The sequence below is a fragment of the Macaca mulatta genome, chromosome 3 (genome assembly GCF_049350105.2).
Source record: "Macaca mulatta isolate MMU2019108-1 chromosome 3, T2T-MMU8v2.0, whole genome shotgun sequence".
In the NCBI taxonomy this organism is placed as follows: domain Eukaryota; kingdom Metazoa; phylum Chordata; class Mammalia; order Primates; family Cercopithecidae; genus Macaca; species Macaca mulatta.
In genome coordinates, this window is record NC_133408.1 from 190,157,996 (window position 1) to 190,230,084 (window position 72,089).

Consider the following 72,089-nt stretch of genomic DNA (forward strand, 5'->3'; position numbering starts at 1 on the left):
ACAATCCTTACAATATTTGTACCTAAAAACAAAGCTTCAAAATACATGAAGCAAAACTAAAGAAACCAAAAAGATACATAGACAAATCCAAAATTATACTTGGATACTTTAAACCTTATTTCTCAGTAATCAATAAAACATGCAGACAGAAAATCCATAAGAATACGGAAGGTGCAAGACTGGATACATTCCCTTAAGTTCAGGAAAAGGCCAGAATGTCCCTCATTGCCACTCCAATTTAATGTTTTGATAGAGATCCTGCCAGTGAAAGGAGGCAAAGAAAAGAAATTAAAAGCACACTGATTGGAAAGAACATAATAAAAACTGTTTTAATTGCAGATGACATAATTTTCTATGAAGGAAATCTCAAAGAATCAAAAAAAATTCTAGAACTAATAAATTAACAAGGTCAGAAAATACAAGGTCAACATACAAAAATCAATTATATTCTTGCATACTTGTAATGAATGACAGGAAACTGAAATTAAATCATCAATGCCATTTATAATACCACTAAAATTATAAAATATTGGGATTAATCTAAGCTTTTTACAAAAACTGCAAAACATTGATGAGAAAAATCAAACAAGACCTAAATAACTGGAACAATATTATACCATGTCCATGAATCAGAAGATTCAATATTATTCAGATATCATTACTTCCAAATGAATCTGTACAGTCATGCAATCACAATCAAAATCTGGAAGGATTTTCTTATATATTTTTCAAGCTGATTCTAGAATTTATATTTAAAAACCAAAACCATTTTGAAAAAGAAAAAAGAGAATTTCCACTTCCTGATCACAAGATTTATATATAGCTGCCATCATCATAACAGTGAGGTATTGGTGAAGATCAGACATAAAGATCAATGTAACAGAATACAGTTCAGAAATAGAGTTATATGTATATGATCAATTAATTTTTGAAAGAGCACCAAAGTAATTTAATAAAAAAGGATACTCCCTGCAAGATAAGTTGATGGAATCAAAAATTGGGCATACATTTGCAAAAAAAAAACTTGATTTACATCTCACACTATATACTAAAATTAACTAATATGGTCTTCTGAAAACCATTTCTCTGGACTGCAGTCTCCTTATCTGTAATAAGGGGGAGAAAAGGACTAGTTTAGATGATCCCCAAGATTCTTCTAGCTCTCACCTTCTGTGGCTATGCCTTTTTCCTTTCCTTTCCACACAACTCAGGTATTCACTGGGTTAAACTCAAGTGGCAAATGTGTGCATGCAGGTCTCCAAGAAGCTTATGGCAGCACAGGATATAGTTTTCATAGAAAAGCCATAGGAGGTATGACTTCTTATGTTGTCACTGAACTGATTCTAACACTTCTTGTGCAAATCAACTCCCTTCACATGTTCAGCAGAGGAATTAGCTTTGCCTCCACTTTTTATCATTGCTCTTGCTGTGATTTTCCTTCTCTGAAAAAGCAAATATGCAGTCACTGTGGTCCTTGCTCAGGTTCCCAGGACACAGAAGCATCCCCAGGCCACGAACCTCATGTCCTGGGTCTAGGAGAACCTGGCCTTGATAGAGACCATGGAGCAGCTTGAGAATACTGCCTGGGGCAGAATCTGACAGAATCTCCTGACTGTGTGTAAGGTCTGATAGCTTCAGGAGGGGAGGAACCAGATATCTTGGGGTGGGATATGTTAAAAGACAATGTGCACCCCAAGAAGCCTGAGTCAGTCCTACAGATGTGCCTGTTGGTAACTCTGATACCTCATGATGTCAAATGTCAATAGTAATTTCAGACAGAAGGAAAACAAGACCCAGACAGCACAACTTGGTATATTATACTTTTTTCATCAAAAGTAGAGCTTCCCAACTTTTTCATGTTGATGTCCACGTGGTAACATTTGTTACAGCATAGTGTGTAAACAGAAGAGGCTGCCCTCAACCTCAGAGGCAACTGATCTCAGACCTTGAGCCACCTTGGGGTTTTGAGGGGCTCTTTGTCTCCCCTCTGAGGGGTGAGGGGGAAAATATCTCAACAAACCTATAATTGATTAACAGCTCAAGGGCCAAGAATTTCCGATGTAATGACTCAAAAGGAAATCAGCCTGGTGAGGGTATACCTCAGCAAGCTCAGAAACATTCGTGATAGGAAGGTATCAGCTTGTGGATCCCAAGACGCTCACCGGAGACATTCAGTTGCAGGTGATAATGTCAGGGTAGGGGAGGGTCTCATTAGGCTTTCAGGAAAGTCCACCCCACTCCAGATGCAACAGGAGCAGTCCTCCAAGGTGCCAGCCAGGAAATCTCCAGGGACCTTGTCATCCCATCTGGACCTCATCTAACCCATCCAATAAACAACTAGAGGAGAGCATCAGGGCATGCACTCAGTCCCTGCTGTTCCCTCTTGGCCTTTTGGGCTAACTAAATGGGTGAAGAGTCTACTCTAAATGCAATGCTACAGAATTAGACAACCAGACATCAGCTACCCAGACAACTCCAGAGGTCATGATAAAAAGCTCTTACACCTGCTCTAGGTGCTGTCCTGCCCTGACACCTACATACTCTCTGCTTCCTTTAAAATAACCACTTCAAAGGGCCCCTTCCTCACCTCCTGTCAACCTTGATCACATGTCCAAGTTCTACTCCACACTTCAGGGCTTTCTCCTTCGAGTTGGTCCGTTTTGACCTCCTTTCTTCCCCAAATCCTGCTTAATACATTGTCTAAAACTGTGCTTTCATGTATTTTTTACCATGACCCTCAATTTTTTACTGCTTCCCAGAACTTACATACACTTACATTTTGTGTGATTAATTTTGATAGTTTCTCTTCTGCTCTATTTCATTTTTTAATGCTCTATAATGGGGTGTATGAAATACACTTGTCCAAAACATTCATTTAGGACCCTTACTCATTGTCTTTCATTCGCGTAAGTCTTGTCTCTGTAATAAGATTTCAGATTCCTTAAGAGGGTAGCTTTTTGTCTGCTTCCCATGGGTGCTGTCTGGACTTACCACCCATTGGGTCTAGTGTGCAAAGGCTCAGGAGAATAGGGTAAATTTGCTTTAAATATGCAATATTTAGATACTTAGAGTGTACTTCATGGCAACATTAATCCTTCCTCCATGTTGTGTGTCAACTGTGGGCTCAAATAGCTGCCCCTTTTATTGACCTGGATGTTTCTGAATCCTCAACTCTACCTCCTGGACTCACCCCTAGATGATTTCTGCCCCCCGCCCCCCACCCGCATGAAGCCTCTTCAGCAGGTGTGGTCTCTGTAGAACACCCTGATCCAGGAGGCTCCTTTTCTCACCTCCAATTAGGTGCCCCTGACCTGGCCCCTCTCAGTTCTGAAAAGAGTAGCTATGACCTTGTCCAGAAACAAAGGAAATGATAATGTTGATAATACAGAAATGCCTGCATTTTAATACTTTTTTTCAGCAACTTTTACCTGCTCTTTGATTTTCATAAGAACACAATGTTCTAAAAAAGTTCCAAGAAAGAACTTTTTTTAGAGTGACTACAGACAAGGAAGAGAAATCACACTTCAGCATTTGGCTTCAGCCCCTCCCAACTCTGGCTTGGGGTTTCATTTCCACATTTCCTACTAGTCATGTTCATGGGAGACCTTCGTGGAATAGGGTGAGATGATGGATGAAGAGACAGAGGCAAGACGGTGAAAGAGAGCAAGCATGACTAAGTGTTAGGAGACCATGTGGTGACCAACAGGCTCAATTTGACTGGGACTAAGGGGTTTCCCAGGATGTGGGCCTTGTAGTACTAAATCCAGTCAAATTCAGGGCCAGTTGGCCGGTTGGTCACCTAGGACCTCAGCCCAGAGAAAGTGGTAAATGTCGCACCACCTCTTTCCCTTATTCTTCCTTCCTTCTTCATCAGAAGGCAATAATTGTCTATCTTCCATTTGAAACAGAAGGTCCAAGGCGTGAACCCTGAGGTCCTTGAATCACTCCAAGTTGATAGGGAAGGTGGCTGCCCAAAATGTCTCTGAGATGGAGCTTTGGCATCTCCTTAGCTTAATAAAGCTGATTCTCAGGGCAGCCTACAGGTATCTACCCTGAGATGGCTACTGCGCTCAGAACTCCAGAAACTTCATCACATAACTAGAGCGCATGAGTTGCAACTCAGCGTGCCCAGTTCTGTGCACCAGGGAGCATCGCAGAGCGAGAACAGGGATAGCAGAGGTGGCTGGGGATGGATAGAGACCTGCTTTCAGCAATGATTCATCACGTTTTGTACTATGTCAGGTTTGGTAGATAACTGTCTCTGTCCAGGCTGAAAAGGCATTGAATTTGGTGTTGAACAGAAGGATAAGGAAAATGGACACTTCCTAGGTGTCCCAGGTTTCCTGGGGGTTTGTTTGTTTGTTTGTTTGTTTGTTTGTTTTGCAAATCTGAACAGAGGAATAGAGAGGGTGTGGGAAAAGGCACAAAGAGTCTAGTTTTGGAAATACTTTCATATCTGGATATATATGAATTTCTACAGTCCTGCTTTCTAAAAGTAGCTACCTAAGATTATTCTGCTAGCACTAAATGTAACTACAAAGGGGGACATGAGGGAAGAGTTAGAGCATTTAAGTCATATGTTTTACTCATTTATTCGGTAAGTATTTTTGAGCACTTTTTAGGGCTAAGTTCTAGCAAGATCCTGACCTGAAGACAGTCCCTGGCCTCTATAAAGCCCACGATCTCATCCAGAAAACTGATAGAGACCAGTTAACACATTTCATCACTGACTCTCTGAGGTCTCTTTGAGCCATAAGAGGAGCCTGGGAACTACTAGAGAAAAAAAAGATAAGACTTAGAGACCAGAACTCAAAGCAGAAAATCAGTCCTTAGCCGGGGTGCCAGAGCACCCAGTTAAGTGGATAAATATAATGTTTGCGAATAGTCCAAACCACAAGGAAAGAAGAGAGGGAGTTTGAAGATGTCACTAGAATGAAGTGAATTTGCTACATTGATAAGAATGGTTAGCATCCGTGCCCCTCAGTGTCTATAAGATTTTGATGTGAACTCTGTCCATCAAATTTTTTAGGGATTCCAGGCAGTTGCTGGGGGAGTACCTGGTCCCTATCTAATAAGGGTGAAATCCTGGTCAGATTACAGCCCACTTCCTGCCCTGCTCTGCTCAATTCACACAAATTATGAGTGCTGACTAGCTTGAAAGTCCTTGAAGAATTTAAAAGTGTAAGGACCAATAAAAGTCAAATATAAGGAAAAAATGTTAATTCTCTTTTCTGGGGAAAAAAACAAAGTGGAAAAGAATTACCCCTCCCTTCTTAGAGTATTTTATTTAGAAAGCTTGTAAGTGTGAATTCTTTCTCCACCCTTTGTAATGCAATCTTTTTAAAAGCTGTTTGACAGCCCAGGACTGTCTTTAGAGCACCTGGAAGCCATCCCTTTGAAACGCAAACATCAGGGAAGGTAGCGTCCCCACCTCCCAGTCTCCGTGGGAAAGCAGGGGCCTAATTTAGGAGCCTAACTTAACTTCGGTAGGAGCCTGACATCTGCCAGCACCTTCCTGAGTTGCAAATCTTCCTCTTGCCATAGAGGATGTGAGAAGTTTCCTTTTCCTCTGGAAAAAGACAATTAGCTAACACAGATGATTACTGAGTGAGTTTAGGATGAACTATGTATGACAAAGGGTACTGTCAAGTCCTCTTACTTGAGTACTAGCTACGGTTTAGCTTGAGAACACGTGTGTAATGGGTGGCACCTGCCTGGCTATATGACCAGGTGACATCCCTCTCCGTCTTTGCAATCTCTTCCTGGATTGTCTGGGATCCAGATCACATTCTGGTTCAATGCACGTTCAATAAAATTGTTTTCTTTCTCTTCTGCCTCTGTGGAGAGGTTTTCTAGGCTGGCAGGGGATTGTTTAAAATTGTTTTACCCATCAAGTCTTAGACAATTGTTATGATATGACTGTAAGCTCCACTTCAAATGTCAACAACGAGGGATGTGGGGATTCTCTTGGCCCTGATGGCCCTCTGCCTACGTCCCATTGTGTTCTCCATCTCATAATTGCTTTATGTCCACTGCTCTAATCTTAAATGGCAATCAGCTTTATGTCCACTGCTTTCCCAATCAGTTAAAAAATAGAGGTTCTATCACCCTGCTTTCAACCCTTACCAGATAAACTGACACGTGGACTCCACAATGTCCCCACAGGGAGGGCTCCATCACGTGGAAGACAGCTTGCCAGGGTAACTCACAAGCCAAGAGTCAAACCCTGTGAGGGCTTGTTCTGGTCCTCTGTGGACCAGAGTGCCTTTCTGATCCTGGTTAGCAGAAGCTTTCCAGAAGCAGAGCCTGTGAGAAGGGGCCCAAGAGTGCTGGGAGGAGCAGGTGCCCCAGTGATGGGTGCTGAGGGCAGCAGCTGCTGCCCAGGACTTTCCAGTCACCAGGGGCCTTTTCTGAACTTGGAAGTGGGAGAGTCTATAATTCCCTTCATATCTCCTTCTTCCAAACACTGCTTGCTTGAAACAGTCAAAAATAAAAAGGAAATAGCACGGGGCACACTGTCCCAGGGCAGGCTCATGACAGGAAGTGGCCCATTAAGGAGGCAGCACATTCGGCTGGTTTTCAGGGGCTTGTTCCCAATCAGTTTCCAGCCAATACCAGGGTGTCCTAGTCCACATGGGTGTGGGGGGCACACTCCATAATCTCTACTCTTCTTTTTTTGCAGCTGAGTCATGGAGCTTTCAGCCCCTGCACGTGGCTCCTCCTTAACTGCATCTGCTCAGCCTCCCTCAGCCCTGCGAATAGCCTCCCCACACACAGACCACAGAGCAGGGCTCTCTCTGCTGTCACTTCACCTTCCTGAGAGAGGACCAGCCGGCCAGAGCCTACATGACCGCCACCCTGGAGGACAGGGCACAACAGCCGTTTCTGGTAAGGAGAACTGGGTTTATGCTCACAGAGACTTGGGGAATCAGAAGGATCACAGTTTGGTCACAGCTGTTCATTTCTGACGTGACCTTGCACAGATCCCCTCACTTCTGGGTTCCCTGGTCAGTAAAACGGGGCAATGGTGGTGAGTGTTGTGGGCATCAGCAGGTGCGCAGCTGGTGGAGCACAGCCTAAAGAATCTGCGCCTCCACTCACAGCCCAGTCCCAGGCAGCGGGCTTTGCTGCCCCATTGCCCATTACTTAGCCAAGTCGATCTCCATGAAACTCTCAGGGAGTAAGGCTGAACTGATCCTCTCCCAGTGGGACAGATGGGGAAACTGAAGCTCCCAGAGGGTAACAGGCTTTCCCCATCTCCCCTAGCATGCTGGGGCATTCTTCTCAAATTTACCCTCCTAATTTCTCCTGTCCCAGACCAGCCAGACACGCACTATGTCTCAGACAAGCCTGGGAGCTGAGGATGGATTCTTAGGGCTCCCCAGGGCAAGTGTAGGATATTTTCCCACCCCAGGAACCTCATGTTCCAAACAAGACCCCTGAGTGGACCTTTTCTTGTGACTTTCAACTTCGGAAAACTACCCCATGCTCCCCTAGATTTCCCACATTTCTCCTGTGACACCCTGCAGGATGCACTGTAGGGAAACAGGCTCATGTTTGGGGCACCTGTGAACAATCCCTTTGTCAGCCAAACTTTATGTGAGAGACGTGCCGTGGAACCACAGTGACCAAACCGCAAAACACATCATTCCAATACCTGGAAATATATGGGCTGGGGCAGACGGGTGAAGGAAATACTTATGAACAAAGAAGACAAGAAGTGGTTTGATCTTTTCTAAAATAGTATGGACGAGGCTGCTTTCTTGTGATTTGCTAAAATAAGCTCTTCTCTTAGTAAAATCAGGTTCATGCAATTTTCAAATCAGAACATGCATTTTGTTCATTTGCTTCACCCTTTTCCCTGAGCCGGACCCTCCTACCGGCTTGCCAGAGGCTGCTACTTTCTTGCTTGCACACTGCCTTCCAATCTCTCGTGACCTTTGGTCTCATTTGTGGGACTATTGGTAAAATTTTTCCTTTGGAGAAGACATCTGCCTTCATTCTCAATTCCCCCACTTTTGTCTGCCCTGTAGACCAACACGTATCACTTTCCTTCAAGCCTACGATGTGTCCACCATGCTTTATTCAGTTATTTTATAATCTTCTCCATGACTCATTTTAGCATTGCCATCAGTATCCTTTCTGACTCACCTGTGAACACTTTGTTATTTGTTAATATCTGACAAAAATATATATTCCTCAATGCAGGCTGGTCCACTCAGAGAGAGTGGATTGGGAGAGCTATTGTTGCTGCTCATTGCCTGACATAACAGAGTTTGACTGGCTTTTGTGACAGGCAATTGGCTGTTTTAAAAGGAAAGACCCCGATTCAGAGAAATTCCTGCCACCAACAATTTTATTTTTGAATAACCTTTTATAAGAAATACACTCAAGATTTTGCAATAAAATTCTGTGTGTTGGTTTTAGGGTAGGCTTCTAGCTGTCCAATTAGTTTGTCTCCTGACCAGTGAGTGGCAGCATTGTACACATGTTCCAAGAGGTTTGTTGACTTTTTTGGAATAGTCTCTTTTTCCGCCTATGGAATCAAGGACAATACACAGGCAAAAGGAGCCATTTCCTGATGCTAGCTCCATTGTAAATATGTGACCTTTGGCAGGTCATTTAATGCTCAGTTTCCTTGCATTTTAATAGAAATTTTAAGACCAGTCTTGATCACATCACAGGGAATTTGAGAGAGCAATTAAAATAAGAAGGATGAAATAAATTTGAAAATTATAAACGTCTGCATAGAGGTTTATTACAATTACGATGTTCATAATCAACATCATTACCACTGTCCTCTTGACCCTTACCACATCATTTTGTTGATTCCAAACCTCAGGAAACGTCATTTAAAGTAGAGAGGATGTCAGGGAACTGGTGCTGCTTTAGCAAAAGCCAGAAGCATAATTTACCAGAGACAAGAAAGGGTGTAGGAGAGAGAATACTCTTCTCTGGGCTTAAGAAAAAGAAAGAAAGGAGGGAGGGGAGGGGGAAGAGAAAAGGAGGAAGAAGAGAAAGAAGGGAAAGGGAGGGAGGCAGGAAACTGTCTTAATACATTCTGATAATACAAAAATTGATTGATTGACCTAAAGGCCAAGAAGATCCACTGAATGAATAGAAAAATGTGGAAAAGATAGAAATCACAGAAGTTATTAAAAATGGAAGTTTATAAATAACCAAAATAGCAAACCATGAAAACTGTTTTTAATTTAATGATAATCAGTAAAATATAAGTTTAAGTCAATTAAGACATCCTTATTTATGCCCATAAGGATGACAGGAAATTAAAAGTGTAATATTACCAAGTGCCTGTCAAGATCTGGGGACTTCTTATAAATGGGTGGTGCAAATAGGAGTTAGCACGACTCCCTGGGAGTCATATTTGGCAATATCCAGTCAGGTGGAAGATATACATCCCCAATGCTGTTACGCAGTGCTGGAAACCCAGAGCAGGAATGAGTTGTTCTTGAATTTGGCCTGAAGTTGATTATTTCTCTTCAATCACCTCACTACCTCCTCTCCACCAACTGTCAGGATGGGAAGGCGGTCATACCAGTCCCCCTGCACCATTTCCTCTCACGTCAGTTCTTTGTGTCCCTGATCCCCACTTCCACCCTCCCATTGGAAAGTACCTTGTAATTTCCTCTCCGCCACTGGAATACCCATTTGACACAAAGACTTTCTAGGACTGGAAGTTTCCACTACTTCAAATAAATCAATCTTATTTATAGCAAGGCAATTTTTTTCTCTATTCTGGTAAGTTTGCCTAGTGTAATTTCAATTTTTTTTAACACTCACTCTTTGTTCCATAGAAGAATGCTTTCTTCATTTCATGCCTTTCTGGTTGGGGGAGATAATCAACTGATTTGCTTCCAAATATTTCCTGATTTTCTGTTAAGTTGAGGGGAGGGAAGCAATAGTGCACTATTTTAGCATAACCTAACATTACCTGGTTTGCTTAAAGTTATTTACAGATGTTTCAAAGCAAAATATGAGTTAGAAAATTAGTGATGGAAATGGCTCATCTGAGGATAATTATTCTTAGATGTCTGAATTGAGGTGCTTTCAGACTCTACCAGCTCGCATATGGACATTTGCTTTTTATCCTTTTCCTGTTTTTATTCCAGGAGAGAATGGAAGGATTCCAGAAGGGCAAATATGGAGCTATGGCTGAAGGTAAGAAAGTCTTGAAGTTCTCAAGAGCCCCAGATGCTTGGGAGAATCACAATTCTCTCCCCACTTACCCCCACCTAAAACACAGTGGCAGAAACCCATTCATTTTAAATGAAGAAGATAAAGGCAACCATCATTTTTTACCTCGCCATACCTCTTGTGCCTAATCGAACAACCACACACACACACACACACACACACACACACACACACCCCATAGTGTGATGCTCTCCCTGCACCAGGTGTGTGGGAAATGTGGAAAGGAAACCAAGTCATAAGTTGAAGGGTCTGGAAGCAAATGGTGAATATGTTTTCTCTTTCTTTGTCTGCTGACGGCTCAAAACAAAACAACAAAAAAGGTCCCCATAGGGATTTAGTCATTGTGCTTGCTACAGAACACCACAGAATAACTTAAGAAAAGGAAGAACCAACCCAGAGTGGGAGGAATAAAATAATAGATTTTTAAGAGCCTAAAGTGCACTTTGAATTCATTTGGGCTCCAGAAATCCGCAGGTTCTCCCCTCTTTGTGCCTTGAAGATTTTAGCTCCTGCCACAGTGTCACCCTCTCCAACACCATTTCTGCTATAATTTCATGTGCTTCCATCAGCCACATAGATTAGCTTTTCAACACACATGCTTCTATTGAGCTTATGTTCTACCTTTTTGAGCCATCCACCTTAGGGTCATCTCCCAGACGTTGCCCTAACATTAACTACAACCTACGTCATCTCAATTTCAAACATTTCACTCCCTATCCAGAGAGCACAGACCCAGGGACGGGCAGCTGACTCCCGGCAGGGGTCACTATAGATCTGCCAGTGGAGACCTGCTTGACCCTCAAGGCTTGGATGAATGTGTGGAGTCTGTCTATACAAGTGTGGCTGGAAATATGTGGGTGAAAGAGAAGTAATTGTATTTTCTCACTTGTAACTACTCATCCCTCCCTCCTTCTAATAATTCTCCATGGATCTGGCCTAAACACCATGCAGGGGAAAACACAAGGACCATTTTCTTTCAGGAAAGCTCTATTTGCCACAATCCAGATGAAGTGCTTAATGCATCCCCTTAATGCAACAGTTCTGACTCCTGGCTGTGGATCCAAGCATGGGCTTCCAGTGAGGCTTTTTACATGCAAGATTCACCTACAGTTGTATGCACACTTTTATACGCACATCAACATTTCTGTCATTCTGGGGAGGAGGTTCATAGCTTTTATGAGATATCCATGAACAATGACCTAACATTCTTAAGGATCATTAACTTGGTAAGACACAAAACTTCTTTTTCTACAGGTAGATCAGAAGATAACTTGTTTGTAACACCACCGGCATTGAGGATTATCCTACTGGGCAAAACAGGCTGCGGGAAAAGTGCCACAGGGAACAGCATCCTTGGCCAGCGCATGTTTGAGTCCAAGCTGGGGGCCCAGTCAGTGACCAGGACGTGCCAGGCAAAAACAGGAACATGGAATGGGAGGAAAGTCTTAGTGGTTGACACGCCCTCCATTTTTGAGTCAAAGGCTGATACCCAAGAGTTGTACAAGAACATTGGGGACTGCTACCTGCTCTCTGCCCCCGGGCCCCACGTGCTGCTTCTGGTGATCCAGCTGGGGCGTTTCACTGCTCAGGACACAATGGCCATCAGGAAGGTGAAGGAGGTCTTTGGGGCAGGGGCCATGAGACATGTGGTCATCCTCTTCACCCACAAAGAGGACTTAGGGGGCCAGGCCCTGGATGACTATGTAGCAAACACAGACAACTGCAGCCTGAAGGACCTGGTGCAGGAGTGCGAGAGGAGGTACTGTGCCTTCAACAACCGAGGCTCTGGGGAAGAGCAGAGGCAGCAGCAGGCAGAGCTCCTGGCTGTGATTGAGAGGCTGGGAAGGGAGCGAGAGGGCTCTTTCCACAGCAACAACCTCTTCCTGGATGCCCAGCTGCTCCAAAGAGCTGGAGCTGGGACCTGCCAGGAAGACTACAGGCAGTACCTGGCCAAGGTGAAATGGCATGTGGAGAAGCAGAGGCAAGAGCTGAGGGAGAATGAGAGTAACTGGGCATACAAGGCGCTCCTCAGAGTCAAACACTTGATGCTTTTGCATTATGAGATTTTTGTTTTTCTTTTTTGGTGCAGCATACTTTTTTTAATTATTTTTCTGTTCATCTTTCATTATATTTAAATCTCTGGACCCTGGAGCACTTCTAACATATCACCCCATGGAGTCATTGTTCTAATAATCACCAATTCAGACTCGGATCCTCATGGTCTGTGGAGCAGCTGCGTGCTGTCTGTGCAGCTCCCATTTCCCCTTCTACCTTATAGACTTGGAGCTGTGTGCCTCCACTCCAAGGCTGCCTGGCTGCTGTAAACATTATCCCACTCTCTCTGCCAATGACTGCTTCAGGAACGGGCCTGAGATCCCATGCAGGTCCATGATAAGTGAGTAAAAGTCTGCAGAGGTGGGGATGGAAGATCTCTCCTTAGATAGAACCTATCTTTGTCCCTGGCATTGTGGGGTCTGGGTGTGACGCTGGGACTGTCAGCAGCTTTGTGCTGCCAACCTGAGGTTGAAGGCAGTACCTCAGAGCAGCACAGAGAGTGGGGCCACCTGAGCCCTGAGCCACCAGCCCTGCAGCCTGCCCCATCTCTGCATTTCCAGTTGTGTTAGCCAATAAATTTCCTACTTATTTAAACTATTTGAGCTCCGGGTCTCTTTTACCTGCATTTTAAAACATTCAAAGTAATGAAAATTTCTCCACATTCCTTTTTATCCTTTCAATCTGTTGGAACTTCCCAGTCTACATGCTTCCTTTGAGCATCCAGAATAAAGGAACATCCAGAATAAAGGAACAGGGTCGGCTTTTCTTGTTCCTAAAATTAGGAAGAACCTCCTGCTCCTACTGAAGTGCTTGCCACAGAGTGGACATTCCCTGAACTCTGAGTAAAGCAAAACACCTTCAGTTGGATTGCATTGACAAATGGGAGTGGGAAAGGGTCAAGGAAATGGGGTGCCCTCTATGCAGGGCTTTCTCTGTGCTTTCTTCTCAGTTTGGCCAGGGGCCCAAGAGAAACATAGCTCACATTTCAGTGCTCTGCAAGGAATCACTTTGGCAAACGTTCACACATGAGAAAGGTTAACCAAACCCTTTCTCCTTCTCCACTGTAAAATGTCCTTGGATCAGCTCTCCAGCTCTATTTCTTTGGAAGTCGATGTCCACAGGGTTGGGGTGGGGGGCAGGCTGTTGGCTGGGTACCAGGCAATCCTGCTCACCATGAAAGTGATTCCTTGTTAGTAGAGGGAGTGTGGACCAGGTGACCCGGGAATGGGCCATCCCCCCACTGGAAGGAGGCTACTCTGGCAGCGCCGCTCTGTAATGCTTTCTTAAGATCATGGCTATGTCCATCAAGAGTGCCTCCCTGGAGGGAGGGAGAGCCCAGACAACATCTACTGGACCAGTTTCCGGAGGCTTCAAGGTCACCACACTTATGTGCAGTCTTTGCCTCCCTCAGCTCAGCCCACTCCTCCTCTGCGGGGCTGCTGCAGTGAAGGGAGCCACATTTCAAAGTCACCCAGGACAGAGGTGAGTTCCCTCCCGATGTTGTCATCAGTGACCACACCGCGGGGCACCTCCTTAGCTCTCCCGAATCTGTCCTGTCCATCACCACTGCTACTACTGGAGTGCAGGTGCTGATTTCCTCTGAATGTTATCCCTGTCTCCAGGCTTATACTCATACAACCCAGCTGCCTCTTGCTGCCACCTGATCTTCCCAAGATACACCAACCTGCTTAGAAGCCTCTGGCCAGGATTCCAGGAGGCACCCTCGAATCCTGAGAATGAGGCTCAGACACCCCATCCCCACCCAGCCCCAGCTCCAGCCCCCCATGCACCCCTCCTCCCGTGTGCTGACTCCCATCCCATTCCTTAATTACATGCCCCTCAGCTCCAGTGACTTCCCCCAAGAGGCAAGGATGTTCCCAGTCAGCTTAGCATCTCTCCGTCTAGGAAGCCTCTACAGAGCCTGCCGTGGTCTCCTTCTTGCTGACATTGCTTCCGAAAGAAACCTTTTCCTACAGCCTCACTCTTATGTGCTTTCATCCCTCCACCCCACAGTCCCCTGGGGAGCAGAATCCTGTTATTTTTTATCTTACACTCCTGGTGCCAGGCATTGACCCTGACCCTCAGTACTAACGTCATAAATGTCTGTGAAGCTGGACTGAATTAAATCAAGCTCATTGGAGCAGTTTGGGAACACTGCATTGAGGAGGTGGTCCTTGGTCTGAGAACTCAGGGTTCCCAGGGTTTAGGGAGCTGGCACACAACACACTCCCTGCACATGTCTGGAATCAGTTCTGTGCTAGAGGATGCAGGAGTCAATGCCATGGAACCAGACATGGAGCTTCATTGCCAGAAGCAGAGCTGGAGGATGCTGCTAAGGGGCATCACAGCCGAGCACCTCAGACTCACCCCAGAGTAGTCACTTGCCCATCCAGCCATGGCCTCTCCAGGACGGCTGCAGGTCTCCCTTACCGAACACAAAGAAGGTGTGGTGGAGGGACCCAGGGACTTCCTCTTCATCTGATTACCTGTTTCCACTGAATTCCCAGCCTGCCCATACTTGAGCCCCATGTCTGCCTTCTTCTCTTTACTGCCATTGAGATGGGGACCACCACCCTTTCCTCAAATTCCCACGGACATCACACGTCACTGTCCTGCATGGTACTGAGTTTGGGGTTAGAGATGTGGCATTGCAGTGCAGCCCGGCCAACAATGGGAAATCAGTGAAACAGATGATAGCCCTCAGCCTAAACCTGGCCCGCCACCTGTTTTGTACAGCTATGAGCTAAGAGGGGTGTTTACATTTCCAAATGGTTGAAGAAATCAGAAGAAAAATAACATTTTATCTTCACACATGAAAACTGCATGAAATTCAGAGTTCAGTGCTCATGAAGTTCCAGGGATCAAAGCCTTGCACATCACTTACAGTCTCATCCATAGTGGCCTTTGTCTATGCAGCAAAGTTGAGATAAGTAGCTGGGACATCTACCATACAGTCTGCTGAGCACAGGTTTTCTGCTCTCTGGCCCTAAAAACTCCTGCTCCAGAACATCCCAGGTCCTGCATTTCCCAGCTGCTCTCCTTGCTTTCCCCAAGGCAGGCCCCATCCGGCCACTGCAACCCCTTGCTCTCTTTCCCTCAAGTCCAGCCCCTTGTCCTCCAGCCTCCTCCACACCTCCAGGGTCCCCTGCTTGGTTCAGCAGATTGACCTCGCCATCCTTGCTTTCTGAGGTGGGGGCAGGGCATCATCTTTTCAGCCTGCGAATAAATCTGAGCATATCTATGAATAAAGTAAGGAATTCTGCCAGCAGCTTGTCTCATAGCACATTTCTCCCCTGGACATCAGGAATGCAGAAAGCAGGGCCCAGGGTGAGACATTCTCAGACCCTTGTAGCCAAGCACCTTTCTTCCTGCAAGCCACCAAATATTCCATGGCCATACCCAGCCAGTTTATGATTTACACTCACAAGTTAACAAAACAAAACAAAACAAAAACTCGTTTTTCTTTTTCTTTCTTTTTTTTTTTTTCTGAGACAGAGTCTCACTCTGTCGTCCAGGCTGGAGTGCAGTGTCTCAATCTCGGCTCACTACAACCTCCACCTCATGGCTCAAATGATTTTCCGGCTAATTTTTGTATTTTTAGTAGAGACAGGGTTTCACCATGTTGGCCAGGTTGGTATCGAACTCCTGACCTCAAGTGATCTGCCCGCCTTGGCCTCCCAAAGTGCTATATTGCAGGCATGAACCACCACACCCAGCCAATATTTTATTTATCTAAAAGCACTATGGAAAATTGATGATATGTCTGTTGCAAGGAAGATAAATTGGGAGTGAAATTCTGTAAAAAGCAAGCAAAGGGCTGTAGACACATAAACAGAGATGGCAACTCTGGGAAAGAAAAAACGCAGGCTGTAGAAATCACCTAAAATGCTCAGTGTCCACAAGTGATACACAAGTTCATTAAAATGGCAAGAAAAATCAAACCACATGTGATAAAAAGGCAGACATGACAACCTAAGAAAGCATCTGCTGTTTAACTCTGGAGAGCACTTTGCATGGCCAATTACTCTCATCCTCCCTCAGCTCTCACCTCTGCTTCTCCACCTGCTATTCCACACTGGCCAGGTACTGCCCATAGTCTTCTTGGCAGGCCCCAGCCTGCCTCTCTGGAGCAGCTGGGCATCCAGGACGAGGTCGTTGCTGTGGAAGGAGCCCTCTCACTCCCTCCCCAGCCTCTTGATCGCAGCCACGAGCTCTGCCCGCTGCTGCCTCTGCTCCTCCACGGTGGCCCGGTTGTTGAAGCTGTAGTATCTCCTCACACACTCCTGCACCAGGTCCTTCAGGCTATGGTTGTCCATGTTTGCTACATAGTCATCCAGGGCCTGGCCCCTAAGTCCTCTTTGTGGGTGAAGAGGATGACCACATGTCTCATGGCCCCTGCCCCAAAAACCTCCTTCACCCTCCTGACGGCCACCATGTCCTAAGCAGTGAAACGCCTCAGCTGGATCACCAGAAGCAGCATGTGGGGCCCCAGGGCAGAGAGCAGGTAGCAGTTCCCAATGTTCTTGTACAGCTCTTGAGTCTGGACCTCTGACTCAAAGATGGAGAGCGTGTCGACCACCAGGACTTTCCTCCTGTTCCATGTTCCTGTCTCCACCTGGCACGTCCTGGTTACTGACTGGGCCCCCAGCTTGGACTCAAACACGAGCTGGCCGAGGATGCTGTTCCCTGTGGCAATTTTCCCTCAGCCTGTTTTGCCCACCAGGGGGATCAGCAGCAGCAGTGATCCTGGAGCCAACCTGCCTTGTCCTCAGCCTGTGAGAGTGGGTGAAGAGTGAGTATGTAAAAACTGCATTCTGAGGTGGAGGCACCAAAAGACAGAAGGCAAAGGCATCCAGAAGCACTGGCACCCTGGGTCAGTGAGGACTCCACAGCTCCGCTCCCATCCCTGACCCCACGTACAGAGAATGGAGGGACTCACACAGTGTTTGTGGGATTACCCAGCTGGCCAGAGCTCCAGGGCTCTTCCCCTTTGGGACTGCTGAGCTCTGCCCCTTTCTGGCCTTCCCTCGATGCACTTCCCACCCTGAGGGCCTGGGGTGGGGCCAGGAGGAGGCCATTTTCTCCGCCACTGCATGGTCCATCTCATGCTTTCTCCCTCTCCCATCCCTAGTTGATCTCTATTTTTCACGATCACAGAGTTTTATTTGGAAAATCTTGTCCTCACTGAAAATAGGATGGCAGTTAAGAGCTTAATATGCTGTATTTCTGGGGGTAAATGTGTTTTCTTTGTCGTTGGTGAATACAGTCTTGTGCCTTTCACTGCCAGGTGGGAAGTTTGCCCCCCAGTTCTGCGTCTACAACCCTTGACCTTTATAAGAGCTTTACCAAGTGCAGCTCCCTTGCCCGTGCAGAAGGCACCTGCTCCACCCATTCGAAGCCCTTCTATCTTATCCTAGAGGGGAAAACATACATGGATTGTTCACACTGGAGGCGGATGTGATATCCAACACAAAGCATCACATTTTACAGATGAGGAAATTGAGGCAAGAAAAGAAAACCCTGCTGAGGTCACACATTATTTAAGGGATGAGCTGAGACTAACACCCAGGTCTGCTGACTTCAGGTATTCTCAGCAGTAGCCTGGGCTTCCTGCTGAAGAACATACAGACAGCCCCAAAATGCACCACAAGCCTGCGTTTCCCAGCACCTGTATTTAACATACAGGCAGCCCCAGAATGCACCACATGCCTGCGTTTCCCAGCACCTGTATTTAGCTAATGGGAGGCGGTGAATGGAAGGCAGGGAAGGCTGATGGATGCTGTCCACCCAGATCAAGAAAGTCAGCAATCATTTCCAACTGAACATCTGGCTGTCATGTGTTCTTGTCCACTTTTAGGGTCTCAGGGCTGGTACCCAAACTAAAGTGTGCCCGGCAAAGCATCCCCCTTTGATAAACACACAAAAGAAATTCTCCCCTATGTTTCCACGGTGATGGTAGTGCAAAGGGTGACCAACCATCCTGGTTGACCCAGGCCTGCGAGGATTCCCTGATTGAAGGACTTTCAGTGCTGAACTGGGAAAGTCCCAGACACACCAAGATCAGTTGCTTACCCCAAGAGTAGGAGATTGTCATGGGTCCAGGTTAGGGGTGGGGAGTAGGGGCATGAACATCCAGTAATTGGAGAGAAGAACTGATTTGTTGGGCTCAGATTAATGCCTTATGCTACAGAGGATTGGTGCTTCCCTATTCCTACCTCAGTCTTGGACCAGTCACTACCCCAGGGGCACTTCTCATCAAGCCCCCTCACCTCCTTGCACTGTTCCCACCATGCCTTTCCTCCTACCTCCTACCTCCTACTTCCAGTGCTCAGGTAGAAAATCCACCCAGGCCCCACAGAAGAATGACTTCTCAGGCTTCGCTACTATGAAAAACCTATACAACCCTTTCCAAAGCAACATGAGGACCTTGCTGTGTGCAAAGTTTCAGTGTGTTGCCTTGTAACAGGCTCAAGGCATTAATGCTAAAGAGTGAGTCCCTAATTGCAGAATTGCGGAGCCTATGCCTGGTCAATTGAAAAAATACTTTTTGGACTGATGTCATGGCGCTTTAGGGGAAGAAGTTAGTGTTCCACGGGGCCCTGGTACTGAAGATGTGATCCAGGTCACCCCTAACTCTTTCCCACTCACCCAACCCTCTTGCGCCCACCTTTTCCCTCTCTCCTCTAGCAGAATGAAGCATGCAGGCCTGGGTGAAGGAGTACCTCCTGGCAACTCTGGGAACGATGGCTATGCTAATAGTGGGTATAGTGCCTGTGAAGAAAAAAACAAGAGACTCACTGAAAGTCTGAGAAGCAAAGTAACTGTTATAAAATATTTTTCCATTGAAATAGGCCATGAAGTTAAAACCCAAAATAAATTATTAGCTGAAATGGATTCACAATTTGATTCTACAACTGGATTTCTAGGTAAAACTATGGGCAAAGTGGAGATTTTATCCATAGGGAGCCAAAACAAAAAAGCTGCTGGGCTCTACAATGCTGTTTTATTTATTTGTCTTTTTTTGTCATTTATTGGATTAGTAAACTGAGGTGATGCAAGTAATTGTGAATTTGGAATTTGTTCCAATTTAATGACTTGGTGTACCACCTTGATAAAAATCAGCACCAAACATTCCTAGTTTTCAAACACTATGGCATTTTTCATTGAAAATTGCTGCACGTTTCTTGTTTTATAAATCACGTTAGATACTACAGTGCTCTTTGAATATTGTCTGCTTTTTCTTTTTCTTTTTTTTATTTTAAGTTCTGGATTACATGTGCAGGATGTGCAGGTTTGTTACATGGGCAAATGTGTGCCATTGTGGTTTGCTGCACCTATCACCATGCCACCTAATAGCCTGGCATGCATTAGCTATTTTTCCTGATGTTCTCCCTCCTCCCACCCCACCCTCCCCGACAGACCCCAGTGTGTGTTAGTCCCCTCCCTGTGTCTGTGTGTTCTCATTATTCAGCTCCCACTTGTAAGTGAGAACTGGTGGTGTTTGGTTTTCTTTTCCTGCATTAGTTTGCTGAGGATAATGGCTTCCAGCTTCATCCATATACCTGCAAAGGACGTGATCTAATTCCTTTTTATGACTGCATAGTAATCCACGGTGTATATGTACCACGTTTTCTTTCTCCAATCTATCACTGATCAGCATTTGGGTTGATCAAATACTGTTTCTTAATGACTTATTTTGGCCCCTGTCTTCAGGGGTAATGAGACTGTGTGGCTCCCCCAATTTCCAAGTTGTTTTTCTATTGCTTGCTAATGATTAAACAGCATTGTAATATTCTGTTGTTATCATAAAAGTAGCTTTATGTCCCATGTAAGGAAACTTTTAGTGAGAGAGTAACAGAATGCCTGAAGAGCATGACTGTGAGCTCTAGAAGTAGTCAACCAGTTTGTGATAGAATGGTAACTGAATTTTCCCAACTGCATGAGCTGTGATGACGTGCTCCCTTTTCCTCCTTTAGTTAGTTAAAATCATAGGCTGATTTCTTTTTACCTATAATCTCCCTAATAATTTTTGATGATAGTGACCCCTCACTTCTCTATGCCCAAAAAACTCATTCTTTAAATAATGCTTGTCATGTTGGCATAGTTCTAATAGGGACCAATGTACATGTGTATCCGTATAGTTATTGTTTTATATTAACTTTATAAATTCTGTTGACTTGGCTTATAATAGTTTTATGATTTTTACTATATAGGTAGGATTATATATAGATTATCGTTTGTGACAGAATAATGTGAAGTTAAGTAATTACTAAACTCTAAATGGAAATTGTATTCAAGAAACTCAGGCACTGAACTTGAAGATAAGAGTACTGTCGCTTTAATCCAGTGTATTTGCTTATGGAAAGAAAAACACAAAGGCGGACTTGAGTAAAAAGAAATATTAAAATATTGTTAAAAATTCTGTATTACTACTATTTTGGAATTTAACCATTTATAGTCTCCAAAAATAAATTTTCAAATAAAATATTTTTATAAATAAAAAACGCTTTTTGGAATAAATCAATTTTCTAATGTTCCTTGGGATCATGCCACATATGATGGTATCTAGCTCCTTGCCCCCCAACACAGACACAGTTCAATTGGCCAGTGATTACTTTAGCAGGGAAAATAAATTAATAAATAAATAATTTTGGAATCATTTTCATGGAAGTACTAAATAAATGTCAAAACTCACTTTCTATGAGGTAATTCCCTAGTAATTTCTTTGTAATTGAGCCTGAGGGTATTTTTAACACCAGTACTGCCTCCTGGAATCTCTCTATTCTTTAGCCAGGTCCCATGGAAGCTAATCTAATCTGGTTGCAAAGTCTGTCCCACAGTACACACAATTCAAATAAGAGTTATCCACCCACAGCTCTGATGACACAACTCAAGCCTTGCCTTTACATCCAAGCAAGTGCTGATGTTTTGGATAGAAACCAAAGCACTTTCTGTCATCTTGCAATCCATGAGAGGGCCCTTCAAACTGAGTGTGATGGTCATTCTTATGTGTCACTTGGCGAGGCCATAGTACCCAATGGTCTAACCAAACACTAATCCAGGTGTTGCTATGAGGATACTTTGCAGATGTGGTTAATGCGAAGTAAGGATTACCTTCTGTAACATAGAGGGAAATCACCCAGGCAGTTGAAAGTCTTAAGGCAATAACCGATTTCCCAGAGAAGGAATTCCACCTCAAGGCTGCAGTGTCTACTCCTGGCTGAACGTCCAGCCTGCCCACCTGTACCACAGATTTTGGACCTGCCAACCCCCGAAATCACATGAGCCAATTTCTAGAAATAAATCTCTTACGAGATATATCCTGTTGTTTCTGTTTCTCTGGAGAAACCTGACCGATAGCTGATTATTTCTACTGATACTTAGAGAAAGAGCAAACCTGAGCATAAATCTGTCTTTTTGGCTGGGAGTGGTGGCTCATCTCTGTAATCCCAGCATTTTGAGAGGCCAAGGTGGATGGATCACCTGAGACCACGAGTTCTAGACCAGCCTGGCCAACATGGTGAAACACTTTCTCTACTAAAAATACAAAAATTACCCAGGCGTGGTGGTCCATGCCTATAATCCCAGCTACTCAGGAGGCAGAGGTGGGAGAATTGCTTGAACCCAGGAAGTGGAGGTTGCAGTGAGCCGAGATTGCAACACTGCACTCCAGACTGGGAGACACAGTGAGACTCTGTCTCAAAATAAATAAATAAATAAATAAATAAATAAATAAATATAAAATAAAATAAAAAACCCAAAAACCTCATCTTTCCAAGGAAGATTATTTTCTTTTCAAGAATATTTGGGTGACCTTTTTAAAACATGTGCTTGCAACTTACAGGGATATGAGGGCCTCTTCAAGGAGAACTACAAACCACTACTCAATGAAACAAAAGAGGACACAAACAAATGGAAGAACATACCATGCTCATGGATAGGAAGAATCAATATCATGAAAATGGCCATACTGCCCAAGGAAATTTATAGATTCAATGTCATCCCCATTAAGCTACCAATGACTTTCTTCACAGAATTGGAAACAATTACTTTAAAGTTCATATGGAACCAAAAAAGACCCCGCATTGCCAAGACAATCCTAAGCCAAAAGAACAAAGCTGGAGGCATCATGCTACCTGACTTCAAACTACACTACAAGGCTACAGTAACCACAACAGCATGGTACTGGGACCAAAACAGACATATAGACCAATGGAACAGAACAGAGCCCTCAGAAACAATACCACACATCTACATCCATCTCATCTTTGACAAACTTGACAAAAACAAGAAATGGGGAAAGGATTCCCTAGTTAATAAATGGTGCTGGGAAAACTGGCTAGCCATAAATAAAAAGCTGAAACTGGATCCCGTCCTTACTACTTATACAAAAATTAATTCAAGATGGATTAGAGACTTAAATGTTAGACCTAAAACTATAAAAACCCTAGAAGAAAACCTAGGAAATACCATTCAGGACATAAGCATGGGCAAGGACTTCATGTCTAAAACACCAAAAGCAATGGCAACAAAAGCCAAAATTGACAAATGGGATCTAATTAAACTAAAGAGCTTCTGCACAGCAAAAGAAACTACCATCAGAGTCAACAGGCAACCTACAGAATGGGAGAAAATTTTTGCAATCTACTCATCTGACAGAGGGGTAATATCCAGAACCTATGAAGAACTCAATCAAATTTACACACACACAAAAAAAACAATGCCATCAAAAAGTGGGCAAAGGATATGAACAGACACTTCTCAAAAGAAGACATTTATGCAGCCAACAGACACATGAAAAAATGCTCATCAGCACTAGCCATCAGAGGAATGCAAATCAAAACTACAATGAGATACCAGCTCACACCAGTTAGAATGGCAATCATTAAAAAGTCAGGAAACAACAGGTGCTGGAGAGGATGTGGAGAAATAGGAACACTTTTACACTGTTGGTGGGACTGTAAACTGGTTCAACCATTGTGGAAGACAGTGTGGCGATTCCTCAAGGATCTAGAACTAGAAATACCATTTGACCCAGCCATCTCATTACTGGGTACTTACCCAAAGGATTATAAATCATGCTGCTATAAAGACACATGCACACGTATGTTTACTGCAGCACTATTCACAATAGCAAAGACTTGGAACCAACCCAAATGTCCATCAATGACAGACTGGATTAAGAAAATGTGGCATGCACTCCACCTCTGGGGACAGGCATAGCTAAACAAAAAGCAGCAGAAACCTCTGCAGATGTAAATGTCCCTGTCTGACAGCTTTGAAGAGAGCAGTGGTTCTCCCAGCACGGAGGTTGAGATCTGAGAATGGACAGACTGCTTGCTCAAGTGGGTCCCTGACACCTAAGTAGCCTAACTGGGAGACATCCCCTACTAGGTGCAGACCGACACCTCACACCTCACACAGCTGGGTACACCTCTGAGACGAAGCTTCCAGAGCAAGAATCAGACAGCAACACTCGCTGTTCAGCAATATTCTGTCACCTGCAGCCTCTGCTTCTGATACCCAGGCAAACAGCATCTGGAGTAGACCTCAAGCAAATTCCAACAGACCTGCAACTGAGGGTCCTGACTGTTAGAAGGAAAACTAACAAACAGAAAGGACACCCACACCAAAACCCCATCAGTGCATCACCATCATCAAAGACCAAAGGCAGATAAAACCAAAAGATGGGGAAAAAGCAGTGCAGAAAAGCTGGAAATTCAAAAAATCAGAGCACATCTCCCCCTCCAAAGGAACACAGCTCATCGCCAGCAATGGACAAAGCTGGACGGAGAATGACTTTCACAAGGTGAGAGAAGAAGGCCTCAGTTGATCAAACTTCTCAGAGCTAAAGGAGGAACTATGTACCCAGGGCAAAGAAACTAAAAACCTTGAAAAAAGAATGGATGAATGGATAACTAGAATAATCAATGCAGAGAAGACCATAAAAGAACTGATAGAGATGAAAACCACAACACGAGAACTACGTGACAAATGCACAAGCTTCAGTAACTGACTCGATCAACTGAAAGAAAGAGTATCAGGGATTGAAGATGAAATGAATGAAATGAAGCGAGAAGTGTAGAGAAAACAGAGTAAAAAGAAATGAACAAAGCCTCTAAGAAATATGGGATTATGTGAAAAAACCAGATCTAAGTCTGATTGGTGTGCCTGAAAGTGATGGGGAAAATGGAACCAAGTTGGAAAACACTCTGCAGGATATCATCCAGGAGAACTTCCCCAACCTCATAAGGCAGGCCAACATTCACATTTAGGAAATACAGAGAACGCCACAAAGATACTCCTTGAGAAGAGCAACTCCAAGACTCATAATTGTCAGATTCACCAAAGTTGACATGAAGGAAAAAATGTTAAGGGCAGCCAGAGAGAAAGGTCGGGTTACCCACAAGGGAAGCCCATTGAACTGACAGCAGATCACTCGGTAGAAACTCTACAAGCCAGAAGAGAGTGGGGGCCAATATTCAACATTCTTTTTATTCTTTTTTTTTTGTGGAATAACATTTTATATATCTGAAAAAATAGAATTATCAATACAAAATGTTGGCAGGCATGAGGATCAATAGGCACACTTGGAATCTGCTGAGGGGAAAGCAAATTTGACACACATCTTGGAAAACAATTTGTTATTATTTTGTAAAGTTAAACATTTGTCTACACTATGGCACAGAAATCTAACTCAAAAGTAGGTTCTAGAGAAATTATTGCACATGTTCACCAGGAGAACAATATAGGAAATGTGTATAGCAGTGTTATTCACAATAATGCTAAGAGGCTAGATAAGGAAATGGATGAATACATTTTGGTATATTGAAAAAATAAAATATCATATAGCATTGAAAAATAACAAATTATGACTCATGCACAAAAAATGTATAAATCATAGCAAAAAGTAGAAATGTAAATCATGAGACTATATATAATGTGATTTCATTTTTCATAAAGCTAAAAACAAGCAAAACAAATAATATATTGTTTATAAATATATAAATATGGGATAAAACCAGTTTATAAAACAAGAGAATAATAAACATGAAATTGTGAATGGAGTTATTATCTCTGGAGGAAGCAAGGGGCTGAAATAGGGAAGAAGTCCACAGATGGCTTTGGTAACGTGGGGCAATTATCAACATTCTTAAAGAAAAGAACTTTCAACCCAGAATTCCAACCCAGAATTTCATATCCAGCCAAACTAAGTTTCATAAGTGAAGGAGAAGTAAAATCCTTTACAGACAAGCAAATGCTTAGAGATTTTGTCACCACCTGGCCTGCCCTACAAGAGATCCTGAAGGAAGCAATAAACATGGAAAGCAACAACCGATACCAGCCATTGCAAAAACATGCCAAAATGTAAAGACCATCGATGCTACGAAGAAACTGCATCAACTAACAAGCAAAATAACCAAATAATATCATAATGACAAGATCAAGTTCACACATAACAATATTAACTTTAAATGTAAATGAACTAAATGGTCCAATTAAAAGACACAGACTGAGGAATTGCCACACTGCTTTCCACAATAATGTTATGAAAATGTACCCTAGTACTTAAAGTATAAAAAAAAAAAAAGACACAGACTGACAAATTGGATAAAGAGTCAAGACCCATCAGTTTGCTGTATTCAGGAGACCCATCTCACATGCAGAGACACACATAGGCTCAAAAAAAAGTGATGGAGGAAGATCTACCAAGCAAATGGAAAACAAAAAAAAAAAAAGAGGTTGCAATCCTAGTCTCTGATAAAACAGACTTTAAACCATCAAAGATCAAAACAGATAAAGAAGGCCATTATATAATGGTAAAGGGATCAATTCATCAGGAAGAGCTAACTATCCTAAATATATATGCACCCATTACAAGAGCACCCAGATTCATAAAGCAAGTTCTTAGAGACTTACAAAGAGATTAGACTTCCATACAATAATAATGGGAGACTTTAACACCCCACTGTCAACATTAGACAGATCAACAAGACAGAAAGTTAACAAGGATATCCAGGAATTGAACTCATCTCTGCACCAAGCAGACCTAATAGGCATCTACAGAACTCTCCACCCAAAATCAACAGAATATACATCTTCTCAGCACCACATCACACTTATCCCAAAATTGACCACATAGTTGGAAGTAAAGCACTCCTCAGCAAATGTAAAAGAATAGAAATTATAACAAACAGTCTCTCAGAACACAGTACAATCAAACTAGAACTCAGGACTAAGAAACTCAACAAAAAACTGCTCAACTACATGGAAACTGAGCAACCTGCTCCTGGATGACTACTGGATACATAATGAAACGAAGGCAGAAATAAAGATGTTCTTTGAAACCAATGAGAACAAAGATACAACATACCAGAATCTCTGGGACACATTTAAAGCAGTGTGTAGAGGGAAATTTATAACACTAAATGCCCACAAGAGAAAGCAGGAAAGATCTAAAATTGACACCCTAACATCACAATTAAAAGAACTAGAGAAGCAAGAGCACACACATTCAATAGCTAGCAGAAGGCAAGAAATAACTAAGATCAGAGCAGAACTGAAGGAGATAGAGACACAAAAAACCCTCCAAAAAATCAATGAATACAGGAGCTAGTTTTTGAAAAGATCAACAAAATTGATAGACCACTAGCAAGACTAATAAAGAAGAAAAGAGAGAAGAATCAAATCAATGCAATAAAAAATGATAAAGGGGATATCACCACCGACCCCACAGAAATACAAACTACCATCAGAGAATACTACAAACATCGCTATGCAAATAAACTAGAAAACCTAGAAGAAATGTATAATTTCCTGGACACTTACAGTCTCCCAAGACTAAACCAGGAAGAAGTTGAATCCCTGAATAGACCAATAACAGGCTCAAAATTGAGGCAATAATTAATGGCCTACCAACCAAAAAAAGTCCAGGACCAGATGGATTCACAGCCGAATTGTACCAGAGGTACAAGGAGGAGCTGGTACCATTCCTTCTTAAATTATTCCAATCAATAGAAAAAGAGGGAATCCTCCCTAACTCATTTTATGAGGCCAACATCATCCTGATACCAAAGCCTGGCAGAGACACAATAAAAAAAAGAGAATTTTAGACCAATATCCCCAATGCAAAAATCCTCAATAAAATACTGGCAAACCGAATCCAGCACCACATCAAAACGCTTATCCACCATGATCAAGTGGGCTTCATCCCTGGAATGCAAGACTGGTTCAATGTACACAAATCAATAAACGTAATCCAGCACATAAATAGAACCAAAGACAAAAACCACATGACTATCTCAATAGATGCAGAAAAGGCCTTTGACAAAATTCAACAGCCTTTCACGCTAAAAACTCAATAAATTCGGTACTGATGGAACGTATTTCAAAATAATAAGAGCTATTTTGACAAACCCACAACCAATATCATACTGAATGGGCAAAAACTTGAAGCATTCCCTTTGAAAACTGGCACAAGACAGGGATGCCCTCTCTCACCACTCCTACTCAACATAGTGTTGGAAGTTCTGGCTGGGGCAATCAGGCAAGAGAAAGAAATCAAGGGTATTCAGTTAGGAAAAGAAGAAGTCAAATTGTTCCTGTTTGCAGATGACATGATTGCATATTTAGAAAAACCCATCGTCTCAGACCAAAATCTCCTTAAGCTGATAAGCAACTTCAGCAAAGTCGCAGGATACAAAATCAATGTGCAAAAATCACAAGCATCCTTATACACCAGTAACAGACAAACAGAGAGCCAAATCATGAATGAACTCCCATTCACAATAGCTTCAAAGAGAATAAAATACCTAGAATCCAACTTACAAGGGATGTAAAGAACCTCTTCAAGGAGAACTACAAACCACTGCTCAGTGAAATAAAAGAGGACACAAACAAATGGAAGAACATACCATGCTCATGGACAGGAAGAATCAATATAGTGAAAATGGTCATACTGCCCAAGGTAATTTATAGATTCAATGCCATCCCCATTAAGCTACCAATGACTTTCTTCACAGAATTGGAAAAAACTGCTTTAAAGTTCATATGGAACCAAAAAAGACCCCGCATTGCCAAGACACTCCTAAGCCAAAAGAACAAAGCTGGAGGCATCACACTACCTGACTTCAAACTATACTACAAGGCTACAGTAACCACAACAGCATGGTACTGGTGCCAAAACAGAGATATAGATCAATGGAACAGAACAGAGCCCTCAGAAATAATACTACACATCTACAGCCATCTGATCTTTGACAACCCTGACATAAACAAGAAATGGGGAAAGGATTCCCTAGTTAATAAATGGTGCTGGGAAAATTGGCTAACTATAAGTAGAAAGCTGAAACTGGATCCTTTCCTTACTCTTTATATGAAAATTAATTCAAGATGGATTAGAGACTTAAATGTTAGACCTAAAACTATAAAAACCCTAGAAGAAAACCTAGGAAATACCATTCAGGACATAAGCATGGGCAAGGACTTCATGTCTAAAACACCAAAAGCAATGGCAACAAAAGCCAAAATTGACAAATGGGATCTAATTAAACTAAAGAGCTTCTGCACAGCAAAAGAAACTACCATCAGAGTCAACAGGCAACCTACAGAATGGGAGAAAAATTTTGCAATCTACTCATCTGACAAAGAACTAATATTCAGAACCTACAAAGAACTCAAACAAATTTACAAGAAAAAAACAAACAACGCCATCAAAAAGCGGGCAAAGGATATGAACAGACACTTCTCAAAAGAAGACATTCATACAGCCAACAGACCCATGAAAAAATACTCATCATCACTCACCATCAGAGAAATTCAAATCAAAACCACAATGAGATACCATCTCCACACCAGTTAGAATGGCAATCATTTAAAAAGTCAGGAAACAACAGGTGCTGGAGAGGATGTGGAGAAACAGGAACACTTTTACACTGTTGGTGGGACTGTAAACTAGTTCAAACATTGTGGAAGGCAATGTGGTGATTCCTCAAGGGTCCAGAACTAGAAATACGATTTGACCCAGCCATCCCATTACTGGGTATATACCCAAAGGATTATAAATCATGCTGCTATAAAGACACATGCACACGTATGTTTATTGCGGCACTATTCACAATAGCAGAGACTTGGAATCAACACAATGTCCATCAGTGACAGACTGGATTAAGAAAATGTGGCACATATACACCATGGAATACTATGCAGCCATAAAAAAGGATGAGTTCATGTCCTTTGTAGGGACATGGATACAGCTGGAAACCATCATTCTCAGAAAACTTTCGCAAGAACAGAAAACCAAACACCATATATTCTCACTCATAGGTGGGAATTGAACAATGAGATCACTTGGACACAGGAAGGGGAACATCACACACCTGTTGTGGGGTGGGGGGAGGGGGGAGGGATAGCATTAAGAGATATACCTAATGTAAATGACGAGTTAATGGGTTCAGCACACCAACATGGCACATGTATACATAAGTAACAAACCTGCACGTTGTGCACATGTACCCTAGAACATAAAGTGTAAAAAAAACTTGTAAATAAACTACCACTTATAAAGAAAATAAATAAATAAATAAATAAAAGAAAATTTTTTTAAAAGGAAAAAAGGATCAAAATAAATATATAGAATCTCAGAGACCTGTGGGAGAACATCAAGTGTACCAACATATATCAAATAGGAATCCCAGAAGAGGAGGACAAAGAGAAGGGACAAAATCTCTTGAAAAGTAGTGGTAGAAAACTTCTCAGTTTTGATGAATAATATTTAATAAAATTCGTACTGTCAAAAAAAAAAGATGTGATTGCATAAGGGGGATAGCAAATGGGAAAACCAACAATTTTTTTAAGCCATCTTGTTAGCAATGCTGACGGTTTTGAACTCAAGACTCTCTGTTTTCTCATGTGCTTGAATGATTCTCTGGATTGTCTTGAATGTGGGTCTCCACAGAGGGCCGGTAAGGAGGGGCTCCTGAGCATCAGAGGAAAACTGGTGGTACCAGGTAGGTGCCTGGAGAGATGTGCGAGGGGAAGATGAGGCAATGCTGAAAGAGCCGCAGAGGGGCGGGTGGACTTGGAAGCGGATATTCCTACACTTGGGGAGGCCAGGGACCTGGCGATCTTGTAATACCATCTACCCCTTTTAACCACCAGGAAACTAAGATTTCCAGGATTTCCTAAAGCAGCAGTGACATGAGGCCAAGTCTGCACCCGAGACTGAGGGGGTGAAAGGATATCAAAGTGAGATGGCAGGTTTTTCACGTGTTTCGGGGCAAACTGAGTGCCTGTAGGGCCTGAATCTGCGGCTGCCCCCGTGTGCTGAGAGGGGTCAGCCCTCCGGGACTGTGTGCAGCAGGGCTATTCACGTGCTGTGTTTGGCCAAGAGATTGGTGGTGCGGGCCATTTCCTCCAAGAACCAGAACCTGAAATTGCTGCTCTCTCAGAATCCAGCCTGAGCAGAAAGAGAAGTGAAAGGGGGGCTTCTCAGAAGCACCAGGATTGTTCTCATTTTCCTCAATTATTTTATTGAGGTGTTTTTCCTCTCCAGTCACAGTGCTGTCCCTCTAGCCCAAACCGCCACTACAGGGAACCCCACCCAAGTGCCACACCAGCCCTCTGGACTGCACTATCATAGCCCCCTCCAAAAAAAAATGCCTATTCTGGGTTGGCCATCAACTCACCTCACTCATCTTATACCCATCAATCTTTCCATTAATTCTTTTTAAAATGGTATTAAATGCCTCACCCATGGAATATGGTTGGACCAGTTTAACCTGTTCAGGCACGGTGGCTAATGCCTGTAATCCCAGCACTTTGAGAAGGAGGCCGAGACTGGAGGATCACCTGGGCCACATGGCAAAATCCCATCTCTACCAAAGCATAAAACAAAACAAAAATTAACCTGGCACAGTGGTGCAGGCCTATAGTCTCAGCTACTCAGGAGGCTGACATAGGAGGATCACTTGAGCCCAGGAGGCCGAGGTTGCAGTGAGTCATATAGGTGACATTATTGCAGAAATTGAGCATTTTGGTCATTTTTCCCTATCACGTGATTAACATTGAGAATTTAGGGAATGTTAGAAAGATACATCTGTGCTTAATGGTTATGATACTTGATTTTGGATAAGACCTTTTATTCTTTTAATAAAAACAAAAATGCTCTGGGAGGCCGAGGCGGGCTGATCGCTTGAGGTCAGGAGACTGAGACCATCTTGGCTAATACGGTGAAACTCCGTCTCTACTAAAAATACAAAAAAAAAAAAAAATTAGCTGGGCGTTGTGGCGGGCGCCTGTAGTCCCAGCGTGAACCCAGGAGCTGGAGCTTGCAGTGAGCCGAGCTCACGCCACTGCACTCCAGCCTGGGTGACAGAGCGAGACCCTGTCTCAAAAAGAAAGAAAGAAAAAGAAAGGAAGGAAGAAAGGAAGAAGGAAGGAAGGGAGGAAGGGAGGAAGGGAGGAAGGAAGGAAGGAAGGAAGGAAGGAAGGAAGGAAGGAAGGAAGGAAGGAAGGAAGGAAGGAAGGAAGGAAGGAAGGAAACAGCTCCTGCCTCAAACTGGGAAAGAGCATCATCTCTGAGCTAATGAGAGTAAAGAATGGTTCCCTCCACTGTAAGGGGCGTGGTGGAGAAGGGGAAGGTGGAGATCCCCACTGGAAAAACTGTGAAATGCTCTGAAACTAGTGGTTGACCTTGGACAGATTATCTTACTCTCATTTGCCAAAAGTAGCAATAACATTCTTTCTATTTCCCTCACTGGAGTTTCCAAAAGATAAATGGCATGCTGATTAGAGAAACATAATGTGCAGCTGTGAGGATCTGCCAGTTAGAGGGTTATGAGTCAGGGTAACTGCCTAGTAATGCCTAGATGGCCCTTGCCATCTATGACTTCATTCTTGCTAACAGCGGGGTTTTAACTAATTCTTCATATATATATATATATAAAATACCTCATTAAGGCAGGATGTTAGTAATAGGGGAAATTATTGGGGCAAACGGTGAGGAGTATAGGGGAACTCTCAGTATTTTTCATTCCCATTGTTCTGTAAACCTGAAACTGCTTTGAAAAATGTATGCATAAATGTAACTGTATATATATACACACAGTTATATATATATATATATTTAAAAATCTGCAGTTCATCTTGAGTCTTATTCCTGAAATCTTTCTCCAGTCTTTAAAATGGAAACTACTTCCATCAAGCTGAGTGGTATAATCAACAACAAAAGGCAATGGGAATAAAATAAGATTAAAATCAAAAGGTGAATTTTCAGCCTGTTCTTCAAAGACTATCCTATAACTACTGGGGAAGACCAGGGTGGGGGAAGGATGTTCAGGTGATCTTTCCTTGTCCTGCAATTTGTGGGGAAGCCATATGTGTACCCACATAGGGGGTGCAGCAGCCACTGCGTGCATATATGAAAATGCTCTTGCACAAACACAAGAAATAAGCTCATTCGTATCACCATAGGGGTACCATCTGAGCTCATTCTATTCCAGATTTTAGGTTCTTAAAAATATAGTATCAGTCATATTTTCAGTTGGCACATATCTGGGACTTTAGGGTATATGATTTTTTCTCCTAAATCAGGAATAAAGAAACTGAGGTTTAGAAAGATCAAGTGTCTTGTCCAGGCTGGCACAGACTGTTACTAGTAGAACTGAGGGTGGAAGTGGGGGAGAGAAGAGAAAATGAAAGAAAACAAAAGAAACCTTGTTATCTTCCAGGTCCTGGAATTTCTTACAAGGTCTACAGATGGCCTCGGAGCAACCCTCCCTCTCCTAGGCAGTCTCTCTCATTGGCTTACCGGCCCTTTATAAAAACACAAGAGCAATGAGACATGATAAACCTGGCCACAAATTTGGTCTGCTAGAGAGAAAGGGACCATGTTCCTGAGAACAGGAAAATAACAATGTGTGTGGGTTTCCGTACAAAGCCGCCCTCAGTGGGTGACTCAAAGCGCTGAGAGACAGCCAGGGTAAGAAGCTGTTTGTAAAACAGCTCTACTTCCTTTTCCCACCACACCTCTGTGATCTTTTATGCAAAACAATCTTTTTACCAGAATTAGCAGGAGCACTGATACCCAGAAAAGCCACTAAACATCTGAGTACGGCTGCATCCCAGGGCTGGCCAACAGCTGCCTGTTACTGGCCCAGGCTGAACATATACACATCTCCCAGCCACCATCTGCAGTGCACCATAAAGACAATTTCTTATTTTTGTTTATTTTTTTAAGAAATGGGGTCTCCCTATGTTGCCCAAGCTAGTCTTGAACTCCTGAGCTCAAGTGATACACCTGCTTCAGCCTCCCAAAGTGCTGGAGTTATAGGTGTGAGCCTGGCCAAGAGAGTTTCCTATATTGAATTCTAGATGGCAGTGAGGACTGAACCCAAGGGCACTCTCGGTGTTCCACTGCACAAGGAGCAGGCATCTTGCTTGAAACATTCTATGGCTCCCTCTTACTTCTGCCAAATGCCCTGCCCTCATGTTACCTGTGCTCTGACCTGAGGCGGGGGGCCAGGCTTAGGAGATTTCCCCACCCAGGAGGATTTCATTTCCACAGGGACCAGGAAGACATCTAACCCCATTCATGATGTGATTTAGCCAAAGTGACAAGCACTTAACAAGGGGCTTGGGAGAAGGGAAGAGAATGGCCCTGGTCATGCTGGGAGCTTCTGTGTTGTGGTGGTGGGAGCGGGAGGGCATGGAGCTCCTCTCCGGGAACTTTCTCAGGTGAATGAAGCAGAGCTGGATCAATTACTTGCACATTTGCATTTAGATGGATTCAGTTTTTAAAGAAATTATAAGTGAGAGAGTGAGATGCGGGTAACTCTTGATTCTTTGATTTAGTTTGGAGAGGAGGGTGGTTCTAACGCAGATAACATATACAATTCGCACTTTGCAATGAAAGCTGCATTTGACTTCCAAAATATTCTCTCATATTAATATTGTAATGTTAACTTTTCATATAATAATAGTTATAACTTTTCCTCTCTAAAAGTCTGTAGAATTATGGTGGTTTCATTTCGAAATGTGTTTTCCTAACAGTGAGATGTAAATAGAAATCTGGTAATTCCTAACAGGTCTAAATTCCTATAAGACGTTTTGGACAAATCTAAAGAGAATCACTGATATGTCTCTCTCCTACCACAGACATGCAGGTAATAAAATAAAATATAATAAAATAAAATAGTCAAAGAGTTTGAGAATCTTATCTCCTTTAAGTTCACAGTGTACTGAAAAATAGAACTGTCAACTATGGTCACATATTTTGCAAATACCACCCCCTGCTGTTTGTCTCTTAAGTTTGTAATGTGACTTTTTTGCTGTCTGGAAATTTGAACAAATGTTTTTTTATGGCACTGTCATTCTTAGAAAGCTCTCCTTTCTCATCCCATTATTTAAAAATATATTACTTATGTCCACACAAAAATCTGCCCACTAAGGTTTATAGCAGCTTTATTCATAATTGTCAAAACTTAGAAACAACCAAGATGGTCTTTCAATAGGCGTATGGATAAAGTGTGGCACATCTAGACCATGGAATCTTATTCAATCAAAAAGTAACTGAGCTAACAAGTCATGAGAAAGCATAAAGAAAACTTAAATGCATATTGCTAAGTGAACTAAGTTAATCTGAAAAGGCTATATACTGTATGATTCCAGCTAAATGGCATTCTGTAAAAGACAAAATGACAGAGACCGTAAACCAATCAGTGGTTGCTGGCAGTTCCAGGGGATGGAGGGAGAGATGGATAGGTGGAATATAGGGAATTTTTGGGGTAGTGAAACTATTCTGTATGATACTGTAATGGTAGATACATGTCACTACACATTCATCAAAGCCCATAGAATATACAACACCAAGGCTGAATTTTAATGTAAACTATGAACTTTAATTAATAATAATTTATCAATATTGGCTCATCAGTTACAACAAATGTACCACACTAAGGCAAGATGTTACTAATAGGGGAAATTGTTGGGGCAGACGGTGAGGAGTATAGGGGAACTGCCAGTATTTATCATTCCCATTTTTCTGTAAACCTAAAACTGCTTTTTAAAATAAAACCTATTAATTTAAAAAAGGGGGAGATTAAAAAAATAAGATGAGGAAAGAGGGAGTAAAAGAATGTAGGATAGGGAGAAAGGAGGTGAGAAGGGATAAAAAGAGAAGAGAGTGAGAAAGAGGGGAAGAGGAAAACAGGGAGGAAAGGGGTAGGAGAGAAGAACAAGGGTCACTTGCATACGGTAAACTCCCTACCCTATAAGAACTTATTATATAATACATTGGAGAGACAGCCAAGATGACTAAGTTGTCATTAGATTAAAATTATATGAGTAATATGAAGGTGTGAAGTGAGTCTCATGTAATAATAAAAGCCTTATATTAACATAAGATGTAGATCATCTTTTATACCGCTACTCTGTATGACTTTTATGGTTCATAATAAATGCTTTTATTTTTCATGATTCACCTAACAATGTTTTCTTTATCTAGCTACTTCTTGTTTGCTTGTTTGTTTGTTGTTTTGTTTTTGAGACGGAGTCTTGCTCTGTCACCAGGCTGGAGGGCAGTGGCACGATCTCGGCTCACTGCAACCTCCGCCTCCCAGGTTCAAGCGATTCTCCTGCCTCAGCCTCCCAAGTAGCTGGGATTACAGGTAGGCGCCACCACACCTGGCTAATTTTTGTATTTTTAGTAGAGACGGTGTTTCACCATGTTGACCCGGATGATCTCGATCTCCTGACCTCGTGATCTGCCCACCTCAGCCTCCCAAAGTGCTGGGATTACAGACATGAGCCACCACACCCGGCCCTTGTTTTGTTTTAAGCCTGCCTTTGGCTTATCTATATCTCTCAGTTAATTCCCAAGATGGATAGATAGATAGATAGATAGAATATAGATATTAATATCTAATAATATAGAGATATGTAGCCCAATAATTATATGTAATATGTATAATATATGTAATAGCAGAGAAGTGGGACTATGATAATTTGAGGCCTTAAACTATCTGTGAATAGATACAGTATTATTTAATGATACACTCTAATTAATTAAAAACATATAACTCCTGTACCAAGGACTAAACTTTTTAAAGGGGTGAACAAATAATAAGTCAATAAAGGAGATGAAATAGAATCATAATTCCAGTAAGTGCTCAATTACCTCAAGAGAAGGCAGGAAAAAATAAAGGACAGATGGATTAAATAAAAAACAGCTAAGAAAATGGTAGATTTTAATTCAGTTATATAATAACCATACTAAAGGTGAATGATCAAAATATACCAATTAAAAGACAGAAATTTTCAGATATTATTAAAAATCAAGACTTATGTATATGCTGCCTTAAGAAAAACTCACTTTGAAAATAAAGACACAAATATGTTACAAATAAAAGAATGTTAAAAATGTATACCATCAAACAATATCTAAAAGAAAGCTGGAATAGCTATACTCATGTTAAAAAAAAAAAAGAAGAAGAAGCTTTATCAAGTTGAATGATGAAGAAAAAGAACTCAAACAAATTTACAAGAAGAAAACAAACAACCCCATCAAAAAGTGGGCAAAGGATATGAACAGACACTTCTCAAAAGAAGACATTCATACAGCCAACAGACACATGAAAAATGCTCGTCATCACTGGCCATCAGAGAAATGCAAATCAAAACCACAATGAGATACCATCTCACACCAGTCAGAATGGCAATCATTAAAAAGTCAGGAAACAACAGGTGCTGGAGAGGATGTGGAGAAATAGGAACACTTTTACACTGTTGGTGGGATTGTAAACTAGTTCAACCATTATGGAAGACAGTATGGCGATTCCTCAAGGATCTAGAACTAGAAATACCATATGACCCAGTCATCGCATTACTGGATATATACCCAAAGGATTATAAATCATGCTGCTATAAAGACACATGCACGCATATGTTTATTGCGGCACTATTCACAATAGCGAAGACTTGGAATCGACCCAAATGTCCATCAGTGACAGACTGGATTAAGAAAATGTGGCACATATACACCATGGAATACTATGCAGCCATAAAAAAGGATGAATTCATGTCCTTTGTAGGTACATGGGTGCAGCTGGAAACCATCATTCTCAGCAAACTTTCACAAGAACAGAAAACCAAACACCTCATGTTCTCACTCATAGGTGGGAATTGAACAATGAGATCACTTGGACATGGGAAGGGGAACATTACACACCAGGGCCTATTATGGGGAGGAGGGATGGCATTGGGAGTTATAACTGAGGTAAATGATGAGTTGATGCGTGCTGACGAGTTGATGGGTGCAGCACACCAACATGGCACATGTATACATATGTAACAAACCTGCACATTATGCACATGTACCCTAGAACTTAAAGTATAATTAAAATAAATTTTTAATAAAAATTAAAATTAAATAAAAAATTTTTAAACTTCAGAACAAAGAGTATTATCAAAGATAAAAAGAAATACTACATAATGATTAAAATGCCAATTTACCAAAGTAACATCACAATCCTAAATGTATATGAACTTGACAATAGAGTTTCAAAACACTTAAAGAAAAACTGAAAGAACCAAAGTTGATATAGATGAATAGCTACAATTACAGTTGGAGATTTTAACACATCTCTTTAAGTAATAGATAGAACAAGTAGCTAGAAGGTCATTAAATATGTTGATGACTTGACCACTGTCAACCAATTTGACCTATTGACACTATTGACCTAATGACACTGTTGACCTATTGACACTTGACCTATAGCACACTTCAATCAACAACAGAACACACATTGTTCTCAAATGCACATGGAGCATTCACCAAAATAGAGCATATTGTGAGCCATGAAACAAACCTTAACAAATCTAAAAGAACAGAAATTACATAAAGTATCTTTTCAGACCAAAACGGAATTAAATTCAAAATAAGTAACAGAAAGAATCTAGAAATTGTCCAAAGATTTGAAAATTAAACACATACTTGAAAACAACCTTTGAGTACAAGAAATCTCAAGGCAGATTTTTAAAATATGCTTAAATAGGTGGATATAAAATGCCAGCAAATAAAAATTTATAGAAGAAAGCTAAAGGATAGCTTAAAGGAAAATTTATAACATTAAATGCTTATATCAGAAAAGAAGAAAAACCTCAAAAAATTAATTGTTGCATTCACCTTAATAAACTAGAGAAAGAAGAGTAAAGTAGACTCAAAGCAAGCAGAAAGGGGAGAAAAGACAAAAATAAAGTAATTAAATTAAAAACAGAAAAAAATAGTAGAGAAAAATAATAGAACCTCAAAACTGGATCATTGAAAAGGTTGACAAAATTAATGGGTACTATCCTCACTACCTAGGTGACGGGATCCATACCCTAAATCTCAGCATCATGCAATACACCCGTGTAACGAACCTGCACATGTACCTCCTGTATCTAAAATAAAAGTTGAAAAAATTAATAAACCTCCAAAAAAGGTTTATCAAGATAAACATCTCTCCAAAGAAGATATTCAAATGACCAATAAGCACATGAGAGATATTCAATATCACTAGCTATTAACAAAATGCAAATCAAAACCACAATGAAATACTGCTTCACACCCATTAGGTTGGCTATTATCAACACACATGCACAGACAAAAAAATAACAAGTGTTGGCAAGGATGTGAGAGAGATTGGAGCTCTTGTGCATTGCTGGTGGGAATGTAAAATGGTGCAGCTGCTGTGGAAACGGTATGATGATTCCTCAAAAAATTAACCGTAATTACCTGTGATCCAGCAATTCCACTTCTGGGTATACATCCAAAAGAAGTGAAAGCAGAGGCCGGGTGCGGTGGCTCACACCTGTAATCCCAGCACTTTGGGAGGCTGAGGCAGACAGATCACGAGGTCAAGAGATCGAGACCATCCCGGCTAACACGGTGAAACCCCATCTCTACCGAAAACAAAAATACAAAAACTTAGCCGGGTGTGGCGGCGGGCGCCTGTGGTCCCAGCTACTCGGGAGGCTGAGGCAGGAGAATGGCGTGAACCCGGGAAGTGGAGCTTGCAGTGAGCCGAGATCGCACCACTGCACCCCAGCCTGGGAGAAAGAGCGAGACTCCGTCTCAAAAAAAAAAAAAGGAAGTGAAAGCAGAGACTTCAACACATATTTATACACTGCTATGGAGCGGCATTATTCACAATAGCCAAAAGGCGAGAGCAACCCGTGTCCATTGACACATGAATGAATAAACAAACATGATATATTCATACAATGGAATATTATTCAGCCTTTAAAAATAAGGAAATTCTGACTCATGCTATCACTTTTAATGGGGAAAACCCCGATTACTTTTGCACCAACCTAATACAACATGGACGAACTTTGAGGACATTATGTTAAGCAAAATAAGCCAGTCGCTATATATATATATATATATATATATATATAAAAACATGACTATATATTATATAATACATTATATATAATATGCATAATATATTATGTATATTATATATCATATTATATATTATAATATATATTACTATATATATTACATGACTGCACTTATCTGAGGTTTCTAATGTAGTTACATTTATGGAGACAAAAACTAGAATGGTGGTTGGGAGAGGATGGAGGGAGGGGAAAATGAGGATCTGGTGTTTAATGGGTATGGAACTTCAGTTTGAGAAGATGAAAAAGTTCTGAAGACAGAAGGTGGTGATGGTTATACGACAATGTGAATGCACTTACTGTCGCTGAACTGTACACTTTAAAATAGTTAAAATAGTAAATTTTAGGTATGTATATTTTACCACAATTTAAAAAAATGCTCAGCGACACTAGTCATTAGAGAGTGCAAATTAAAACACAGTGAAATGCTGCTACTCACCTATTGGAATGGCTAAAGTGTTGACAAGGGTGAGAAAGCAAATGGAATTCTCATTCATCGCCAGTGGGAACAGAAAATAGTATAGCAGTTTCTTATAAATGGAAACTAGTTTTGCAATTTCTTATAAAGTTAAACATGCACTTATCATGTGACCCCACAGTCCCACTCCAAGGTATTGACCTAAGTTAACTGAAAACTTACGCCGACAGAAAAATCTGTACCTGACTTTTTTTTTTTTTTTTTTTTTTTTTGAGATGGAGTCTCACAGGCTGGAGTGCAGTGGCACAATTTCAGCTCACTGCAACCTCTGCCTCCTGGGCTCAAATGATTCTCCTGCCTCAGCCTCCTGAGTAGCTGGGATTACAGGCATGCACCACCACTGCAGGCTAATTTTTGTATGTTTAGTAAAGAAAGGATTTCGCTATGTTGGCCAGGCTGGTCTCGAACCCCTGACCTCAGGTGATCCGCCTGCCTTAGCCTCCCAAAGTACTGGGATTACAGGCGTAAGCCACCGTGCCCGGCCCTGAATGTTTACAGCAGCTTTATTCATAACCAAAAGCTAGAAACATCTCAGCTGTCTTTCACAGATGAAAGGGTAAGTAAGTTGGTGTATATCCAGACAATGGAATACTATTCAGCAATAAAAAGTATCAACCCACAACACATGAATGAACCTGAAATTGTTTTTGCTCAATGAGAGAAAATCCAAAATGTTACACATTGAATGATTCTATTTATATGGGACTCTGGAAAAGGCAAAATTATCAAAATAGAAAACAAATCCACGGTTACCTGGAGTTGGGGGAGTCATATGAAATGATGCTCCACTTTAGGGCCTCATTAGGAAACTTTTGGGGGATCCAATTGTTCTGAGTTAAACTGTACTGTTGTACACGTGACTCTATGCCTTTCTCTATCCCATAAACCTATACACCACAAAGGGTAAACTTTGCTTTATGCAAGTTTTTAAAAAATCAACCAAGATCTTGGGGAAATCCAAGATGAAAAGCAGACTGCTAAAATGAATCTAACTGTATTGCAAATAAAAAAAAACAAAACATAACCATACAGAAGTTAGGGGACAAGAAAGCAGCTGACCTAAGTGACTTTGTAAAGCAATGTTTTGACTGGAGAGTGTCAGGCCAAAGACAAAAAGAATGGTACAGAAGCAACATACTCTCATTGATAAATTCGTTTTTCACAAGCAACCCTAAACCTGTGGTATACTTGGGCTCAAAAATAATTAAGTATATTGTAAGCTATGAGATCCACTTTTCTCATTGTCAGAAAGAAGTTACAAATAAGCAGAGATAATGCTAGAATAAATCCTGGTGCTAGACTGGAGTTAGAAATATCAGCATGAACTCATGGTTGATTTATTTTTAATAGATACAAAAATATAATATGTGTGCATATATGGGTCAGTTACACATACATGGATTGCCTAGCTCCACCCACTGAGAGAGAGGAGACTACAAGCAGTGACACCAGTAGCAATGAGCACAGCCGGCACTCAGATCTTGATTTTGAAATGCCATTCCCTAATGAAAGGAACCAGGACTCCTTAAAGAAGTGTAGACGTGGCTGATTCCAGGGCTAGGACAGGGAAAATAAATACAAGATGAGCCTGGAACACCTTATAGTGCCAGAAAGTAAAGAAGTGAAAACAGGATAGAGCATTTGAAAAGAGCAGAAGAGGAGGCAAAAATTTACCCCTCTTCTCTTAGGGTTTTGTTGTTGTTGTTGGGGTTTTTTTGTTTTTGTTTTTGTTTTGTTTTCTTTGTTTGTTTGTTTTTTGCCTGGGCCTGGAGAATTAAATCGACATAAGACAAATCAACAGAAGAAAAGCATATAAATTATTTAATGCAAGTCTTTTATGGCAGGAGAGCCTTCATAGGGAAGTGAAGACACAAAGCAGCAGCTAGAGTCAAACATTTATGCCTTGAATTGTGAAAATATAACAAGGCAAAGGGGCTTGTGCTAGGGTAAATAACTGGGTAGATAAGTAATTAGGAAGATACAGGAAGATAAGGGATGCTTGTACAGATTCCTATCAGCCTCAACTTCCCATCCTTGGTGATAAGAATGCCACTTTCTTCTTGGTTTAGGGAGGACATCTTTCACATGGGAATTTCATCTCTGGCTTTTAAAGAACGGTGAAGGTCAGAGTGATCTTCTTGCACCTCCTGTTTTTATGTGCCTTTAGTTTAAAATAATTCTGATGCCAAAGTGGCATATTTGGGGATGATGTGTTCTGAGTGACGTATTTTGGGGTAGTGTATTCTGAGCCTCTTCATTTCCCATTTGAAACTTTACTTTTAGAAAGTTTCATATGTTAAAAGCCAAGTTAGTAGCTGTGAGCAGATTTGGGTTGGAAGTTGTGAAACAAGAGATCAGTGAAGGGAAAGAAAAACATGGATTGGAACACACAGAAGAACAAATATTCCCCATATCTTATTGACACAGCCTGAAAATAGTTCAGTTCAGTTGAACAGTTACATCTCATTTTAGGAGGCCGTGTTGCAGATGGGCTCCCATCCAAGTTGAGACTTCACAGTGTAAACGGTAAGAGGCATTTATATGGAAACAAAAAAAAAAAAAAAAGGTTAATGTTTAGAGCAAGTTATAAGCCCGGCTTTTGAGTCCAGAGGGCAATCAGTTGGTAAGGGTACTACCGGTTGGGCTCAAAGCATCTTTAGATAGAGAGTGAAGATAAGCAGTGGTAATTCTGATCAGTTTCCTGATTTGCAGTTTGAATGTCTCTGGTGAGGTCATTGGGTGTTCCAGTGGACTTTCTGAATGGCCTACACAGCAACGGGCACAAAGGTTGCTTATACATGAGCTGTGGTAGTGATTTCTCTGAAGTTTATATCAAGTCATCCAGTTTCAGCTTGCAAAGTTTCAGGAAAAGGGCAGCTTCAGTTTTCAGTGATGTCAAGTCAAGAGAGTAGGAGAAAAACATGAAACATTAGCTTGAAGATTGTTGCCAGATATGGGAGGAAATTAGAGTTTAATATCTAATCCATTCTACAAATAGATAACAAAACCTCAAAGACAATGAACAGTACTAGAATCCAATAATGGGTATACTATAGTTTTTTTAATGTTATTTTTCTCTCCACAGTCACTCCCGTATTTACCAAACATAATCATAGTAAGACTAATTTTTTTACAAAATAAATCTAGTCACTTAAACTTGTCTTGATTATTCACATAATGCAGCAAGAATAGTGATTGATCATATAGGCTCTTTTTAAGTCTGTTTTGCTGGAACTGTTAATAAGGAATCTAAAAGCCTCTCAAGTCTAGGAAGCCAAGCCAAGAGCTTGTCATTAGATTTCGCCTGTAACACCTCTAGATTTGGGTGAGTTCCTCTCTTCTCGAAGTCTCCAAAATATTTTTAAGGCTCCTGGGCCTGCAAGAAAGTTACCTTCTTTACTCAACTGTAAGGCTAGGGACTTTGTGAACAAGGTACCGGCTGGGGTTTTTTTAAGGAGCATTATTGGCCCCACAAAGTCAACCTTAGTTTCTTAAAACTGTGCGGTCATTTCTGATTCTATGGCATTCTAAAAGTTACTTTCCAAAGCTTTGGTAGCATAACCAATGTTTTCCACTGTGTCCTGGCACAAACAGAAGAGACTCTTATTGGACCTAGACAAACAACTATTGTCATGAATATAAGAATACTCACTGATCATTTTCAAATTCTGGAGGGATTAGGTAGGGAAAAAACTAAATGCTTTATTTCTGTTCACAAATGCATAATCTACCAGATTGTGGTCAGCTATAGATAGCTTAGGAGAAAAGAGAAAACGTTGCCTCAGAACTGGAAAACAAAATATTAAAGAACGAGCAATGTTTTGAAAAAAAGTAATTTTTTAAAGCATCGTTTTTCTTCATCAGTTCATTTAGTTCCATCCAATTAATTTTCTTTTTGCCCTACATCGGGTTAACAGTTTTACAAACCAATCAGTTTCTTCATTAGAATTCTGGACATTCTTACCCAGGCCAATGGTGTGATCTTAAAGTTATCAGGAATCTGTATTTGTTGGAGTATTTTCCATGGATCTTTTTGAAGACAAATTTTGACCATAGTTGCTTGCAAAAGCTTTTAAGAAAACATCAAAGTAAAATAACATGTAAATGATAAAAGATTTTTAAGTCGTCACATTTAAATATCTAATGAGAGTTTCTTACAATCTAATTGACGAGGAAATTTGGTTATTTCTGTGACATACAACATTGTAAAATAAGATGTAGAATTCTGATTGATAACATTATATCAGACATATCATGAATAGCTAGGGTATTGACAAATTTTAACAAATTTTGTCTAATTTCCGAAACACTCTTATTAGTAACATGTGCCCATATAAATATAACATAAAGAAAGCTAAACATCACTTTTACTTGACAATGCTTCCCACATAATTTAGTACATCAAATAAGCTAATTAGTTTAATGTCCCTATTTTACAAGGTGAGAGATAAATTCTTTGACATTTTCCAGGAGCCCATCTCAAATATCCCGAAGTTAGTTCAAGATCAACAAAAAAGGCTTAATTTAGAAATTAATCTTGGGAAGTTGGTCAAAAACTTCAAAAGGGGCTGAGTATGGTGGCTCACACCTATAATCTCCACATTTTGGGATGCCAAGGCAGGAGGATGGCTTGAGCCCGGGAGTTAAGATCAGCCTGGGCAACACAGACCTATCTCTACAAAATATTTTTTAAAAAACTAGCGGAAAGTGATGGCAGCACCAGCTACTCAGGAGGCTGAGGTAGGAGGATCCATTGAGCCCGGGGGTCAAGGCTGCAGTGAGCTGTGATCATGCCACTGCATCATAACCTGGGTGAGAGAGTGAGACCCTATTTCAAAAAATAAAAACAATAATAAAAACTAGGAGTAGAAAGGATAGGGGTTTAGATGAAACAAGATTGCCCACGTATAACTGTTGATGCCTAATGATGGATACGTTGAGTTCAGTACACTATTTTTTCTACTTCTTCGTATTTAGAATTTTCCACTTAAAAAGTTTTTTAAATAGATTGACAAAGGTTTATCAAAGTTAATAATATTTCAATTTTTCCAAATATTTTAGATATAATGGGTTAAATGGGATACTTTTCAACCTTTCGGTGAAAGAGTAAGACATACAATTTATAGTCATTCGATATGTCTTGATAAAGCTTTTTTGGTATACTTCCCAGATATTGAGAAATTGAGTGATTCTAATGACTGACCATTAAATCCTTTTGCAAGTCAAGCAGTTTCCCCTATTTTGTTTTCAACAAAAAGGAAGACAGAGATATCCATCAATAGACTATTAAAAATTAATGAGGAACCACTATGTGGTTTTGGCATTTATTTTGGAAGGAGTACAAAGAACTGAGTGACATTATCATAACAAAATTGATTACATTTCTATTGATTCATTTATATGAACAAGGCTTCTCAATTTTTGCACTGATGAAAACAAAAAATAGGAATAGAATTGATGCTGAATGTTGTCTCATTCTGGCAAAGAGTGACGTCATAGTGCATGCATGAAATAAATGAAAAGAAGCCTCATCCACCCCACTGAGAGATGCATTTTCAAAATTAAAAAGGTAGTGATAAATTATTTTACAAATGTTGTGATTTACGTACTTTGATCAATTGTATACTGATAATTTATTTTATTTTTTACTGACCCCCCATGCTTTAATAATAACTAAATATGAAAGAAATTTTTCACACTAAGTATCTGTGGCCACAGAATTTTTTTCAAGTTCTATATTTATTTTTGTGATAGAAAAAGATGCTAGGGTGACCAAGATTTCTGAAGCATAAAAATCAATCACAAGATACAATTCTGTGGGGAAGTAAATGGACAGTCAAGGAGAAAAAGCAACAGGTAAAATTTCTGACTGTTAGAAAAAGGCTTGCTCATGTGTTTTTTAAATAGCTGAAGATTGGTGTCCAATTGCTATGTTATTTGTATTATATCTAAAATAATTTTAAAAGAAGTAATTTCATTTAAAAATGTTAATATCTACAATGTGCCAGAAATTACATCTTTTGCAAATATTCATGAGGAAAAAATTTTAGAAGTTCAGCTTAAAATCCTCAAGAGAAGACCTAGATTTTTTAAAAATTCCTTTAGTGAATACAGAAGTAAAAAATGTTTGAAGACCATTGCCTTAAAGAAAACCTTACATGAATGCATAAGTATATTTTTGTAAGAAGACTCATGACAGTAAAAAGCTAGAAACAACCCAAATATTTATCAATAGTGCACTGGATAAGCAAACTATAGAATACCCACACAGTGGAATGATATTCAGCAGGAAAAATGAACAAAATACAATTACCCACATCAACATGAATAAATATCATATACATGTTTAACCAAGGAAGAATCGTTCTTTTCTCAGAAGAATACAGAATCTGATTCCATTTTTGACAAGGTTAGCCATGGAAAAAAACTAAAACTATATATTGTTTAGAGCAACAGACATAGGTGATAAGAAACTATAAAGAAAAGCAAGGGAGGGCTGGGCGTGGTGACTCATGCCTGTAATCCCAACCCTTTGAGAGGCCAGAGCAGGAGGATTCCTGAGGACAGGAGTTCGAGACCAGCCTGAGCAAAACAGTGATTTCCTGTCTCTACAAAAAAAATAGCCAGGTGAGGTGGTGCACAAGGTGATCTTGCTACTCAAGAGTCCAAAGTGGGAGGATCACTTGAGCCCAGGAGGTCAAGGTTGCAGTGAGCTATGATTGCACCACTGCACTCCAGCCTGGGCAATGGAGCAACACCCTATCTCAAAAAAAAGAAAAAGAAAGTGAATGATTAACACAAAGGAGAGGATAGTAATAATACCCTGGTGAGAGGGAGAGGAACTCATGGAGGTGAGATGGGAAGCTTCGAAGGGCAATGCTCTACTTCTTAAACTGGGTATGGTTTTATTGAACTTTATGCTGTACGTATACTCTTATATATATATATTTATGATACACATAACTATAAATATAACTCAACCATATTGAAAAACATGAAACAAGATCTGAACAAACAGGAAAACATACCATGTTCTTGTATGAAAATACCACTATGAAAATATACATTCTTCCAAAATGGATATATACATAATTAGATTCCAATTGAAATCTGTTCTTTTTGTGTGTGGAATTAGATATGCTCTCTTAAGTCTCCCTTGTGGGAAAAAAAAATGCCTGAACATAACTTAGTCTGGCATTGGCATAAAACACACAAATAAATCAGTAGGACAATATACATAGTACATAATGAATCCTGGTTGATAATGGGAATAAATGTATGACAAAGCAGAGGAAAATGGGTTATTTAGTTAAGTGGTGAGAACAAAACAGCTTTCCAATTAGAAGAAAGTAAAGCTGGGGCTGCTACTTCACACTACATAAAAATCCAAGAGGCCGGGCACGGTGGCTCACACCTGTAATCCCAACACTTTGGGAGGCTGAGGCAGGTGGATCACGAGGCCAAGAGATCGAGACCAACCTGGCCAACATGGTGAAACCCCATCTCTACTAAAAACACAAAAATTAGCTGATCGTTGAGGTGCCCACTTGTAGTCCCAGCTGCTCGGGAGGCTGAGTCAGGAGAATCGCTTGAACCCGGGAGGCGGAGGTTGTAGTGAGCCAAGATCGCGCCACTGCACGCCAGCCTGGCAACAAAGCAAGACTCCATCTAAAAAAAAATAAAAAATACAATAAAATAAAATGCAAGAAGGATTGAATTTGTGTCTGTAAAAAAATAAGAACATGAAAATCTTAAGACAAAATACAGGAAATTATATGTACAAGCCAAGAGTTGGATGTACTTTCTTAACCAAGATATGAAGCCAGAAGTTATAAAAGAAAAGATGGCTTTAAAGTGTTTAATATGGCAAAGATGCCATAAGCAAATTTAAAGATTAAAAAAAAAAATTTCTCTTGAGGCCAGGGGTTGTAGGCTGCAGTGAGATCTGATTGCACCACTGAAATCCAGCTTGGGCAGCAGAATGAGACCTCATCTCTAAGGGGAAAAAAAAAATTCAAGATGAAATTTTAAAATCTACGTTACCAAAAAAGCTCACAAAAATAAAAATGCGCAACATCCTTAGACTGTTCACAGATGAACAATCAATGGCCAATATGCGTGAAAAAATATTCAACTTCACAATCAAGGAAATGAAAATCAAAACAACTTGAAAGCATTGTAAAAAGTTATATACTATTGACAAAAATTAGTGGTGAGCTGAGGTCTGGAGTTCGAGATCAGCCTGACCAACATGGAGAAACCCCGTCTCTACTAAAAATACAAAATGTCGGGCTTGGTGGTGGATGCCTGTAATCCCAGCTACTCCGGAGGCTGAGGCAGGAGAATCGCTTGAATTCGGGAGGTGGAGGTTGCAGTGAGCCGAGATCGTGCCATTGCACACCAGCCTGGGCAACAAGAGTGAAACTTCATCTCAAATAAATAAATAAATAAAATAAAAATTAGTGGTGAGGTTGGGAAGAAAGGCAAAGGATGCTTTAATGCATTGCTGGAAAATGTAAATTATTACAGCCTTTTAAGAAAGCTCTAGATAAGATTTATTTTATTTTAAAATATTTATGCACTTCAATGCATCAACCCTATTCCAAAGACTCCATCTCATGGCAATAAAAGCTCCAGTTAGTATAGTCTGGTTTTGCAGAATTGTTTCTAGAGGCAAAAATATAGGAAGGGAGGTAAAAGTGCATCAGTAGGGATACTCATATTGGTATACTCATATCATGGAAATATTATGCAGCACTAAAAAGATTATTAGAATGGCTAAAATTAAATACACTGACCACACTAAGTGTTGGTGAAGATGTGGAGGGAATGGTGGTATATAAAATGGTGCCACTGGCCGGGCGCAGTGGCTCACGCCTATAGTCCCAGCACTTTGGGAGGCCAAAACGGGCAGATCACCTGAGGCCAGGAGTTCAAGACCAGCCTGGCCAACATGGCGAAATACCGTCTCCACTAAAAATACAAAAAATTATCTGGGTGTGGTGGCAGGCGCCTGTAATCTCAGCTTCTCATGAGGCTAAGGCAGGAGAATCGCTTGAACCCAGGAAGCGGAGGTTGCAGTGAGCCGAGATCGCACCATTGCACTCCAGCCTGGGCAGCAAGAGCAAAACTGCGTCTCAAAAAAAAAAAAAAAAAAAAAAATTGTGGTGCAATGACTTTGGAAAACAATTGGTCAGTTTCTTAAAAAGTAATCTTACATACCCATAATATGACTCAGGCATTCCACTCCTAGGTATATTCCTAAGAGAAAAGAAAGCATGTGTTCATAAATGACTTATACTTGATCATTCATAAAAGCTTTATCTGTAATAGGCAAAAATTGGGAATAACCAAAATATCTACCAACAGGTGAATGGATAAACTAACTATAAAATATCTATACAATGGAATATGATTTCTCAGCAAAAAGAAATGAACTACTGATTCACACAACATGGATGAACTTCAAAATTATTATGCTCAGTGGAAAAAGTCAAACAAACAAAAGGAGTGCATATAGTATATATGGTGTGATTCCACTTACTCTAGAAAATGCTCACTATTCTATAGTGACAAAAAGCAAGTCAGTGGCTGCCCAGGGATGGGGGTGAGAAGTGTCGGGAGGAAGGACTGACAAGGGTCATGAGGATATTTTGGGGGGCCAATGGATATGTGTCAAAATTTATTAAATTGTACACTTTAAATACGTGTGTATAGTTCATTGTATGTCAATTATACCTCAATATACATACACAAACAAAGTATAATTAAATTAGTACAGAGAAGACTCTAAACAGACATAAGTTGTTAAGACAAATTACTTGAAAATTGGGAGGTGAGTGTGGGGTGAGGTGGGTGGAAGGAAAGACAAAGTTAGAAAGGATGAAGAGAAGTGGGTTAAATGGCACAAACATGCACTTTGGTAGAGGAATAAATTCAATGTTAAGTAGCAGAGTAAAGTGATTACAGTGAAACAAAAATATATTGTACTCATGAGATGGACACCCTACATACCGTGACTTGATCATTGCACGTTATATACATGTAACAAAATTTCACATGTACTCCATAGACTTGTACAAGTTTTTTAAAGTAAAAAATAAATTTAAAAAAGAAAAAAGAAGAGGGAAAATACTGTACTAAAAATTAAAACAAATATTAAACGTCCACAATAAAAATATGAAAAAATGTTAAAATCACTCATTTCAGTCACTGGTTTTACACGTTTTACAATTTGTGCATCATGGCTGCTGTTCTAAGAAGTTTTATGCACCTTTAAGCAATTATGTCCAATCCCAGAATTGGGAAGGGATATCTTTGGATAACTTTCTGAACCCTAGAATGCTTTTATAAATGTTGTGTGGTTTTTGGTCCACTTGCCACAGTTATAGTCAGCGTTGCTGGTTCTGTCTGCTTGGCAACATTTTGGTAACTTTTACAATTTTGTCTCTAGTTCTAGGTAAGCTATTGAATCAGTCAAGATGCCTTCTGTTTCAGATAAGAGAAGCTCAACTTCTATTGAGCCTAAGCCAAAAAGGCAATTCATCACATGACCAAAGTCCAAATATTTTTCCTAGATTTTAGTCATGGCCCAGATTCTCTCTCTCTCTTCCCCTTCCCCTGTTCTCTCTCCTCCTTCCTGCCCCTCCTACCCTTCTCTCCTCTCCTTCCCTCTCCCCACTCTTTTTCTCCTCCCCTCTCATCATTGCCTCCTCTCCTCCCCTCTGCTCCCTCTCTTTATCCTTCCCATCTCCCTCCCTTCCTTCCTTCCTCTCCTCCTCTCCTCTCTCCCCTTTCTCTCCCTCTCTCTCCCTCTGAAAACTGGGAGATGAAAACAAAGATGTCCACTCTCACCACTCCTATTCAACATAGTACTGGAAGTACTAGCCAGAGCAATCAGGCAAGAGGAAGAAATAAAAAGCATTCAAATAAGAAGAGACGAAGTTAAAGTATCTCTGTTTTCAGACAATATAATTTTATATGTAGAAAACCTCATAGTCTCTTCCCAGCTCTTACAGCTTCAAGACAAACAATTTTAAGAAAGTTTCAGGATAAAGACTCAATGTACAAAAATTAGTAGCATTTCTATACACAAACAACGTCCAAGCTGAGAGTCAAATCAAGAATGCAAGCCCTTTTGTAATAGCCCCACACCCACACACAGAGAAAAAATAAAATACCTAGGCATTTTCAAATACCTTTCAATAAAATATCTTTCACCTCCCTAACCAAGGAGAGTTTTGTAATTCTCAACCCCAGTGAGGTAAAAGATCGCTACAATGAGAATTACAAAACAATGCTCAAAGAATTTAGAGATGACACAAACAAATGAAAAAAACATTTCATGCTCATAGATAGGAAGAATCGATATTGTTAAAATGGCCATACTGCCCAAATCAATTTACAGATTCAATGCTATTCCTATCAAATTACAAATGACCTCTTTAAATAATTGGAAGAAACTATTCTAAAATTCATATGGATCCAAAAAAGAGCCCAACTAGTCAAAGCAATCCTAAGCAAAAAGAACAAAGTTGGAGGCATTACATTACCTGACTTCAAACTTTCCTAGAGAGCTACAGTAACAAAAACAGCATAGTGTTTTTTAGTACAAAAACAGACACATAGACCAATGGAACAGAATAGAGAGCCCAGAAATAAAGCCACATGCCTACAACCATCTGATCTTCAACAAAGTCAACAGAAACAAACAATGGGGAAAAGATATCCTAGTCTATAAATGGTGCTGGGATAACTGGCTACCCATATGCAGAAGATTGAAACCAGACCTCTTCCTTTCACCGTATGTAAAAATCAACTCAAGGTGGATCGAAGACTTTAATGTAAAACTAAAACTACAACATCCTAGAAGAAATCCAGGAAATACCATTCTGGACATATGCCCTGGCAAAGATTTCATGACAAAGATGATAAAGCAATTGCAACAAAATCAAAAATTGACAAATGGGACCTAATTAAACTAAAGAGCCTCTGCACAGCAAAAGAAACTACTAACACAGTAAACAAACAACCTACAGAATGAGAGAAAATATTTGCAAACTATGCATCCAACCAAGGTCTAATATCCAGAACCCATAAGGAACTTAAATTAAGATGCAAAAAACCCATTTAAAAATGGGCAAAGGACATGAACAGACACTTCTCAAAAGAAGTCATATACATGGTCAACAAACTTGTAAAAAAAATGAACATTACTAATCATTAGAGAAATGCAAATCAAACCCACAATGAGATACCATCTCACACCAGTCAAAATGGCACCAGTAAAATTCAAAAAGTTTGGGAGGCTGAGGCGGGTAGATCATGAGGTCAGGAGTTTGAGACCAGCCTGGCCAACATAGTGAAATGCCATCTCTACTAAAAATACAAAAAATTAGCTGGGCATGGTGGCACGTGCCTGTAATTCCAGGTACTTGGGAGGCTGAGGCAGGAGAATAGCTTGAACCTGGGAGGCAGAGGTTGCAGTGAGCTGAGATCGCACCACTGCATTCCAGCCCGGGCAACAGTGCAAGACTCCTCAAAAAAGAAAAAAAAAAGTCAACAAGTAACAGATGCTTGAGGTTGTTAAGAAAAGGAAACGCTCATACACTGCTGGTGGGAATGTAGCCACTGTGGAAAGCAGTTTGGTGATTTCTCAAAGAACTTATAACAGAACTACAATTTGAACCAGCAATCCCATTACTGAGTATATACCCAAAGGAATATAAATAATCCTACCACAAAGACACACATGCATACGTTCATCGCAGCACTATCTGTGATAGCAAAGACCTGGGATCTACCTAGAGGGCCATTAATGGTAGATTGAATAAAGAAAATTGCTACATATATACCTGCATATGGAATACTATGCAGTCATAAAAATGAGATCATGTCTTTTGTGGCAACATGGATGGAGCTTCAGGCCATTATCCTAAGCAGACTAACACAGGAACAGAAAGTCAAATACCACATGTTCTCACTTACAAGTGGGAGCTAAACGCTGGGCACACATGGACACAAAGAAGGGAACAATAGACGCCGGGGCCTACTTGAGGGAGAAGGGTGGGAAGAGGGTGAGGATCAAAGAACTACCTATTGAGTACTATGCTTATTGCATGGGTGATAAAATAATCTGTACACCAAATCCCCATGACACACATTTTATCTGTACAACAAACCTGCACGCATACCCCTAATGCTAAAATAAAAGTTGGGGGAAAAAAAATAGATGTTGGCATGGGTGTGGTAAAAAGGGAAATTTGTATAATCTCTATGGAAAACAGTATGGAAATTTCTTAAAGAACTAAAAGTAGATCTACCGTTCAATCTAGCAACCCCACTATTGGGTATCTACCCAAAGGAAAAGAAGTCATTATATCAAAAAGACACTTTCACATGTATGTTTATTGCAGCACAATTCACAACTGCAAAGATATTAAACAAACCTAAGGGCCCATTAACTGATGAGTGGATAAAGAAAATGTTTTTTATATGTGTGTGTATATACATATGTATGTTATATATACACACCCATATGTGTACGTGTATATAAAAATATATACACACCATAAGATTTTATATATACTCCTATATATACACATACATACATATACATATATATATATTCACCTTAAGTGAGATAAGCCAGGCACAAAAAGACAAACATCACATGTTCTTTTTATTTATTTATTTATTTTTGAGATAAATCTCGCTCTGTCACCCAGGGTGGAGTGCAGTGGCATGATCTTGGTTCACTGCAACCTCCATCTCCCAGATTCAAGTGATTCTTTTGCCTCAGCCACCTAAGTAGCTGGGATTACAGGTGCATGCCACCATGCCCAGCTTATTTTTGTATTTTTAGTAGAGATGGGGTTTCACCATGTGGCCAGGCTGGTCCCGAACTCCTAGCCTCTAGTGATCTAACCACCTCGCCTCCGAAAGTGCTGGGTTTACAGGTGTGAGCCACCACACCTGGCCCATATGTTCTCATTTATATGTGGGAGTTCAAAAAATTTGATCACGTGGAAGTAGAGGGTAGAATGATGGATACCAGAGGCTGAGAAGGATGCGGAGGGCAGGAAGGTGAAGAAAGATTGGTCAGTGGGTACGAACATACAGTTAGATAGAAAGAATAAGTTCTAATGTTCGATAACAGAGCAAGGTGGCTATAGTTAACAATAACGTATTGTATGTTTCAAAACAGCTAGAAAAGAAGCCTTTAAATGTTTTCAACAACACATGGAAATGATAAATACTCCAAGTAATGGATATCCCTAATACCCTGATTTGACATTACACATTCTATGCATTTAATAAAATATTACATATACTCCATAAATATGCACAAATATCATGTATTGATAAAAACTTTTTTAATTTACAAAAAAAAAAAATCCCAGGACTGAGTCTTATGGGACAGCCTTGGATTACAAACCCATATCTGAACCCATCACTGCAGCCCCAGGGATAAAGCAAACCGAGTCCCTGTGGTGCAAACGGGATTAAGTTAGAGTCACTTAAAACCCAAGGACTGAGGAGGGAGGAATAATGTTTCCAAAGAAAAATCGGGGGCCTGCTCCAGGAAGGAGCAGAACAGATGCAAAGCTGTGACAACAACCAATGTTTACTAAAGTCATTCAAGAAAGATGAATCATTTATTTATTGATAATCTTGGTGCACACTAGCGCAATGTAATTTGGGAACTTATTTATGCATGATTGAAGTAAATGTGTCCAATTTCTAAGTTATTTGGGGTTTTCTTTACAATTTTTAAATTTTTTATTTTTCCTACCCCTTCTTGCAGTGATACCTGGCGTAAGTGAATTTCAAAATTCAAGTCCAAAATTATTTTCTCTCAAAATCCTGAGGACATTGCTCTGTTTGTTATCCAGCTTCTGTTAGGTCTGATGTCAATCTAGTTCCTACACCTGGGTAAGTGACCTGCTGTTGTTGTTATTATTGCTGCAGTTGTTGTTTAAGTTCTGGAGTCTTCTTATCCTTGGTGTTCTGACACTTCATATATATGAGTCTAAGCATTTTTTTCCTATTATCGTGCTCGCATTAGGCAATCCTCTTCGCTCCGCAAACCAAAGTCTTCCTTAACTCCGTGCAGCTCCCTCCCCATGCCTTCATATTTCCTCTTCCTTCTGTTCTCACTCAGAAATGCCTGCCAGTGGATGTCCAATCTCAGATTGCCCTCTTGAATGGTTAACTTTTCACTAATATTTATGCCTCTTTCTCTTTTTCATCATTTTCTAAGTAAAGGGTTTCGGGGGGGGAGTTTAGTTTGGGTGGTTTGTTTGTTTGTTTTGTTTCTGTTTCTTTGTTTTCTGGATTTTGAGACAGAATCTCACTCTGTTGCCCAGGCTGGAGTGTAGTGGTACAGTCACAGGTCACTGCAGCCTCACACTCCCCGGGCCCAGGTGATCCTCCCATCTATGCTTCCCATGTCGCTGGGATGTAGTGCCAGGCTACATGCACATGCCACCATGCTTGGCTAATTTTTGCAATTTTTTGTAGAGACAGAGTCTCTCTGTGTTGCCCAGGCTGGTCTTGAACTCCTGGGCTCAAGTGACCTGCCTGCCTCAGCCTCCCAAAGTGCTAGGATTACAGGTGTGAGCCACTGTACCCGGCCAATAAAGGGTTTTTTAACTTCAGCAATTATATTTTCAATCTCTAAGTAACTCTTGTCTTCTAATTGTCTCTCTATAGAGCATGTTCTTATTGTTTATAGATGCCAACACTGCCGTAAACTGTAGTCTTAATCTCGCTGAAGATGCTATTTGGACTTTCTCCTCTTCTGCTGTTCTCAAGGTCTGTTTTTCCATCAGCTCATGCAGTCTTCTACTGTTCACCTGTATGACGAGCCCTGGCTTTCCATTCGTCCTTGCAAATGGAGTAGGCAGTCAGACATGTGCTGCCTCTGCCCTCATGGAAACCCTCCCGGTACCCTTCTTCCTGCTGGGGCAGTCTGGTTAAGGACTCTGAGTCTGTCAGGCAGGGGTTTCAACCCCCATAATGTCAAAAAAAGGGGACTTTGTTGTGCAGTGTCACAGCCCTATTTAAGCGTCTCTCTCACCAGATAGATTGCCCAGTTCTTCCTGTAAAGGGCTCTGTGCCTTGTCCTGACTGCACTCCAGCTTCTCTTGAGAACCAGGTCATTTGATAGATCCTAGGATGTCACATGCTTGTCTCGTTTTAAAGAAGTAAAATGACCAAAGCAGATAGCTTTAGTCATAAAGTCAGAATGGTGCTAGTTAAAGATGATAGAAAGGATCTAGGGGAAGTCTTCAGTTTTAAAAAATTTTAATGATTTTATTTAAATTATCTTTTTGATTAGAAGATATTCAAAGCATACAGGTGGGCTACACCTCAAAAGTGTCCTCACATACACCTCACCTTCTAGATGCTCGGTTTCCCTCCCTAGAGGTAGTCAGTGTTGCTACTTTGGGTGTTTCCATCTGAAACTATCCTATGCATATACAAACAAATAAACATATATTTACATATTTGTGTGTATTTGCATATATTGCCAAGAATATATACAATGTTACGTTACACAAGTTTTTGCAACCCAAATTTACTCATAAGGGAGTGATAAATTAGGGGAATGATGGCAGTATAACGTAGAGGCAGCATTAGTGTATATTATACACTATACTGTATATTATACACTGTACTGTACAATGTTTTAGCCCAAGAAACACGAAGCTCACTATTCAGCTCTTACCGGCAGGTGGCGCCCTCCGGCCGTAGTGATGCCCACTCCCCTCTCCTTTCTCTTGGATCAGTTCTCTTCTGTCTTGGAGGTGCTTTTCCATGCTTCTGGCTCATCTTTGCACATTTTGCATTTGTGTCCGTGACTCAGCTGACTTCACTCTTCCTTACAGCGCTTTCCTCAAGCTAACTTCACCTTATTTCTAAAAGTAAAGAGGTTTCTTTTTTTCTTTTTTACTACAGTGTTTCTACATTTATAAGAAATTTAACTTGTCTCTCATTGTACTAATATTTGTATTAAGACAGGTTTTTTGCTTTTGTTAGTGCTCTTCACAAAGCACTAATTTTCAACCATGTGATCCAACCATAACTCTCTCATAAGTCTGTTGTTTTTAACATGAAATCTTTAAGGAATGCAAGATTTTTCGGCAATATATGAATGTTACAATAGAAATGTCCATACTGTTCCCCACCACCACTACCCGCGCTTTTAAAATAAATCATAGCACACTCCACACACTGAGTTGTGTTTGCTTTTTTTTGTTTGCTTTAGATGGAATCTTGCTCTGTCACCCAGACTAGAGTGCAGTGGCGCGATCTTGGCTCACTGTAACCTCCACCTCCCAGGTTCAAGCAATTCTCCTGCTTCAGCCTCCTGGGTAGCTGGGATTACAGGCGCGCACCACCATGCCCAGCTAATTTTGGGATTTTTAGTAGAGACAGGGTTTCACCATGTTGGTCAGGCTGGTCTCAAACTCCTGACCTCGTGATTCACCCATCTCGGCCTCCCAAAGTGCTGGGATTACATGTGTGAGACACCGCGCCCAGCCTTGCTTTATTTTTTAATGAGATGAGTACGTAAATAACTTCTTCATGCTTTTTTCAGGTGCAGAGTGCAGGTATTAAGAGGTAAATAGGATGTAGAATTCTGATTTGATTCTGTTTCTCTAGCACCGACATTAAGATAGACTCTTGGGGATTCAGCGTTCACAGGCACTAAGTTATTCCACCTGGATTTTGTCTACAGAGTGAATTATCTAAGAAAAATAAACTATACATTTTATGTATATGTATATATACATTTGCAAAACTTCAGTTTTTTGTAGCTTTTTAAGGAACAGAACACTTGCTTAAAGTGAGTTCCCCCAAAGTATCTGAATGCTTGCCACACTCACCTCTCCCCCACTACATGGTATTTCCTCCTAGTTCAGATTGGCAAGTGCACTTGGGGTCACCCCAGACACATACCTTGCCCAGGAGCCTCTGAGTGCAGCACCTAAAGATCTGGGGCCTAGAGCCAAGATAACCCACTTAAGTGCTAGTTACTGTACCTTGTCTCTCAGCCTATTATAAATTGGGACTCTTTCAACTGTGTGTGTCTTAAGCAAAAGGTTGCTTAATGATCATATACTAAAATGGTCAAGACTCAATGTGGCTTCAAGCACTGCTGAATTCAGAATTCAAGCAAAACAATCAGGTGTGAGTTGTTTTTTGTTTTTCACCTGTCAGCTCCGCCTTCCAGGTTGTCTTCATTCTGAAGCTCTTGGGGTGGTCTTTGGCAGCTCCAAGTGGACTTTTCACGGGGTAATGACGGCTGCCACAGCTCCAGCTTACATCCATCTAAAGTTCAAGTTCAGTGAGAAGAGCAAGAGCCAGTGCTGGTGGCATAACCCAGAAGCCCTAAGATTTACTCTGATGGGACCCATTCAGGCCATGTGCCCACATTTGAAACAATCTCTATGGCCTGGGGAAAGTGATCTGCAGTTTGATTTAAGTTTGGGTCACAGGCTTTATCCCTGGAACTAAGGACAGAGCCCCACCATGAACACTTAGCCTGATAAAAAGGAAAAGGTAGGTCCAAAAATGGAAATCTAGGGCTGTTATTGGAAGAAAAGAGAATGGATGCAGGGCCATTTCTTGTGATATTCTACGCTAACACTAACTCGACGGTTCTCAAAAAAAATTTCCCCACCACAAGAATGGTGGTGTAACTTGAGAAAATCCCTAGATGATTTCACAATATCTCCAGATACGAATGTTCTCCCAGCTCACATTGAGAACCTGGCCTACTCGATTATTCCCCAAACATGTCCTGTTGATCACATTGCAAACTGTTCAATACAAATGGCTTAAACAAACTCCACATACAGCTGGAAAAAATAATTCATTCCATTTATTGATTCATCCAACAAATATTTAGAAGCTGTCCTCCCAACTCCCTCTAATATCTCTCTTGTATATACAAGGCCGGAGGATTTGTTTGCCATTACAATTTATCGCTGACTTCCAAGTTTATATATACCGAATGCTCCTAAACTCCAGGCTAACATGTCCAAATGCCTTCTCAACATCTCAACCTGATCTCTAAAAATCCTCTCATATTTAACATGCCCCAAATTGAACTCCTGGTTTCTGTCGTTTAAAAATGTTCCTCCATGGTCTTCCATGTCTTGGTAATTAACAATACTTTGAGCCAAAAACTTGGAAGCTGTCCTTTGCTCCTCTTCTTTTCTTACAACCCACATTCATTCTGTTAGGGAATCCTGTAAGTTCTGCTGCCCAAATATATTGAGAATCCAATCACTGCTTGCTACTTCCATTGCCACCATCATGGTCCAAAGCACATCAGTGCTTGCCAGGATTATCACAAGAGCCTGCTCAGTGTCCTTTGCCCTTTATCCCTAGCTCAGTATTCAGGATTCATCCTTCTCACCCACCCACCCCCAATTCCACACATTCCCAGTTACAAAAGGCTCTAGAAGGAACTGTAACAAGAGGCATCTAGCCCTACTTTTGCTGAAGAAGGGCAAGGCCCATCTCCCGGGGTTCCTGGCTCCTGCAGCTTCAGCATGGTCTCATATCCCTGCATCTGACTACTAGGACCACAAACACTGACATAGAACTGGTGCAGGGTTAGGATGTGGGAGCCCCCTGGACATCTCAATTAGCCTCACATCAGTGACCATGCAGACCCTTCTTTGACTCACCAGCCCATTGAAGCCACTCATGCACCCTCCCATCCTTATCTCCACAACCACCAGTCAGTGTGCATGTCATCTTTTCTGAATGCAGCCTCCCAGATTTTGTTAACTTCACAAGGAAATTTTCTGGGCTGCGGAAGAGATCAGCAAATTAGTGAAACAAAATCGTAAGATGCTGCTCTCCAGGCTCATGAACCTGATCCTAGTTTCTCTCTGTTCCTGGGCTGCCTTCAGGAACGGGCATGTGATGAGGGCACAAAAGACTAGACAGTAGGATAAAGTTCCAGAAGTGCCAGGCTTGGCAGTTATCTGTCCTGACTGAGAAGATGTTTGGTGAAGAAGAAAACAGCCAGCCACCAGAGCTGTTACTTTCTTTTTTTTTTTTTTTTAATTTTTTAATTTAGCTGGTTTTATTTTGGTTATGTCAAGTGATTGATGTGCAATAGATATAATCATTTCGTTGAAAAGATGTTAGCCCAGCAAAGTGTCAACTGCTCAGCGTCCCACTATTAAACAACAGCATTCTGATTCACTTCCAAACCAGAGACTTCAAGCTTCTGTTAATCAGGAATAGGCAATCCAAAAGCAAAAACCAAGGCAAAAGCAGTGACAAAAGTACTTGACAGATCTTTAAAGTGTCAAAGAATCAGATTATGTTAAACACAACTTACTGTTAAATAAAAGGTAAAACAATAACCACACACATAGATCAATAATTGAAAAATCATAAATTCTTTGTTTTGCAACTTCTAGCTATAATTGCTCTCTATTGTTATCTCCCTTCAGGAAGATAATTAATCTTGAAATTGTCAATGACTTTAAAATGTACATTTCTTTGAGAAAACTGAATAATAGATTTCAATTTTTTTAACAGCTATTTTGCAAGTCATTTTTACGCTACTTCTAAAGACAAATTACATCATTATATAAGTATTATTTTACCCACTTTGACAAGATACATACTGAAAGATGGTTTATGTAGTAAGTCTGGAGTAATTCAATTTAATTTTTTCGGCAAACTAGTGAAGGGAGCCAGGTAGATTTTTTTTTTTTGAGACAGAGTCTCCCTCTGTCATCCAGGCTGGAGTGTAATGGTGCCATCATGGCTCACTGCTGCCTTGACCTCCTAAGGGCTCAGATGATACTCCCACCTCAGTCTCTCTAGTAGCTGGGACTACATAGGCACGTGCCACCACACTTGCCTATTCTTGTTTTTTTTTTTTTTTTTTTTTTTTTTTTTTTTTTTTTGAGACGGAGTTTCACTCTTGTTGCCGAGGCTGGAGTGCAGTGGCACAATCTTGGCTCACTGCAACCTCCACCTCCTAGGTTCAAGCAATTCTCCTCTCTCATCCTTCCTAGTAGCTGGGATTACAGATGCCTGCCACCACACCCAGTTAATTTCTTTTTATATATATTTTTAGTAGATGGAGTTTCACTACGTTGGCCAGGCTGGTCTCGAACTCCTGACCTCAGGCGATCCACCCGCCTCGGCCTCTCAAAGTGCTGGGATTACAGACCTGAGCCACCGTGCGCAGCCTATTCTTGTTTTTTTCTTTTTATTTATTTATTTATTTATTTATTATTATTATTATACTTAAGTATAATAGGGTACATGTGCATAACGTGCAGGTTTGTTACATATGTATACTTGTGCCATGTTGGTGTGCTGCACCCATCAACTCGTCAGCACCCATCAACTCGTCATTTACATCAGGTATAACTCCCAACGCAATCCTTCCCCCCTCCCCCCTCCCCATGATAGGCCCCGGTGTGTGATGTTCCCCTTCCCGAGTCCAAGTGATCTCATTGTTCAGTTCCCACCTATGAGTGAGAACATGCGGTGTTTGGTTTTCTGTTCTTGTGATAGTTTGCTAAGAATGATGGTTTCCAGCTGCATCCATGTCCCTATAAAGGACGCAAACTCATCCTTTTTTATGGCTGTATGGTATTCCATGGTGTATATGTGCCACATTTTCTTAATCCAGTCTGTCACTGATGGACATTTGGGTTGATTCCAAGTCTTTGCTATTGTGAATAGTGCTGCAATAAACATACGTGTGCATGTGTCTTTATAGCAGCATGATTTATAATCCTTTGGGTATATACCCAGTAATGGGATGGCTGGGTCATATGGTATTTCTAGTTCCAGATCCTTGAGGAATCGCCATACTGTTTTCCATAATGGTTGAACTAGTTTACAATACCACCGACAGTGTAAAAGTGTTCCTATTTCTCCACATCCTCTCCAGCACCTGTTGTTTCCTGACTTTTTAATGATTGCCATTCTGACTGGTGTGAGATGGTATCTCATTATGGTTTTGATTTGCATTTCTCTGATGGCCAGTGATAATGAGCATTTTTTCATGTGTCTGTTGGCTGTATGCATGTCTTCTTTTGAGAACTGTCTGTTCATATCCTTTGCCCACTTTTTGATGGGGTTGTTTGTTTTTTTCTTGTAAATTTGTTTGAGTTCTTTGTAGGTTCTGGATATTAGCCCTTTGTCAGATGAGTAGATTGCAAAAATTTTCTCCCATTCTGTAGGTTGCCTGTTCACTCTGATGGTAGTTTCTTTTGCTGTGCAGAAGCTCTTTAGTTTAATTAGATCCCATTTGTCAATTTTGGCTTTTGCTGCCGTTGCTTTTGGTGTTTTAGACATGAAGTCTTTGCCCATGCCTATGTCCTGAATGGTACTACCTAGGTTTTCTTCTAGGATTTTCATGGTATTAGGCCTAACATTTAAGTCTATAATCCATCTTGAATTAATTTTCGTATAAAGAGTAAGGAAAGGATCCAGTTTCAGCTTTCTACTTATGGCTAGCCAATTTTCCCAGCACCATTTATTAAATAGGGAATCCTTTCCCCATTTCTTGTTTCTCTCCGGTTTGTCAAAGATCAGATGGCTGTAGATGTGTGGTATTATTTCTGAGGACTCTGTTCTGTTCCATTGGTCTATATCTCTGTTTTGGTACCAGTACCATGCTGTTTTGGTTACTGTAGCCTTGTAGTATAGTTTGAAGTCAGGTAGCGTGATGCCTCCAGCTTTGTTCTTTTGGCTTAGGATTGTCTTGGAGATGCGGGCTCTTTTTTGGTTCCATATGAACTTTAAAGCAGTTTTTTCCAATTCTGTGAAGAAACTCATTGGTAGCTTGATGGGGATGGCATTGAATCTATAAATAACCTTGGGCAGTATGGCCATTTTCACTATATTGATTCTTCCTATCCATGAGCATGGTATGTTCTTCCATTTGTTTGTGTCCTCTTTTATTTCACTGAGCAGTGGTTTGTAGTTCTCCTTGAAGAGGTCCTTTACATCCCTTGTAAGTTGGATTCCTAGATATTTTATTCTCTTTGAAGCGATTGTGAACGGAAGTTCATTCATGATTTGGCTCTCTGTTTGTCTGTTACTGGTGTATAAGAATGCTTGTGATTTTTGCACATTAATTTTGTATCCTGAGACTTTGCTGAAGTTGCTTATCAGCTTAAGGAGATTTTGGGCTGAGACGATGGGGTTTTCTAAATATACAATCATGTCATCTGCAAAGAGGGACAATTTGACTTCTTCTTTTCCTAACTGAATACTCTTGATTTCTTTCTCTTGCCTGATTGCCCTAGCCAGAACTTCCAACACTATGTTGAATAGGAGTGGTGAGAGAGGGCATCCCTGTCTTGTGCCAGTTTTCAAAGGGAATTTTTCCAGTTTTTGCCCATTCAGTGTGATATTGGCTGTGGGTTTGTCATAAATAGCTCTTATTATTTTGAGATACGTTCCATCAATACCGAATTTATTGAGCGTTTTTAGCATGAAGGGCTGTTGAATTTTGTCAAAAGCCTTTTCTGCATCTATTGAGATAATCATGTGGTTCTTGTCTTTGGTTCTGTTTATATGCTGGATTATGTTTATTGATTTGCGAATGTTGAACCAGCCTTGCATCCCAGGGATGAAGCCCACTTGATCATGGTGGATAAGCTTTTTGATGTGCTGCTGAATCCAGTTTGCCAGTATTTTATTGAGGATTTTTGCATCGATGTTCATCAGGGATATTGGTCTAAAATTCTCTTTTTTTGTTGTGTCTCTGCCAGGCTTTGGTATCAGGATGATGTTGGCCTCATAAAATGAGTTAGGGAGGATTCCCTCTTTTTCTATTGATTGGAATAGTTTCAGAAGGAATGGTACCAGCTCCTCCTTGTACCTCTGGTAGAATTCAGCTGTGAATCCATCTGGTCCTGGACTTTTTTTCATTGGTAGGCTATTAATTATTGCCTCAATTTCAGAGCCTGCTATTGGTCTATTCAGGGATTCAACTTCTTCCTGGTTTAGTGTTGGAAGAGTGTAAGTGTCCAGGAAATTATCCATTTCTTCTAGATTTTCCAGTTTATTTGAGTAGAAGTGTTTATAGTATTCTCTGATGGTAGTTTGTATTTCTGTGGGTTCGGTGGTGATATCCCCTTTATCATTTTTTATTGCAACTATTTGATTCTTCTCTCTTCTCTTCTTTATTAGTCTTGCTAGCGGTCTGTCAATTTTGTTGATCTTTTCAAAAAACCAACTCCTGGTTTCATTGATTTTTTGGAGGGTTTTTGTGTCTCTATCTCCTTCAGTTCTGCTCTGATCTTAGTTATTTCTTGCCTTCTGCTAGCTTTCGAATGTGTTTGCTCTTGCTTCTCTAGTTCTTTTAATTGTGATGTTAGAGTGTCAATTTTAGATCTTTCCTGCTTTCTCTTGTGGGCATTTAGTGCTATAAATTTCCCTCTACACACTGCTTTAAATGTGTCCCAGAGATTCTGGTATGTTGTATCTTTGTTCTCATTGGTTTCAAAGAACATCTTTATTTCTGCCTTCATTTCGTTATGTACCCAGTAGTCATTCAGGAGCAGGTTGTTCAGTTTCCATGTAGTTGAGCGGTTTTGATTGAGTTTCTTAGTCCTGAGTTCTAGTTTGATTGCACTGTGGTCTGAAAGACAGTTTGTTATAATTTCTGTTCTTGTACATTTGCTGAGGAGTGCTTTACTTCCAATTACGTGGTCAATTTTGGAATAAGTGCGATGTGGTGCTGAGAAGAATGTATATTCTGTTGATTTGGGGTGGAGAGTACTATAGATGTCTATTAGGTCTGCTTGCTGCAGAGATGAGTTCAATTCCTGGATATCCTTGTTAACTTTCTGTCTCGTTGATCTGTCTAATGTTGACAGTGGAGTGTTGAAGTCTCCCATTATTATTGTATGGGAGTCTAAGTCTCTTTGTAAGTCTCTAAGGACTTGCTTTATGAATCTGGGTGCTCCTGTATTGGGTGCATATATATTTAGGATAGTTAGCTCTTCCTGTTGAATTGATCCCTTTACCATTATGTAATGGCCTTCTTTGTCTCTTTTGATCTTTGATGGTTTAAAGTCTATTTTATCAGAGACTAGTATTGCAATCCCTGCTTTTTTTGGTTCTCCATTTGCTTGGTAAATCTTCCTCCATCCCTTTATTTTGAGCCTATGCATGTCTCTGCATGTGAGATGGGTCTCCTGAATACAGCAGACTGATGGGTCTTGACTCTTTATCCAGTTTGACAGTCTGTGTCTTTTAATTGGAGCATTTAGTCCATTTACATTTAAGGTTAAGATTGTTATGTGTGAACTTGATCCTGCCATTATGATATTAACTGGTTATTTTGCTCGTTAGTTGATGCAGTTTCTTCCTAGCCTCGATGGTCTTTACATTTTGGCATGTTTTTGCAATGGCTGGTACCGGTTGTTCCTTTCCATGTTTAGTGCTTCCTTCAGGATCTCTTGTAAGGCAGGCCTAGTGGTGACAAAATCTCTAAGCATTTGCTTATCTGTAAAGGATTTTATTTCTCCTTCACTTATGAAACTTAGTTTGGCTGGATATGAAATTCTGGGTTGAAAATTCTTTTCTTTAAGAATGTTGAAGATTGGCCCCCACTCTCTTCTGGCTTGGAAAGTTTCTGCTGAGAGATCTGCTGTTAGTCTGATGGGCTTCCCTTTGTGGGTAACCCGACCTTTCTCTCTGGCTGCCCTTAAGATTTTTTCCTTCATTTCAACTTTGGTGAATCTGGCAATTATGTGTCTTGGAGTTGCTCTTCTCGAGGAGTATCTTTGTGGCGTTCTCTGTATTTCCTGGATTTGAATGTTGGCCTGCCCTACTAGGTTAGGGAAGTTCTCTTGGATGATATCCTGAAGAGTGTTTTCCAACTTGGTTCCATTTTCCCCCTCACTTTCAGGCACCCCAATCAGACGTAGATTTGGTCTTTTTATATAATCCCATACTTCTTGCAGGCTTTGTTCATTTCTTTTTCTTCTTTGTTCTTTTGATTTCTCTTCTCGCTTCATTTCATTCATTTGATCCTCAATTGCTGATACTCTTTCTTCCAGTTGATCGAGTCGGTTACTGAAGCTTGGGCATTTGTCATGTATTTCCCGTGTCATGGTTTTCATCTCTTTCATTTCGTTTATGACCTTCTCTGCATTAATTACTCTAGCTATCAATTCTTCCACTTTTTTTTCAAGATTTTTAGTTTCTTTGCACTGGGTACATAATTCCTCCTTTAGCTCTGAGAAGTTTGATGGACTGAAGCCTTCTTCTCTCATCTCGTCAAAGTCATTCTCCATCCAGCTTTGATCCATTGCTGGTGATGAGCTGCGCTCCTTTGCCGGGGGAGATGTGCTCTTATTTTTTGAATTTCCAGCTTTTCTGCCCTCCTTTTTCCCCATCTTTGTGGTTTTATCTGCCTCTGGTCTTTGATGATGGTTACGTACTGATGGGGTTTTGGTGTAGGTGTCCTTCCTGTTTGATAGTTTTCCTTCTAACAGTCAGGACCCTCAGCTGTAGGTCTGTTGGAGATTGCTTGAGGTCCACTCCAGACTCTGTTTGCCTGGGTATCAGCAGCAGAGGCTGCAGAAGATAGAATATTGCTGAACAGCAAGTGTACCTGTCTGATTCTTGCTGGAAGCTTCCTCTCAGGGGTGTACTCCACCCTGTGAGGTGTGGGGTGTCAGACTGCCCCTAGTGGGGGATGTCTCCCAGTTAGGATACTCAGGGGTCAGGGACCCACTTGAACAGGCAGTCTGTCCCTTCTCAGATCTCAACCTCCGTGTTGGGAGATCCACTGCTCTCTTCAAAGCTGTCAGACAGAGTCGTTTGCATCTGCAGAGGTTTCTGCTGCTTTTGTTGTTGTTTAGTTGTGCCCTGTCCCCAGAGGTGGAGTCTACAGAGACAGGCAGGTTTCCTTGAGCTGCTGTGAGCTCCACCCAGTTCGAGCTTCCCAGCGGCTTTGTTTACTTACTTAAGCCTCAGCAATGGCAGGCGCCCCTCCCCCAGCCTCGCTGCTGCCTTGCGGTTAGATCGCAGACTGCTGTGCTAGCAATGAGGGAGGCTCCATGGGCGTGGGACCCTCCCGGCCAGGTGTGGGATACAATCTCCTGGTGTGCCCGTTTGCTTAAAGCGCAGTATTGGGGTGGGAGTTACCCGATTTTCCAGGTGTTGTGTGTCTCAGTTCCCCTGGCTAGGAAAAGGGATTCCCTTCCCCCTTGTGCTTCCCAGGTGAGGCGATGCCTCACCCTGCTTCAGCTCTCGCTGGTCGGTCTGCAGCAGCTGACCAGCACCAATTGTCTGGCACTCCCTAGTGAGATGAACCCAGTACCTCAGTTGAAAATGCAGAAATCACCGGTCTTCTGTGTCGCTCGTGCTGGGAGTTGGAGACTGGAGCTGTTCCTATTCGGCCATCTTGCTCCGCCCCAGAGCTGTTACTTTCAAGACAGACTTAGGCTTTCATGTAAAAAATATGGAGGTCTGGAGGCCTAAATCATCTAAACATAACAATGTCATTAAATTAGAAATAAATATGATCTAATGTAACTCAAGTATTCATTTTCTAGCAATGCAGTAGCCTGAAAGCCTTAAAAAATACTTACTACAAAAAAGCAGAAAATTCTGGACACAAATCGTTATTTTAAACTTTTGTAAATTCATTAAGAGCAAATGTCAATTTCTGTTAACTTGTTAAAAACTTGAGTTTTCATGACTACATGGAGGACAGAAGAAAAACTGAGTGACAACACAGGTGGAAAACAGTTTAGGTGCTTATGTGAAACCGGGATATTCAAAGTATTCTATTTTCTGGCCAGGCACGGTGGCTCACTCCTGTAATCCTAGAACTTTGGGAGGCTGAGGCAGACAGATCACTTGAGGTCAGGAGTTCGAACATGGTGAAATCCCGTCTGTACTAAAAATACAAAAATTAGCCAGGTGTGGTGGTGGGCACCTGTAATTCTAGCTACTTGTGAGGCTGATGCAGGGGAATCACTTGAAACTGGGAGGTGAGATTGCAGTAGGCCGAGATCATGCCACTGTACTCCAGCCTGGGTGACAGAGTGAGACTCTGTCTCCAAAAAAAAAAAAAAAAAATTATATTTTCAAGAGAAAAATAAACCCCAAAAGAATTTCGTCCATAACAAACTGAGGCAAAGACACTACCTTGGTTCTGGATAGAAAGGAAAGACTCTCCTGAGAAACTGTGGGCATTATAGCTCACATGTAGGTTTGGGGCCTACCTTAGTTTAGATTTCCCCAAAGCAGACTATGACAAGGATGTGGATACAGGTCATTAATTTTGGAGATGATCCTGGAGATCACAAGTGACAGAGTTAGGAGAGTGAGAAAGAAAGGGAGAAAAAAATAGCATGTGCACTATGGGCTCAAATCCATTAGAAATCTTTTGAAAAACATGTAGAATTTATAGCCTAAACTTACGATACCAAAAAATCTCAATCTAGGAATTTCTTAAATCCTAAACTCATAGTGATCCCAGGTTTCTGGCAGAAACAAACTAAAATCTTCTCTGAAAATCAATCTAGGTTCCAAATATATCCCACAGATAAAGTTCCAACAAACATGAAGTCAAAATTTTTTTTAAAAATCACAAAACATATAATTAAATAAAATATTGTTATATACAAATCCCACAGCTAACATCAATGGTGAAAGACTGAAAGCCTTTTTGCTCATATGTGAAATGAGATGAGGAGGCTTATTCTTACCACTTCTATAACATATAGTACTGGAAGTTCTAGCCAGAGCAAGTAGGCAAGAAAAATAATTAAAAGGCATCCAAGCTAGAAAGGAAGAAGCAGAAGTATCTCTGTTCTCAGACAACATAATTTTATACGTAGAAAACCCTAAAGATTTCAAACGCAGACACACACACACAAAATATCTGTTTGAACTAATAAGTAAACTCAGCAAAGTTGCAGGATACAAAATCAGCATTCAAAAGTCAATTGCAGGGCCAAGTATGATGACTTATGCCTATAATCCTAGCACTTTGGGAGGTTAAGGTGGAAGGACCACTTCAGTCCAGGAATTCAGGGTCATGGTGAGCTATGATTACACCACTGCACTCCAGCCTGAGCAACAGAGTGAGACTCTGTCTCTTAAAAAAAAAAAAAAAAAAAAAATAGATGAACCTGAGTGGACTTTGCTCATGAACATGCTAAAACCTCCACCTGGGGAAGTTACAGTTTCCTGTTCATCATACGTGACCTATGTGCTGGCATGAAGATTTACTGCATGCAGCTAAGAATCCTCTGCATGTGATGACGATGACGCACCCTCTCCACTGTCCCATAAGCCCTCTTGTCACTTTCCATCGGGGAGGCATGGCTTTGGAGAATAACCGCAGTGCTCTCCTCACTTGTACGAAGTACAAAGCCTATTAATCAAAACCTGAGTTCCCGCTAAAAGTCGTTTATTACTTGGCAAGTGAACAAACCTCGTTTTTGGGGGTGAAATGGGAGGAATAGGTTAAACCAGTAAGAAAGTGAGGAGTCAGGGGAGGGAGGTAAATGACATAAATCCTGAAGTTCATAGCAACACCTAGTGAAAGTGAATTCCTACTTCAGGAGGGAATTTTTTTGTAAAGATAGCAGTTTTCCCAACACTTTGTTGCAATGTTTTGTGTGAGTGCTTCTTTGGATCTGATGCTCCAGGCTTTCTCTGTGGAGTTTGAGACCACAGGGCCTTATGCCATCCTCTAGAAACATCTGTAAAAGCAGACTCTGGGTTTTTGCAGGGGCAAGAGGTGATCAAAAGAATTTTCCCACTACAAGAAAGTCCTCTCCTTTCTGCCATTTCATATTCTCCTCCTCTGGAAATACTTTTCTGGGAGGTTTTCCTGGTTGACCCAGGCAGTTAAGGTAGAGAGGGCAGGGTAATTCCCAAGTACTTCCCACACTGAGCAACAAAATTAGACACCATCCATCACCCACATCACTTGAGCAAAGGCTCTGAACGCGAAGCCCAGACACCACTCCCTCTGCAGCTTTCCTGCGACCAGTCACTTCTGGAAACCTTGCCCTGCATCCCTCTTCCTTGTCTCAGCTGGAGTTGGGTGAGAAGACCAGTGGGAAAGCAGCGGGGAAGAGGAGTCAGCCCTGACTACACTTCCCTCCCCAGCTCCTCCCTGTCCATGCAATCTGAGTCTCCTCTGGGAGAGAGGCAAACCAGGATCTGATAACTGCAGTTTTTTTTTGTTTGTTTGTTTTGGTTTGGTTTGTTTTGGTTTGTTTTTGAGATGGAGTCTCGCTCTGTTGCCCAGGCTGGATTGCAGTGGCGCAATCTCGGCTCACTGCAACCTCCACCTCCTGGATTCAAACCATTCTCCTGCCTCAGCCTCCCAAGGATCTGGGACTACAGGCATGTGCCACCATACCCGGCTAATTTTTCTGTATTTTTAGTAGAGACGGGGTTTCTCCGTGTTAGCCAGGATGGTCTCGATCTCCTGACCTCGTGATCCACCTGCCTCAGCCTCCCAAAGTTCTTGGATTACAGGCATGAGCCACTGTACCCAGCTGATAGCTGCAGTTTTTAACATGAAAAGGATTGGGCCCTAGAACACTGAATGTGAGACCGTTATAATGACGGAGTTGTGAAATCTAGAATCTGGTCCTGATGTTAAAGAACCCAAGATCCGACGGGGAATTAGTGAGTTGACAAAACACAGTTAAAAGAAGTTACTAAAAAATAAAAAAAGAAGAAGAATCATTTCCTGTTTATACTCTGAATGGCTTTAAATCCTTCAATAAATATGTTGCACACAAATAGGCTTGAGATTATCTGCATGCCCTCGTGCCAGGGCCATGAAGTCATGCCCATCTGTGTCTGTGCAGTTTTACCACCAAGACTGAGCTGTGCAAAGAGAAATAGCTGTCAGCTTTTCCAAGTAAACAGAAGCAGAAAGGAGAAGCGTCACATCTGACTTTCTACAGAGCACAAAGATTCAGACTTCTAAGGCTGTTCACAGGAGGGGAGAGGGGAGAGGACGGGCAGGGGAGACAGGAATAGAGGAAGTGGGGCCGGGAGAGGGGTCAGATAGAGGGGAAACCATCTTCACACAGAGGCTTGGAATCTCCAGGGGAAAAATACAGAAGTTGCGGGGCAGAAAGAGGCCATTTTGTGCAATAACAACCCGGGGGGAACAAAGTAAAAGAAAAAAGAAAACCACCAAGTTGACATTTGTCTACCAGAATAAAAAAAGGAAAAGAATTGCTACTGGATCTGGTCATAAAAGGACTCACTTAGAGACACTGAAGTACGAGAATTAATACTGTCTTCAGCTAAGGAAAGTGAGGAAAGAGGCCACTTTTTACTTTTAATTTCAGTATTTCAAAAGCACTAGAGTTTTTGGGGTTTTTTGGTGGGGGGGTAGGGGACGGAGTCTCACTCTGTCACCCAGTGGAGTGCAATGGCGCGATCTCAGCTCACTGCAACCTCTGCCTCCCAGGTTCAAGCGATTCTCCTGCCTCAGCCTCCCGAGTAGCTGGGACTACAGGTGAGCACCACCATGCCCAGCGAATTTTTGGTTTTTTAGTAGAGATGAGGTTTCACCATGTTAGCCAGGATGGTCTCTATATCTTGACCTCGTGATCCACTCGCCTTGGCCTCCCAGAATGCTGGGATTACAGGCATGAGCCACCGTGTCCAGCCACCACTAGAATTATTTTGTAAAGCTCCAAGGTTAACAAGTTCATGAAAAGAATGAAAACAAAGAGATTAAATTCAAAGAGCCCTGTTCTGTATCTGAATTCTTTCCTGAAACCACCTAGCTGTAATATTCACACCAGTGCCCCTCGAAATGTATGAAACACATATAGTGCCTACGATCTTGTGAAAATGCAGGTTCTGACTTGGCTGGTCTGGG

General features: G+C 41.1%; 2 protein-coding genes and 1 pseudogene across 2 annotated transcripts; 2 read left to right on the forward strand and 1 right to left on the reverse strand.

Moving 5' to 3' along the window:
* Window positions 1-6,198: 6,198 nt before the first annotated feature.
* Window positions 6,199-12,865, forward strand: GIMAP5 (GTPase, IMAP family member 5). The gene is made up of 4 exons (XM_077997714.1): window positions 6,199-6,308; window positions 6,683-6,888; window positions 10,131-10,179; window positions 11,470-12,865. The coding sequence occupies exons 2-4, from the start codon at window positions 6,847-6,849 to the stop codon at window positions 12,348-12,350; spliced, it is 972 nt and encodes a 323-aa protein (XP_077853840.1). The 5' UTR covers window positions 6,199-6,308; window positions 6,683-6,846; the 3' UTR covers window positions 12,351-12,865.
* A 560-nt stretch (window positions 12,866-13,425) lies between these two features.
* Window positions 13,426-19,328, forward strand: LOC144340022 (BET1 homolog). The gene is made up of 2 exons (XM_077997715.1): window positions 13,426-13,752; window positions 18,961-19,328. Exons 1-2 carry the CDS (start codon window positions 13,562-13,564, stop codon window positions 19,316-19,318), a joined length of 549 nt encoding a protein of 182 aa, XP_077853841.1. The 5' UTR covers window positions 13,426-13,561; the 3' UTR covers window positions 19,319-19,328.
* LOC100424578 (GTPase IMAP family member 5 pseudogene) lies at window positions 16,104-18,364 on the reverse strand (annotated as a pseudogene).
* Window positions 19,329-72,089: the final 52,761 nt, after the last annotated feature.

What these genes read in the sequence shown, in the direction of transcription:
- LOC144340022 (XM_077997715.1), top strand. Translation starts at nt 13,562, where the DNA reads ATGGCTATGTCCATCAAGAGTGCCTCCCTGGAGGGAGGGAGAGCCCAG. An exon ending in CAAAGTCACCCAGGACAGAG is followed by an intron (nt 13,753 to 18,960) that starts GTGAGTTCCCTC and finishes CTCCTCTAGCAG; the next exon opens with AATGAAGCATGCAGGCCTGG.
- GIMAP5 (XM_077997714.1), top strand. Translation starts at nt 6,847, where the DNA reads ATGACCGCCACCCTGGAGGACAGGGCACAACAGCCGTTTCTG. An exon ending in GGGCACAACAGCCGTTTCTG is followed by an intron (nt 6,889 to 10,130) that starts GTAAGGAGAACT and finishes TTTTTATTCCAG; the next exon opens with GAGAGAATGGAAGGATTCCA. An exon ending in ATATGGAGCTATGGCTGAAG is followed by an intron (nt 10,180 to 11,469) that starts GTAAGAAAGTCT and finishes CTTTTTCTACAG; the next exon opens with GTAGATCAGAAGATAACTTG.